The sequence below is a fragment of the Rattus norvegicus genome, chromosome 9, assembly GCF_036323735.1.
Source record: "Rattus norvegicus strain BN/NHsdMcwi chromosome 9, GRCr8, whole genome shotgun sequence".
In the NCBI taxonomy this organism is placed as follows: Eukaryota; Metazoa; Chordata; class Mammalia; order Rodentia; family Muridae; genus Rattus; species Rattus norvegicus.
In genome coordinates this window covers 13,750,295-13,822,383 of record NC_086027.1, presented here as the reverse complement: position 1 = coordinate 13,822,383, position 72,089 = coordinate 13,750,295, and the positions used below count along the sequence as shown (strand labels likewise).

General features: G+C 42.3%; 1 protein-coding gene across 2 annotated transcripts; it reads left to right on the top strand.

The window, feature by feature from the left end:
• Nucleotides 1-56,716: 56,716 nt before the first annotated feature.
• Nucleotides 56,717-71,576, top strand: LOC134480330 (uncharacterized). Of its 2 annotated transcripts, XM_063267875.1 has the most exons (5): nt 56,719-57,257; nt 57,981-58,140; nt 65,903-66,034; nt 66,704-66,887; nt 70,789-71,576. In XM_063267875.1, the coding sequence occupies exons 1-5, from the start codon at nt 57,128-57,130 to the stop codon at nt 70,792-70,794; spliced, it is 612 nt and encodes a 203-aa protein (XP_063123945.1). In that variant the 5' UTR covers nt 56,719-57,127; the 3' UTR covers nt 70,795-71,576. The 2 variants fall into 2 exon arrangements, with proteins under 2 accessions (XP_063123944.1, XP_063123945.1); XM_063267874.1 differs by lacking the exon at nt 70,789-71,576 and having other exon boundaries at nt 56,717-57,257; nt 66,704-69,421.
• The last annotated feature ends 513 nt before the right edge of the window (nt 71,577-72,089 follow it).

Here is a 72,089-nt window from a genome sequence, read left to right as displayed (position 1 = left end):
TGGAAGTATAGAATATATAAAATAATATACTAGTAAACTAAGTCAAGCTACTGGAACTCTTATGAGAGTCATTGTGTGCAAGGAACAGAAAGCTAGCTGAATTACTGAGCTAAGAGTTACCTTGATTCTTTCTGGCCACCGCCTGGCAGTTTTGCCTATGTCGTTTATCATTAGAGCTTCACAGGAAAGTGCAGGTAGCTGACCTCGGAGCTTTGATCTCTGAAGTATAAAAGTAAAGAGTTAAAGTTTAAATAACGATAAGTTTACAATTATTATCATTATATTGGCCACAGGCCTGGGTACAGGGGAAGCCTGAAACTTTGGAGAACAGTGTAATTCTTAGTTCTTGGTGAGATGTAGTCATTCTTTGCATTTGATTTGGCAATGATTATAAATGTCTTTTTCCTACCCGCTTTTGGATTATTAATAAAGGAGTGGGGCAAGAGAAAGGCTACAGAACATGTGAAGAGTAAATGAGAGAGAGCATGAGGAAGTGAAGGAGAGAGTAAATGACAGACCTAATGTAAGAACAAATGTGAGAGCGATGAGAGAGCATGAACCTGCCAATGTGTGTAGCTTTACCTTATTACCTCATCATGTGAAATAGCCAATCATATGTGAACATGTCTATGTGTCTCGTTTGAATCCACCAATCCCCGTAACTATGCATCTGCTTCTGTACGCCTGCTTCTGCTTCCCCAAACCCTATAAAAGCCCCATGCTGGAGCTGCTGGGCGCGCTAGTCCTCTGAAGAGACTGTGTGCCCGCAGGTACCTGTGTTTTCCAATAAACCCTCTTGCTGATTGCATCCGAGTGGCCTCGGCTCGGTCATTGGGCGCTTGGGGCTCCTCCTGAGGGAAAGGTCCTCTCGGGAGATCTTTCATTTGGAGGCTCGTCCGGGATTCGGAGATCCTCCGCCCAGAGATCATCGACCACCCACCGGGAGGTAAGCTGGCTGGCGTTTGTCTTGTCTGTCCCCTCTTGTCCTGTGAACAATTGATCAATAGGCTCAGATCTGGGGACTATCTGGGTGGGCCAGAGAAGGAGCTGACGAGCTCAGACTTCTCCCCCGCAGCCCTGGAAGACGTTCCAAGGATGGTTGGAGGAGAGGGAGGTCCGGATCCGTGGCGCCTCCGTCCATTTTCGGAGGGATCCGGACCCTCGATGACTCCGTCTGAATTTTATTGGAGTAGAGGATCCAAGACCCTCGGTGACTCCGTCTGTATTTTTGGTTTCAGTTTGGTACCGAAGCCGCGCGGCGCGTCTGTCTGTTACTTGTTTGACTGTTGGAATTGTTTATCTTCTTTGTGACCTGACTATGGTTTTCTGGACGTGTTGGTGTCTGTTGTTTGTGTTCTGTTTTTGTGTTTGGTATCCCAGAAGCATCTAAGGTGAAGCTGCAGTTTGGGCCAGGTACTGAAGGTACCAGGCACCTGTGGAAATTGCTTATAGGATGCTTTGTCTTGGTCTTGTTTCTCTGGTTTGTTTTCTGTGAAATTGTCAAGTGTCTTTTTGGCTTTTGTTTCGTGTTTGAATTTGGACTGACGACTGTGTTTAAAATCTTGGACTGACGACTGTGTTTGAAACCATGAAACTGTTTGCTTTGTTCGTCAAAGAATTTTACTTGGTCATCTTGGTGCTTAAGTTAAAAATTGAAAATAATTTGCTTGAGAGAAATTGTTTTCTGCCAGGCAGTTTTGTCTCTCTCTCTTGAGCCTCCTCCCCAAGGAGAGATGCCCCAGGTTGGGGGGGGGGGGAAGAAAAGCCCCTAAAATTGTTTCAAAAAAAATCTACAACAAACTGTGAAAAACTTTGTTTTGCCCATCAAAATTTAGAATTCAGACTTTGGCTGTGGCCAAGGTCAGGATTAATGTCTTCTTTTCCATGGGCCTTTAACCCAGTGAGACAGTTTGGTAAAGGGCTGCTACTGAGGTCCTGAAAGTCTCAGGTCAACCGATTACAATTCTTTTGTCAGCCACATGGTATCTAGCACCCAGGTTCTAACCATCTCTCCATCCTTTTGTTATTAGTTGTTACTAGAAGCCTAGTGTCATTTGGAGGCTGGTTCTCTTGAGAGGCAAAGCCACCAAGCCGACGCTGAAGAGAGATACTCCTTGAGGGAAAATCTAAGTTTAGAGAGATAGTCGATAACAGATCGGCTGCCTCTCTGCTCACCTTTCTGTTTCATAGACAAAGCTTGTGCTTATTTGTACAATGGCCTTTTTGTTTTATCTCCTGGTTTAGCTGTGTGACTGAATGCTATTTGCCCTCTTCAGTGGATCTCTATTCTCAAGATTCTCTTGTTTCCCCACCATCCCATTTGAGATGCTTGTTAGTAACTGTTACAGATCTTCTTTACCACCGAGGAAAGACAGAATCCTGCTAGAGGCCAGAAAGAATGTTCTAGACATGGGTGGAAGGCCCTTACTCCTGACTGACTTCAATATGCCTGAAGGTAGGGAGTGCTCCAGGTCTGCTGCCAGGCTCCAAGGGTGGGTCTCTGAGGGGCTGGAAAACGCCCCACCAATCTGGCTAAGATAAAAAAAAAGATATGAAGAGAAAGTTAGAGAAATTTGAAGGGTTAAGCTAAGTTGCTGAGAGTTAGTATAAGTTACAGAGAAAGTAAGGTTGAACAAACAGACAAAAAAGAATAGGAAATTAGAGAGCTAAAGAGAGATAAAAGACAAGAGAGGAACATGTACTGGCCACAGTCGTTAGGGAACCCAGGAAGACAGTACCTGGATACAGAAGAGAATTCCTGGCTAAAAGTCAGTGTGCCTGATGCAAAGAAAAAGGACCCTGGGTCAAGGTCTGCCCCAGGAAGAACAAGAGGGGCCTCTCCAGTGGCTCTTAGGCAAGCCTCTTGGTCCTAGAGTGCTGGCTATGCAAAAAGATAGAAGGAAAGCCTGTCCAGTTGTTGTGTGAATGCGGGGGGCCTAACACTCTGTGCTCCTACGTCCAAATGGACTAGTGTCCGGAGAAAGACCTTGGGTACAGGGGGCTACTGGCAACAAACAATACTTGTGGACTGCTCAGCTTTGTAGGTATTTCCAATAAAAAGCAAACAAACAAACAAACAGCCTTATTACAGTTGCAGCAGGTGCAGGAGAGAAAGCTGGGAGATATCCTGTGCTGCTGCCCTCATGCTGTGATTCTGCAGCAACAACTTCCTTGGGAATAGGAACCTGTATGCAGTGGGATCCCTTGCTGGGCCTGTCATCTCAAAAATAGGGGCTTCGCTAATCCAAAACCTTGGAATCCAGTTTACTTCAGGCCAGGAATGAAGTCAACCATCATTAGGGAAAGAGCAAGGGGAAAATTACATAGGAAAAAATATGCGCCTTAGTCAGAAATGATCCTCAACTTCTAAGGCCTCCACAATCTCCACCCCTCTCTTATGAGCTGTGCATAGTGATGTTGTACAACTCCAGATGGTAGGAAAAGGCAGAGTTCTTTCCAGAAACAATCATACATGATTTTCACCCTGACATCTGTGAGGTGAGGTGGCATCATTTCACAGAGTCAGCACACCCGGGATGAGGACACAGAAGCCACAGATGACAATGCCAAATGGACTCCCTCCTGAACTTATGAAACCATTAAAATTGAGGTTTAGCCTAACCTTAGGCCATTCCACTCCCTGCCCATCCAGCTGATTTTTATGTTTGCTCTGAGTAAAAGATCAGAGTGTAGCCCCAAATATCCTCATGATTGGACTTGGAAATTCAGGAAGAATGATATTATAGAATGGATGGCTATGTGGTTACAATGTGGTAACTAGGTTCTGACCAGGAACCTCGTCCTTAGCCAATGGGGACTTTAAGGTGGGGCCTCCTGCTTGTCCAGTGCAGGCTAAGACTTCAGGGTCAGGCCAGCTCCTGAGCCCTACACAGGGCTGCCTGCATACCCTTGTGATTGCATTAGAGCCAGAGTACTCTCCACCCTATTCTCTTCTCTCCTCTTTGTCACAGCCATGGTCCCCAAGAGCACTGGTCAAACACCTTTATACATCTATCTCTATCTCAAAGTCAGGTTCCCAGAGAATCAATCCCCATAGCTGACCATAAATGAGGATTCACTGTGTGTGTGTATATATAGTATTTTAGAACACAGAATGGGGATTCTTGGTGAAAGCTTCATGGACATGTGTCTTTGCTAGATGTCTTTGCACTGGGATCTTTCCACATGACTTAGATATCCTTGCCATGAGTTCATTACCCATCCCCTTTCCATTTCAGTTTCTTTTTTCTTTTGGATGCTAATGCTCTTTGACATAAGATCCAAGGATGAACTTCCATACTGGGCTATGGTTTCAGACTTGATTTACACCCATATGGCCATTGGGTTGCTTCCATTTGATCTTAGAGGTTGATTAATCTTTCCAGCAAGGCTTCCAGTACTTGATAGGACTGTGCTACATGCTGTCAGAGCAGAGTTATACAGAATTTATATGCTGTCCTTCCACTGATGGTGCTTACCTTTGCCAAGACCTCAAAAAGGGCAGCGCTTGGAAAAATACACTGCAGGCAAAGAAATCATATATGTGGGTCTACCCCTGGCTCTGTGAGAAATGAAAGAGGAATATGTCTTGGCTTACTGGAAGTCTTATCCCAAGTCTAGGGAAGGGGACTCCAGAGAGCACTAAGCCTTCTCCTCATCCATCATAGTCTGTATAGCCTGTGGCTTTCATTTGGTTGGTGTGGTGACCTTAAAATGTTCTAGGTATTTCTGCCATGTTCTGTCTCTATACCTAGACATGACCTCAGGTGTACAGTCACATTGGAAACATAAAAAGCCTTGCACCTGAATTGTGAGATTCAATGTGTGTTATATTTAAAATACCACAATAATTGAGTGGCCATTGCTACAGTAAATATTATTAGGGGGTTTCTACCCCACCGTAGATAATTTAGTTCCCAAATAAAAGACACAAAACTTTTAGATTTATAATAAGCCTTAAAGTATTAGAGCTGGGCAGAAATCAACCCTCTGTGCTATTTTTTCTGCTTCCCTGTCCATAACCCCGAGGTATTGCTTGCCATGCTCTGCCTGGGTCACTCCTGTTCTGACAGGCTGGCCCTCATGGTAATACACTCACGATCCACCTGCCCTATGGGGTGGTGTCTCCTTCCTTCTCCTCCATGTCTTTTCCCTCTCCTCGTGGACCCTGCCTGAGTCCCCAGGCCCAGGGAAACTTTGCTCTGTCCCCTCTCTTCTGCACAGCCCTTGTTGTAAGGATTTTATTAACCAATCAGGGATAACATAGGAGGCAAAAAAAAAAAAATCTGGTATACATGAGGATCTCCTTGTCTTGGAGCAACCAGGCGTTAGGGTACAGAATTTAGCATTTGAATATACAGCAGCACAGACCAACCCATTATATGCCGATCTACTTTGTAGTTGGACTCAAAGCTTGGCTCTCACACCCGTTAGATGTTCAACCCTGGAGAAGTTATTTTACCTTTGTGTGACTCAATTCCCTTATCTGCACAATGAGGATGATAACGAGTGTTTAATTCACAGAGTTGTCTTTGGGACTGATGAGTCAATATATTTAGTAGTTAAGTAGTGGCTATCATTGCCAACGTTTTCCCAAGTCACCTTCTAGGAGGTCAACTGACTCCTAGGTGAGTCTTTGGTTACACTGCTTCAGTTTTCTGTGGCTACACTGTTCAAATGGCATCCACTGGTCACACATGGCTATTTGAGATGAACTAAACTTAGAACTAAAATCTGCCTCTTTAGTCACAGCAGGCAAACCAGGAGGCAAACAGCCAGCCAGAATCCATAGCCAGAAACACTGCAGATATAGAATATTTCTATCATCTACAAATTTCTCATGGACAGCAGTGGTCTAGGTTCTTGGTGTCTGGTTTTTCCTTCAGGGAGAATTACTTGCTGTACTAATATCCAACGGTTTATTTTTAAAGCAACTTTACCAAAATTTGACTTACTCACCCCGAAATTAATCCAGTTTAAGTCTACAATGTAATGGTTCCCCATAAATCTATCCGAGTTCGACGGTAGACCACAGAACAAAAGAAAGACAGTTTATGCAGTTATGTAAAAATCGTATGCATCAATATTGACCACTGCATAATTATACTGTACTACTTTTGATTTCTTCAAAATTCAGGCCTTTTATTGATAGTTTTACAAAAATACATTATCCTAGAGTTGAGAAAATATTATACAATATTTTATCTGGGCTTTTTATTTCATTGAGACTTTAATATTTTTGCATCTTTTGCTAGTATTGTTAGATTCTTTATATGAGTTTTATTTTGTGGATTTTTTTGCCGATCTGGTCACTATTTGATGCCATTTCAATGTTCTCAGGATTTTGATGACAATAATACCACAATGATAATGTGATATTCATTTTCTTGAGCCATTTACATATGTATATACACACATATGGGAAGTTATGTATACATATTTCTATGCTATACTGTGTAGAATACAATTCTATTATACGTCAACATATACAGTTTGCTCAATATGATTTCTGTGAATGTTATCAGTCATGGGGAAATATTAAGAGCCTGAATAAACATGGACAGTATTTGCAGAATGCACATAAAATTGAAGATGGTATATAAGCAAAAGTGTGAAGTATATCACTTAGAGCTTTCATATCGAATGCACTTTAAAATTTTTAATAGATTAAAAAAATTTAAATCATCTTTACTCAGTTTCATTTTTTTTCACAATGTATCTCCTGGATGATTTGAATTATATATGCTGCTCAAGATCCTTTAAACAACAGTAACCTAATGCCTTACATGTGTTTCTGATATTTCTATTCACTTGATCACTGTTCAATAATTGTACCAAGTTGATAGCTGTAATTTTTTATGACTTTAAGAATGTAAATTTCATGTGTGTGTATACACTTTTGATCCTAACTCTTTGAAGGCATAGGCAGGTGCATCTCTTTTTTGAGTCAACCTGGTCTACATAGGAAAACCCTATCTTAAAAAAATCAATCAATGAATAAGCAAATAAAAAAGAATTTGAAACACTTGAAATTAATATGAACACAACCACATCTTTAATAACAATTGATTTTTTTTATTGCAGATAATTCATATAATCCAAAATGTTATATAGTGTCATATGGGAACTCAATTTCATCGTAAAATAAACCTGCTTTTCTCTTTTCATTGGTTGCTCTTAGTTAACATTTTCATACACATATATAATTTATTCTGATTATTCTCTCCCCCACATCGTCTCATCCCCTCCCCTATGACTTAAACTTATACAGTCTTCTAAATTTAGGCTTTCCAAATTTAGGATTTCTCTTTTATTTTTATACATTCCTTTACTTTTCCATCTACATTTTATGATATCTTAATAAGAAACCCATTCTATCATTGGCATTATCTCAGTGTTTGGTAGGAGACATTCACATTCTTCAGTAGCTTGTCATCAGTGCAGGAAATGACATCGAGGTCTCTCTCTGTCTCTGTCTCTGTCTCTGTCTCTGTCTCTGTCTCTGTCTCTCTCTCTCTCTCTCTCTCTGTCTCTGTCTCTCTCTGGCGCTGGCTCTCTGTCTCTGTCTCCCTCTCCGTCTTTCTCTGTCTCTCTGTCTCTCTCTCCATCCCCTCCCCAATTGTTTTGTTTTCTAATACAAGGTCTCACACTTTAGTCTAGCCTTGAACTCAAGGCAATCCACCTACCTCAGCCTTGTGAGTGTTGGGATTCCAGGCATACACCATCTTGCCCAGTGAATTTTGTGACTCTCGTACATCCCTTTACCATTTCTGAATTATTTTTAATATTGCTGTGACCCTTTTCTAGCTTCTAGATGTAGATACATTAACTGATTAGAAGGTTTTATTTTTAAAGATTTATTTATTTATGTACATGAGCACTCTGTTTGCGAGTGTGCCTGCATGTCAGAAGAGAGTTTCAGACAGAAGAGGGCATTGGATCCCACTACAGATAGTTGTCGGTCACCATGTAGTTGCTGGTAATTGAACTTGAGAGCACTGGAGAAGCAGCGCTCTTAACCACCAAGCCATCTCTCCAACCTGATAAAAAAGATTCTAAATTTCATTCTTTTCGTGTTTGTTTGCATCTTTCTTCTTGAGAACACTGTGATGGAATGTCCAAATGGTAATTATTGGCGGTTGGTAGAAGGAGCCATATGTGTGATGCTGCCATATGTGTGAGGGGCTGGCAACAAGGTGCAGACCCAAGACCATGGCCCTGTGCCCTGAGGCTCGCCTGCTGGATGTGGGCTATCAGGATGCCTTCAGGTGAGGACAGCAGGTGGTGGCTTGCGCCCTGCTGAGCCGGCCTAGGAGAGTGGCAACCACAATCGCCCTGCCCAAGCCTTGAGCCTGGGGCAGCTGGAAGCTCCGGAGGCGATGGCCACAGTTAGGTCACGCTGGGCCTGGGGGCCGCAGAAGCCGCCCTGCGCCTCCTCAGAGCCCTGAGAGGGGACTGACCCGCCTGGACTGAGCCCGGAGCTCCGCACCACAGGCCTCCCGGTGTCGCGCCTCGCCCCGTTGTCTGCCCCACGGAGTGGGCACACGCGTCCTTCCCACCCCGCCGTTCGACCGCGCCCGAGCCGGGCCTCAGGGCACGCGGAGCTCGTGGGTGAGCGCGGGGCCTGAGGGGACGGGGCGCTCGGGTTATATTTGGCGCCGGCAGCAGCGCGTGTGCCTGGGCGAGTTTTCCTTCCGCAGGTGCCGGCAGCCGGGCGCCGCCGCCCAAGCTGACTCCTCTCTCTCCCTCTCCGACCCCGGCAGGGCCCAGAGGTGATTCTGCCTGCAAGATGTCCTCCTTCCGGGAGACGAGCTCTTCGCAGGGCCACGTCGCGAACAAAAAGAGAAAGAAAAAAAGAAAAGAAAAAGCAGAAGAAGAGACCAGGGACGGGGACCTTAGCGGCTTTGGGGGTCAGCTCCGCCTGGGGCAGGCGCGCTATGACAGTGGCGGGGTTTCCAACAGAGACTGCAGCCTCGCAGTGTCCAGGGAAGAAGCCCAGGCCAGCCCTGCCAGGGGACCTCGAGGCCTGGCGCTTGCCCGGACCCCTAGCCGGACCTAGGTCTGGTCCCCAGGGACAGCAAGCAGCAAGCAGGGCGGGCTGCACCGCCAGAGCAGCAGAATCAAGGTAGGTAGGAGACCCGCGTCCCTACTTGCCTGGTTCTGGCCCTGCCCCCCCACCCCCCTTCCCCCTGTCCTGGGAAAGCAGTGGCAGAAGGAGGCAAAGCAAAGTGAGCCCATTGGGTAGGGGAAGGGAGGGTTCAGGGATGTATGGAGAGCTGAAGTAGGGATTGGAAAGCCCATGGCATTGGGAAAGAGTGGAGAGGTAATCTGGAGTGTGCTGTTAAAGGACTGGGATCGTGGGAAAATATTTTCTTAAAACCTCAGGCAATGAATGTATTATTTAATAGATTTCTTCTGATCTACTTTGAAATTGGTTGCCCCTTGCAAGAGATTGTATTTGGAGGATGTAAAATACACTCCTTTAATTACTCGGAGAAAGGGAACATAAAGAGATTTCCTCTTTTTTAGCCTCCAAAGCTCTGAGAGATTACAGTTCTGCATAATTTAATTCTTTCCTACCTGCTATAAGCAGGCCTCCAGATCAGCAAGTTCCTTTGGAATGGTTTTCTTGTTTTTGTTTATTTTCCATGGTGCTGATTAGAAAGCCATGAATTGTTTTGTGAATTTTAAATTTCAAGAGGTGACACCCAGAGTTGATGTTGGTTTCCTTCACACATTGCAGTGTAGTTGCAGCATAAAAAAAAAAAATACTTCTTGTGACAAGAAGTGGAAAAAGAAAGTTGATGAGCTAAGAAAAGAAGAGCCTTGAGCCAGATCAACATTTGGCTTCCTCAAATATGGAGCAAGCATGGAATGTGGCTTTTTCAGAATCGAGGGGGTTTTTAGGATAGGGCAGTGAATGCTGTCTGGTGCTAACCCGTCCCTTTTGTGGCTGACAACCCTTAGGAGAAGGTCAGAATGTGCCAACAGCACAGAGTGGGCACTGGTGGTGTTTGAACTCAGAAGTGCTCAGGAACTGTGAAAGTTTCTCTGTTATCACCCTGGAGCCATCTAGTGAAATAGACCACTGTGATGCTGTGTAAGAGGCCATTGTGAGGGCTGGAGAGATGGCTCAGTGGATAAGAACACCAAGTGTTCTTCCAGAGGTCCTAAGTTCAAATGCCAGCAACCACATGGTGGCTCACAACCATCTGTAATGAGTACTGATGCCCTCTTCTGGTGTGTCTGAAGACAGCTGCATTGTCTCACATATAAATAAATAAATCTTACAAAAGATTGTCATCTACTGCAGTTTCTATGTGGACAGGGCACAGTTGAAGGGATTAAAGATCAAGTACATTGCCTGTCTTTAAAGATCAAGTGTATCATCTAACTTTTAAACCAAGAAATGTAGTGTCTTTTTTGCTGCTTGTGTAGCTTTTAGTGATGTATCTTTTCTCCTAGTACGTCCTTTGTTTCCATAATAGTTGTTTTCAAGTATATATGATTATCGCTCCTATTTGCAGAGCTATTCAATATTTTCATTGGTTAAATATTTGTGGTGAATTTACATTGTGATATCAGTAAAATGCTATGTGAAAATTTTAGAGAATATACTGGTTTGGGTAATTTTAATAACCTTTGCCCTCAAGTGGTGGCCTGTTTTCACATTGAAAAGACTGGAATTCATTACCATCCATAAAAGGATTGATAGGGAAGCACAATGGACAGCAACAGTGTTGTTCCCTTTGACAGTTGAGGGAGCCAAGAAAGAAGTGTGACTTGCTTTTTGTGATTTACCAAATCAAGACTCAGTATCATTACTATAGAAGCCCATGGAAAAAATGATGAAGTTTTCAGAAATCACCAGTTGAAGAAATGGTGGTTTTGCTTATATTGAATTCTGAGTTTCAAAGTTATGTTTCATTTTTCTTTATTCCTTAATGAGGCTTTTTATTAAGTTTTTTAATCACCATTACACACTTAGATGCACTATGCTAGGATCGTAGTAGGTGCTCATTAAATCACTGATCATTGGGGAGGAGGAATGATAAGAAAGTATGTATTATCTGTAAGTTCTGTTAGTTTTGGGAACAGGTGGTTTTAGGTTTACCATCATACTTTGGTATCTTGTCCCACATAAGACAACTTGACAGAACCCCCTTTCTGGCCATTATGTTCAACTTATTTTTCTCTTAATCATTCTTGAAAATCATGGAAGTAGTGTGGAAAATTGATTGTACCTGCAGTATAGCAAAAAAGCCCAGTCTAGATAGGAGGCAGTTATGTTTCTCCATGAGCTGATGTCTTAAAACATCTAGATTTTAGGAATTTGGTGTTGTGTTTTCAAACATACATCTTACAGCATACAGATAACATCGTGAGAGAATAAAGGAATCTTTTGATTTAGCACCAAATTCCCTAAAGCAATGACTACTGCACAGCTCTCTTGGCCATATGAATAGCCGAAATTATATTTCACTCTTTTAAAGAAATAATGAAAGCACTTAAGGTTAAAGCAGAGGCCATGGGAAATGTTTGCTGTGGTGTTTCTCTTTGGTTTCTTGTGCTCTTTCTAGAGAATGACTTTAAGAAGTCAGGGCGACCGGTCAGGTGGTCAGTGTGGTCAGGCAGTCATGAGCAGATGGTTAAGCGATATGCTAGGGCCCCATAGGCCAGTGAGCCCAGCTGAGAAGCAGAGTCTATCCAGTGAGCCTAACTGAATAGCAGAGGCTAGACAGTGAACCTGACTGAAGAGCAGAGGCTAGCCAGTGAGCCAAGCTGAAGAGCAGAGGCTAGCCAGTGAGCCAAGCTGAAGAGCAGAGGCTAGCCAGTGAGCCTAGCTGAAGAGCAGAGGCTAGCCAGTGAGCCTGACTGAAGAGCAGAGGCTAGCCAGTGAGCCTGACTGAAAAGCAGAGTCTAGGCAGTGAGCCAGGCTGAAGAGCACAGGCTAGCCTGTGAGTCTGACTGAAGAGCAGAGGCTAGCCAGTGAGCCCAGCTGAAAAGCAGAGTCTAGGCAGTGAGCCAGGCTGAAGAGCACAGGCTAGCCTGTGAGTCTTACTGAAGAGCAGAGGCTAGCCAGTGAGCCAGGCTGAAGAGCAGAGGCTAGCCAGTGAGCCTGACTGAAGAGCAGAGGCTAGTCAGTGAGCCTAACTGAAGAGCAGAGGCTAGCCAGTGAGCCTGACTGAAGAGCAGAGGCTAGCCAGGGAACCTGACTGAAGAGCACAGGGTAGACAGTGAGCCTGACTAAAGAGCACAGGCTAGCCAGTGAGCCTGACTGAAGAGCAGAGGCTAGCCAGTGAGGCTGACTGAAGAACAGAGGGTAGCCAGTGAGCCTGACTGAAGAGCACAGGTTAGCCAGTGAGCCAGGCTGAAGAACAGAGGCTAGCCAGTGACCCTGACTGAAGAGCAGAGGCTAGCCAATGAGTCTGACTGAAGAGCAGAGGCTAGACAGTGAGCCAGGCTGAAGAGCACAGGCTAGACAGTGAGCCTGACTGAAGAGCAGAGGCTAGCCAGTGAGCCTGACTGAAGAGCACAGGCTAGCCAGTGAGCCAGGCTGAAGACTGAAGAGTAGTGATTTTAACCTTTATTTATAAGTTCTTCCGTTTTCCTAGAATTTCTACAAAGGTTTGCCTCCATAAAGTTTGACTTATAAGGTTCTCCTTGCTCTCTTCTTCTTATCTCCTTTCCTCTTGCTCTTATGACACAATAATTTTCTTACTCTCAATGCCTTACTCTCAACGCTATGCCTTTATTTCTAAGTTCTTCTTGAGTTCTGTTCTCTTCAGTTCAGTTCTGTCTAAAAAGCTTTCTCTCTCTTTGTCCTCAGCATTTGTATATCTTTCTGAACACAGCATCACATGGTGAAAAGTCACCACAAGTTTGCACAGGAATTCAAATCATAAGTTGGATAATCAGTTTACGACAGAGAATGTTTACATGCATATCCATGAAGAGTAATCATCAGGATAAACTGTCACCATCTGTCACTGGCTCTGCATGTTCATGGAGAGTTAAAAGCTGTAATTTTTATGAGAAAAGAATAAGTGAAATTGCCTATAGGCAAATCCAGTCAATTATTTACGTTCAGTCCTTGCACCTATAGTAAATCATTAGTTCTCTTTTAATGAACTTTTGTTAATTGGTTTATACCCTCTTAGAATGGGTTCTAATTTGTAGGTGCCTGCTTGGTATTGCAGAAGCAATTCACTCATGAAAGTTTAAGAAGGAAGAGTTCTCAATGCAATTTTGATTACCAGAGAAAACATAATAGCTGTCCCATTATAAAGGAGCTTAAAATTACTAATCTAATTTTAGGAATTCTTATAGAACCATCATAAGAATTAAGAAATCATCTATTTGTCTGTACATCATTAGGCCAAGACAATACATCTTCGTTGCTCTGTGGTGATCTGCTCAAAAGAGTGGGGTAAAGAGCATGACAAATACAGAGGCAGATACTTGCAGCCAACCATTCAGCTGAGAGCAGGGTCCCCAATGGAGGAGTAAGAGAAAGATTGAGGGAGCTGAAGGGGTTTACAGTCCCATAAGAACAACACTAAGAAACACCCAGAGCTCCCAGGACCGAAACCACCATCGAAAGAGTACACATGGACAGACCCATGGCTACAGCTGCATATGTAGAAGAGGATGGCCTTCTTGGGGACAAATGGGAGGAGAAGCCCTTGGTCTTGTCAAGGCTTGATGCCCCAGTGTAGAGAAAACCAGAACAGGGAGGCAGATAGGCCTGGGTGTTTGGGTGGGTGTGGTAACACCCTCACAGTAGAAGGGGGAGGGGGTTTTATAAGGGGTTTTGTGGAAACCAGGAAAACGGATAACGTTTGAAATGTAACAAAAGCCCTCTCTGGGGAAGGGACAGCGGATAAGCTGCTCTGAGCCCCTACTTCCCTGCTGCCTCCCTTTGATTGCGACTGTGGTGCATGGTGTCAGCCTGGAACACTCCATGGGCTGCTGCTGGCACTGGTCCTGGCGTTCATGCCAAGAGCATGATGAGCAAGGAGCACATGGTTTGTCCCGATTCAGAGCAGGGCGAGTGGCCACCAGAGAATAAGCACAGCTTCCTGTACGATCATGAGGTCTTCCTGGGCAAGGAGGACTCCAAGACCTTTGATAGCTAATCCTGGACGAGAGCAGAAGAGGCTGGGGAAAATTGTTGATCCAATTGACAGTGATGAAGACAGCCTTGTTACTACTGAAGACCTGAAAGTTTGGATCAAACAGGTACAGAAAAGATACATTAACCAAAATGTGGCTAAACTCTGGAAGGATTATGATAGGGACATAGATGAAAAATCTCCTGGGAAGAATACAAGCAGGCTACCTATGGCTACTACCTGGGAAACCTTGCTGAATTCCAAGATAGCTCTGATCATCACAACTTTAAAAAGTTGCCTCCACGAGATGAGAGGAAGTTTAAGGCCTTGACGGTGACCTGACAGCTACTCAGGACGGGTTCATTGCTTTTCTGCACTAAGAGGATTTAGAACATATGAAGGAGATTGTAGTTCTGGAAACGCTGGAGAATATTGACAAGAACGGGGATGGTTTTGTGGACTAGGATGAGTACATTGTGGACATCTTTTTCTCACGAGGACAATTGCCCTGAGACCGACTGGGTTTTGTCTGGGGAGCAGTTCAATGATTTCCCAGATCTGAACAAGGATGGGAAACTGGATTAGGATGAGATTCACCATTGGATCCTCCCTCAGGACTATGACCATGCACAGGCTGAGGCCCAGCATCTGGTGTATGAGTCAGATAAAAACAAGGATGAGATGCTGACCAAGGAGGAGATTCTAGACAACTGGACCATGTTTGTGAGAAGCCATTTCACCAATCACAGGGAAGATCTTACCAAAAATCATGATGATCTTTGAAAGAAACTCATCCTCATGTGGCCAACAGTCACATGCTTTCTATTCTGGTTGATTGCTATATTTGTCAAGTATATAGCAGTTGTGTCCTTAAACAATGAGAAACCTTTCGAAAGCTCAAAAAAATCATGCATTACACCACAAACAATAATAGTAGGAGACTTAAACACACCACTTTCATCAATGGACAGATCAGGGAAACAGAAATTAAACAGAGACACAGAAAGACTAACAGGTTATGAAACAAATGGATTTAACATATATTTATAGAACACTCCACCCTAAAACCAAAGATATACCTTCTTCTCAGCATCCCATGGTACCTTCTCCAAATTGACCATATAATCGGTCACAAAACCGGCCTCAACAGATACCGGAAGATAGAAATAATCCCATGTATCCTATCAAAAAACCACGGACTAAGGCTGCTGATCAATAACAACAAATAAGATAGAAAGTCCACATATACATGGAAGTTGAAGTCAATGACAACTTTGTCATTGGAGACATAAGAAAGAAATTAAAGACTTCTTAGAATTTAATGAAAATGAAGATACAACATACCCAAACTTATGGGACACAATAAAAGCAGCACTAAGAGGAAAACTCATAGCTCTGTATGCCTGCAAAAAGAAACAGGAGAGAGCATATGTCAGCAGCTTGACAGCACAACTAAAAGCTCTAGAAAAAATTAAATAAACCCTAGAGGAGTAGAAGGCAGGAAATAATCAAACACAGGGCTGAAATCAAACAAGAAGAAACAAAACCGAGTATCAAAAGAATCAGCAAACCCAGGAGCTGGTTCTTTGAGAAAATCAAAAAGATACATAAACACTTAGCCATATTAACCAGAGGTCACAGAGCGTGCATCCAAATTAATAAAATCAGAAATAAAAGGGAGACATAACAACAAAATCTGAAGAAATTAAAAAGATCGTCAGATCCTACTACAAAAACATATATTCAACAAAACTGGAAAATGTGGAGGAAATGGACAATTTTCTATACAGATACCAGGTACCACAGTTAAATCAGGAACAAATAAACCATCGAAACAACCCCATAACTCATAAAGACATAGATACTGCTATTAAACATCTCCCATCCAAAAAGAGCCCAGGACCAGATGGATTTAGTGCAGAATTCTATCAGACCTTCATAGAAGACTTCATACCAATACTGTCCAAACTATTCCGCAAAATAGAAACAGACAGAGCAGTACCAAACTCCCTCTATGAAGCCACAATTACTCTTATACCTAAACCACACAAAGATACAACAAAGATAGAGAAATTCAGACCTATTTGATTTATGAATATTGATCAAAAATGCTCAATAAAATTCTTGCAAACTGAATCCAAGAACACATCCAAACAATCATCCATCATGGTCAAGTAGGCCTCATGGCAAGGATGCAGGGATGGTTTAATATACGGAAGTCCATCAACGAAATTCATCATAAAAACAAAGTCAAAACCACATGATCATTTCATTAGATGCTGAGAAATCATTTGACAAAATTCGTTACCCTTTCATTAATAAAGTCCTGGAAAGATCAGGAGTTGAAGGCCTGAATCTAAATATAGGAAAATGCAAAATACATCAAACCTGTACCTAACATCAAACTAAACTGAGAAAATTGAAGGAATCCCACTAAAATCAGGGACTAGACAAGGCTGCCCACTCTTTCCCTACTTAAGTACAATATGGTACTTAACGTCCTAGCCATAGCAATCAAACAATGAAAGTAGGTCAAAGGGAAAAAATTAGAAGGGATGAAGTCAAAACACTAATATTTGAAGATGATATGATAGTCTACTTAAGCAACACCAAAATTCTACCAGGGATCTACTTAACCTGATCAACAACTTCAGCAAACTGTCCGAGTATAAAATTAACCCAAACAATTCAGTAGTCTTCCTCTACTCAAAGGGTAAACAGGCTGAGAAAGAAATTAGGGAAATGACACCCTTCACAATAGTCCCAAATAATATAAAATAACTTGCTGTTACTTGAACCAAGCAAGTAAAAAATCTGTATGACAAGAACTTCAAATCTCTGAAGAAATTGAAGAAGGTCTCAGAAGATTGAAAGATCTCCCATGCTCATAGATTGGCAGGATGAATATGGTAAAAAATGACCATTTTGCCAAAGGCAATCTACAGATTCAATGCCATCACCAACAATATTCCTACTCAATTCTTTATAAAGGTAGAAAGTGCAATTTGCCGTCATTTGGTATAAAATAAAACCCAGGATAGCAAAACTATACTCAACAATAAAAGAACTTCTGGGGGAATCACCGTCTCTGACCTCAAGCAGTATTACAGAGCAATAGTTTCTATGGTATTGGCATACAGACAGGCAGCTCAGTGGAACATAATTGAAGACACAGAAAAGAACCCACACACCTACGGTCATTTGATCTTTGACAAAGGAGGTAAAACATCCAATGGAAGAAAGAGAGCATTTTTAACAAATGGTGCTGAGTCAACTGGAGGTCAACATGTAGAAGAATGCAAGTTGACCCATTCTTATTACCCTGTACAAAGCTTCAGTCCAAGTGGATCAAGGACCTCCACATCAAACCAGATACACTAAAAGTAATGGATAGAAAGTAGGGAAGAGTCTCGAAGACATAAGAACTAAGGAAAATTTCCTGAACAAAATACCAGTGGCTTATGCTTTAAGATTGAGAATCGACAAATGGGACCTCATAAAACTGAAAAGCTTCTGTAAGGCAAAGGACAGTGTCATCAGGACAAAACGGCAATCCACAGATTGGGAAAAAATCTTTACCAATCCTGCATCTGATGGAGGGCTTATATCCAAAGTTTACACAAAACAGAAGAAGTTAGAGTACAGAGAGCCAAACACCCCTGTTAATAAATGGGGTTTGGAGCTAAAGAAAACATTCTCAGCTGAGGAATATAGAATAGCTGAAAAGCACCTAAAGAAATGCTCAATATCCTTAGTCATCAGGGAAATGCAAATCAAAGCAACCCTAAGAATCCGCCTCACACCAGTCAGGATGTCTAAGATCAAAAAATCAGGTGACAACAGATGCTGGTGAGGATATGGAGAAAGAGGAACACTCGTCCATTGTTGCTGGGATTGCAAACTGGTACAAGAACTCTGGAAATCAGTCTGAACGTTCCTGGAAAATTGGAAATTGTACTACCTGAGCACTCAGCTATACCAGTCCTGGGCATATACCCAAAAGATGCTCCAACATACAACAACACATATGATCCACTATGTTCATAGCAGCCTTATTCATAATAGCCAGAAGCTGGAATGAACCCAGATGCCATTCAACGGAAGACTGGATTTGAAAAATGTGGTACATCTACACAATGGAGTACCACTCAGCTATCAAAAACAATGACTACGTTCAATTCATAGGCAAATGGAAAGAACTAGAAAATATCATCCACAGTGAGGCAATCCAATCACAGAAAAACACACTTGGTATGCTGTTGGGAGCGATGGCCTTGAAGCCTTCCATTATTGATGTTATTATTATGGTTAGCATTAAGTATGACTGGGTTCATGGAAAATCCCCAGCCAGCTGCAGAAGACTAATACAAATGTGGTGGTCAAGATGAATAATCATATGATAACGTGTGACGTTAAGATACCCAATGTCATGACCTGTAACCATTCTGAAAAACCATCATCCTGCTGACTAATAGATATGACAAACCTGTGACCATTCTGACATCCTGTCAACATCAGCCGATTCCCTGACCACACGAATATTGTGTCCTTTGTGTGGGTAAATGTTTCTTACTTCTCTCTTCTCTCTGTTACCCTTTTTATGGTACAAATTCAGCCTTGGGGAAAAATAAAATTGTCGCCTTGATCAGACTCTTGTCTTGGAGTCCTTCTTCACATCTCTTGTCCCTCATTCTCTTCCAGATTCTCAGCACCCCTCGTTGACAGTATGCACTCATTGATAAGTGGATATTGACCAAAACCTCAAATTACCCAAGATGCAATCTACAGATCTCAGGAAGCTCAAGAAGAAGGATGACCAAAGTGCAGATGCTCCCACTCCTTCTTAAAATGGGGAACAAAAATATCCATAGGAGGGGATATGGAGGCCAAATCTAAAGCAGAGACTGAAGGAACAGCCATTCAGAGTCTGCCCCACATGTGGCCCATATGTATACAGCCACCAAAACTAGGTAAGATTGATGAAGCTAAAAAGTGCTTACTGAAAGGGACCGGATATACATCTCCCCTGAGATACACATCCAGGGCATGTCAAATAAAGAGGTCAGTGCTAGCAGTAAACTACTGAACTGAGAACAGGACGCCATTTATGGGAATTAGAAGAAGGATTCAAAGAGCTGATTGGCTTGCAACCCCATATGAACAGCAATGCCAACCAAATAAACCACTAGCAAAAGACTATACATGGACTGATCCAGGGATCCAACTGCATATGTAGGAGAGAATATCCTTGTTGGGGCACCTGTGGAAGGGGAAGCCCTTGTTCTTAACAAGGTTGGACCCTGAGTGCAGGGGAATGTCCAGGAAGGGGTTTCTAAGTGGCGTGGATTGGGGGACCATAGATATGGGAGAGGGCACGGCAGGGGGGCTTATGGACCAAAAGCTGGGAAAGGGAATAACGTTTGAATAAAACATATATATCTATTAAAAAAACTGAAATTTAAAAAATGATAGTAATACCAAAAAATAATCAAAAAATGTGAATAGGAAAGAAATTTTAGGTTTTGGAAAAAGATGAATGCCAGGTATTTGAAAAACTGTATGACCATGGTAAACACTTTAATATACTTGAGAAATTTTTTACATGTTAATGAACTGCATCTTTTTTTTAAATAGTGAATGGAAATACACTCCCTTCCTGGCTGTGAGTCTAGGGATCCAGATGCAGTGGAATTCATTATTTGTTGAGTCCTGAACCTTTGAGTCTGCTTCGAACTCAGCTTATGCCAAGGAAACTAGGCCAAGGTGATATCTAAGCCATTGACCAAACTATCTGGACTAACAATTACATGTGAAATTCCACCTTGTAAATGGGAGGAGAGGAATAAAAGATACCTTTAAGGATTTAAAAAAGGTGAAATGTACCCAAAAAAATCCAATAAAAAAGTTTAAAATAAAAATAACTTAGGAAATACAAAATACTGGGGTGCCACTCCACAATCGTGATGTGTTTCTTCTGTGATAGCTTACAGGTTAATTTACTTCTCTATAACTGTTTTCTTATTTCAAAGTAAGTAATGGCATCATCTGTGGAGTGATGGTGAGAACAAAAGCTTTGGCTAACTTGAATAATCGATCCCTCCTGAGCATGTGCTTAACATTCTAAGCACAGGGAAATTTCCTGAGGGGATTAAAAAACAAAATCCAAACATAAAACAGGAACAACAACGATGTAAAAACATTCTGCACTCTGGGTATGAAGGCATGTTACATCTTTAATCAGCTTTGTAGGTATTTCTAATAAACACACAAGAAACAAAAATTCTATCACAGTCCTAGCAGTTGCATCCAACAAAGAGAGAGCTGTGAGGTAGTGCCTGCTACTTCTTTCCCCAGATACCCCTGGGCCTCAGGCCTGCACCCAGTGAGCTGGACCAAGAGCAGCCAGGTTGAAATTCCTGCTGCCATGGCAGGATTCTGCAGGAACATTTCCCTTTGACAACAAGGAACCTGTGTGGAGGAGACCTCTTGGTGAGTCCTCAAGGACTCTACATGTCCTATTCTACAGGGAGAAGCCCTGCCAGGTCTTTTTGGCAAGGCCAGCCATTTGTATGGGGAAGTCTCTGGTCCTGTGGCAGAGAAGGAGGAATGGCAGAAAGAATGGCAGCTCCACTGAGATCAAAGGATAACCCTTCTAGGCCTATGACCTCCTAATTAATTCATCTTTCACCCGATGCCCTATTCACATTTTCTTAATCTCATACAACTGTGATCTTGATGAGCAGCTGGGCTCTTGTTTTCTTAATCAGTTCTTTGTTGTAACAGACCTTTTTAACTTACTCCAGCCTGAGTCTTATTCATACCTTCTGTATGCAGTAGGACCCTTGGTGGGACTGTCATCTCGAAAATAGAAGGTTCGGTAATCCAAAAGATTGGACTCCAGTTTACCTCAGGCCAGGAAAGAAGTCAGCCACCATTAGTAAAAGAGCAAGGGAAAAATTACATAGGAAAAACAAGTGGCTTAATCAGTAGCAAAGACCCTCAACTTCTAAGGCCCGCACATCTGCACCCTTCTCTCCTGAGCTTTGTATACTGATGTTGTATAACTCCAGATGGTAGTAAAAGGCAGAGTTCTTCCCAGAAAGGTCAGACATGATTTTCACTCTTACATCTCTGAGGTGGGCTGGCATTATAGCACACATTCATGTTGAATTATTATAACACCTATGATAAGAAGACAGAATCCATATATCACAATGCCAAATAGACTCCCTCCTGAACGTATGGACCCATTAAAATTGAGGTTCAACCTGAATTCAGGCCATTCCACTCCCTTCCCGTCCTCCGGATTCTTATGTTTGCTACAAGTAAAAGATCATGTTGTAGTCCCCAATATTCTCATGCCTAGACTTGTCTATTCACGGAGAAGGATATTGGAGAAGTGATGGCTATATAGTTACAATGTAGTAACACAAGGTCCTGGTTGACATTTGCTCACTGATGTCCAATTTAATTGTCTTGTTATATTTGAGAAAGGGAGGATGTCCTACATAATATATAAAACAGACAGAAATTTATTATTTTATATATGCCCTGTAGTTGATCCCTATGTTCCCAAGTAAAAGGAGTTTTTATTGCAAAAAAATAGGATTATAGACCATTGATTTTGTAAAATACATGGATATGTAAATGGAAACAATGTCAGCTTTCAAGGACTGCACAGTAAGCAAATAATTCCAGGTTTTATACACTCAGAGGTATAGAAGAAATACATTGGCCTCCAGAAAAAGGGAAAAGCTTAGAAATCGAAATACATGTCACATGCATTGTCTCTGGTATTAGATTTACTTTTAAGAAAAATCTCCCTCCTCCTTGGTCCCTAGAGATTTGGGTGCTAAGAAAAATCTGTTCTCCAATTCAGGGTTGTAAGAAACCCTCCCCAGCAAATGCATTGTTGACTACTAATGAAGCAGAGAGACATATGTAGCTTTGAAATAGAGGTTGCCAAATGGTATTCCCAGTGACACATGGGAGACTGGAGGAAAGGGTCCCCACAGAAATTCATCAGTGTGGGGAGAGCTGGTTAGTAGGTAGGCCATAGAATTTTCCAGTGACATCACCAGTAAGCCGTTCACTGGACACTCTATTGTATCTAAGAGATCCCTAGAATCTTCTGTGATGTCACCAGTGTTGTGGTGACACCAACTGCCTTTGGGATATTACTTCAGTTCCCTTTGGGTTCACAAGCAGGCATGTTTCGCCAGCTGCTCAGGCTATTTCGGAAAGAAAGTGTTGATCAAGGAGAGACCGCACCAGGTCAGAGAGAAGCTGACCCCCTCTCTAGTGAAACAGGAAGGAGGAAATCATTCTTGGGAAGGCTTGGTGAGTCGTGGGCAGAGTTGGGGAACATCCTCAAGGAGGTAGGTTTGAGATGTGCCTTCTAAGACTAGGCCTTACAAGCAGGAGCCTTGGGATTTTTCAAAGGCAAACCAAGACTCAGGAGTTCCTGATCTTTAATTTGAGAGAAAGCCATAAAGTTGTAAGACTTCAGTGTCTTTTCTTGAAGCTTTTTAAATGTGAGTGTCAATGATTGGCAGGAGGAGGCACTGTGAGATTAACAATGTGACCATCCATGTTTGGGAGTTGAAGCGCTTCATCCTCTAGATTACTGTAGGTTACATAAGTGTGTGATGGCGAGAACAAGGAAGGATGCACCCCTAGTCATGAATTGAGTTCTCCGACACTTTGGGCTGGACCACACTTGGTTAGAGCTTGATGGTGCTAAACATTAGGAAGTCATTATGAACTCCAGGATTATCTGCACCACATCTGATATAACAATGTCACAGATGTTTATGTCTCAGTCATATTATGACTTTCAGTGCCGCGGGTTGTTTAATAGTGAGTGTGGCACGTGTATGGCATTAGAGGTTGGGAAGAGGGACATAGCTTAAGAATCAACCTTTAAGAAAGCTTTTCTGCTCTTTCAGGGATTCACCCAGTCTCTACCATTTCCCCTTCCTCAACCTCCTTTTCGGATTCAGAATGATCTATTCTGCCCATAGGCCATCAAATATGCAAATTCACTTGGGTTTGTCTGTCTACAGGTTTTGGTAGGAAGGCATCATCCCAAAATGTCATCAGTAAGCAAGAGGAGTGTCTAAAGGAACTGGAGGAACTCAAATTTGAAATCCAGAAGTGTCAATTCGAGAGGGATGAACTTTATCAAATCCTGGATCTTTATATCTATGATGAGTGGGACCACAGGTAGTCATTATGCCCAGTAACCTGTTCACTGTCTTGCGCTCTCTCTCTGCTACCTCAAGATTTACTCATAGCACGAGAAAGTTTCACCTCTCATCCTGGATTTTAAGGAGAGTTGGCAGGCATTTGCTTGTGAGATAAGCTAGGTGCTGTGTGTTTAGGGTCAACCTCTTTTGTACTTGACCCTGAGCCTCTTGGATTAGCATTGGTTCTGTCAACAGCTAGAATGACCTTGTCACACTTGCTGCAACTGTGTGTGTGAATGAAATGCCTGCACGTCATCACTCTTTCCTCTGAATTTGTTCATTATACACTGATTCTATGACACCTCCATGGATGTAGTTGACATTCTAAATGTGTTTGTATATGGGTTGGTGTGTATGTATGTGGCAGTATTTGTTGGTGGTTTACTCTGGATCAGGACGTCTGGGACCTTTGATGGGGTCTGAGGATTTGTTTGATCAACACTTTGCAGGTCATGATAGTGATGAGTACATGGAGGCCCACATTGATCAACACAGCACTTTGCTCCTTCTGTATACCTTGGTGGCACACAGGACTCTCCTGAGGGGAGGAGGTGCTATAAATCCTCTTCCCTGTCAAACATAGTTATGCCCTCCGGGAATTCATGTAACAATAGAAACCAAGGATTGAGTATACCTGCTTTCAAAACAAGAGAAATGTCATCACAGCTTTCTCTTGGGCCCAAAGCTGTGGCACAGACTGGAGGAATCTTCTTCCTGAACTAGTCAACTCCATCATGCTCACCTGGCCAGCTCTTGAAGGTCAGGTCCCTCCAACTGGTACCGTGACTCTGTTTTCCTGTGCCCAGGATAATAAACTTAACCAGTACAAATACTTTGAAGGAGCAAGTATGTGGAACATACTGAGTTTAAGTAATAGAGAGAACAGTCTGATTTTACCTAATTTGTTTCCCCTGCTTTGATCTTTAGCTTTTTTTTATTTTTTTAACTATCCAGGGATTGTTCATTGTGACCTAGAAATGGTCACTGTGGTCTTGACAGTTGTTATTCCCAAACAGGCAGCTCTCAGGCACTGCCCCCTCCTATATAGTGAGTCTTTGCAGAACCATATCTCTCAGGGTTCCAAGGAGTCCTTATTTCAAAACAAATGTTTGCTTATTTACATAGAAATATTTTCTGTGGATTGAGTCTCACTGTTGGGTTTTGGTCTGGTTTTTGAGTTTGCCATTTTCTTCCCTTCCACCATTCCTTGAATTTGAAATTTTTTATTATATATTTTTATTTACATTTCACCTAATCCTGAAATCGTGAGTTCAAAACATTATTTGTTCCTTTGGCCATGACCTAACCCAGGCTGCATGTCGAATTGCCAGTCCTTCAATCTGAACATGAGATGAGAATGATGGCTATGCAAATGATGACCAACTCAATAAGTGATGCCATGGACAGGTACAAGGAGCTCATACAAGTGAACAGTTCCTACCGGTGAGTCGCTGACCGAGATGAGAACCCAGCACTAGGCAGGGAATGCTTCTGTCCTGTATGACTTTGAACCAAAGTCAGGGCTCTGGTTCTGTAGTGTCTGACTCTTAACAAGAAGGCTGCCTCCTGGCAAGGGTCTTAGATTTGTAGCTCTTGGACTCAGTTGTCGTACTTGTGAAGGGTGTAGAAGACACTCCAATTGTTATATTTCCCAGTTAAAGTTCCTCTAGATAGAAAAGGTTTGCACCATGATGGGAATAGCAATCAACTCTGAATCTCTAGGACTCTGACAGGAGATTTAAAGATCTGTGATCCATGAGAAACACATGGAAAGAGTCTATAGCTATTGGGTCTTCAACTACCCCTCAGAGGGGCTTTCCCCACAATGTGAAGATGGTTTCACCATACCATGGACATACGAGCTCCCTTATGGACCATCTCTTCTTCCTTGATTTATATAAACCGTCTTAGTGTCAGGATTTTCAGAAGTACTTTGATTCATGTGGAATGTGGATTCTGGATTTGACCTCCTCTAATTGGTGCTAACCTGCATAGTGTGGCTCTATTCTGGGGATTTCTGAGGATGAGGACCGTTGAAGGGATGATTGTACTTGCAGGAGTGACAGGCAAATAGAAGCTGGCTGGGATTTACCATTTTTTGTTTGTGGTTCAGCATCAGGCACTCCCAGCTCCTGCGTGAACAAGCTCAATTGAAGAACAATATACAGATTTTGCTGAATGAGAAGAGAGAACTGCTGGTGGAGCAGACTGAACTGCCAGCATCCTCTGTGGAGACAAAGAGGCTCTGTGAAGAGGCCGGAATGAACATCTGTGACCCCAGTGCCACGCAACAGCAGGTAGGGTAAGGCCTCAGGGTCAGGTTGTCCTCAGGTCTTACCATAAACATAGACAAACCAATGTAACTGTCTATTGACTGATCCATGTCCTGACCTAGGTCTCATCCAAGTGTTCATTCATGTGATGGTTTACAAGGCTTTCTGTCGAGATAGCCCCTTTTCAAGAAACTGCATGTTTCGAAAGCAAATGCTCCTGCTCTTCGAGAATCTGCACTTCATTAAGGGAGATAGGTTGATCACACAGCACAGCACTACATGCCATCATGTATGGAGGGTGCTATGTGGGAGCCCCTCTTTAGACTAGAGCAGGGCTTTGAGGGATGAAGCAAAAGCCCAGAGCCCATTTTCTTTACAGGGATCGTGTGAGACTCAGGAAGTCAGTAGTTTTCAAGGAGGAGAGCCTGGTAGAAATGCCAAAGAAATGGTTCTCATTGTCATTTGTGGTGGCTTTTGTTCTTCCTCCCCTCAAGTCCCTGTATATGAAGATGGTGACTTCATGCTTCATAGATCTTGGGTAACTACAGAGCCTGTGTATCAGCATGTCAGTCCTGTCTTATTTGAGTGCTCCTGGAGAGTTCATAACTGGGCCTTAGAACCTGAAGCTGTTTAGAAGAGCAAGGATGTGGAAAAGGTTTCTCAAAGGCTGAGGGTTGGCATGAGAGACTTGAGACTTCAAGAACAAAGTTATCCATATGTACCCCCAATTCTCACCAAGAAAGGTGCATTGCTGTGCTGACCTGCATCTTAGGGAGCATGCGGGGAGGCCAGTTCATGACATGCAGTTTTGTCCAGTCATTATCTAACTTAGTCCTTTAAGCCTAGGTCTCTCAACAAACATGAAGCTTCCTGTTTTGTGCTGGCCAGCAGTCTTTGCATCATTCGTCCAGTTCCAAGATGAGCCCCCTCTCTTATTTGTCTCAACACATTCTTAAACCATTCTGCTATTTTAAAAATAAGGATTAGATTTCTTCACTTTACCTGAACAGAGTTATTCCCCGGGGAATATTCTGGATTGTCTTATTGGCTTCACCATGATATTGCATGGAATCCTAGAGTGCAACCCTCTGCTGACATTGCTTTGCTGACTATATCATGGGCACTGCATTCTTTCAGGATAGATACCCTCTCAATATTGTACACAGTGCTGCATTTCAGAAAATTCACTGTATGTTATTTATTTAGCCTTTTTCTGACTGACACTGAGGTTGTTTTAAAGCACAGGAACTCTAATATGATGAAATAAATGTTCCTGGTAACTGACCGTGAGTTACTGTCTTCTCTGATGCTTCCAAAGTCTTCTATGAAGGAAACAGGGTAGTTTTAGTGAGGGGCCTATGATGAGTCAGCATAGAGCTTGATGGAGTCTTTTCCTAGAAATCTCTCTCTTGGGGATTTGATGTTGTGTTGTTTAGGCTATCTGTGCAGAACATGTAACTTACTTGTCGGACCAGCAAGTATCTGCATAGAAAGGTTTCCTGAAGTGGAAATGAGTACAGGCCAGGGCAGCACATCTTGCTTGAGACTAAGAGATTGTACACAGCATTGTTCCCACTAATTCCTCACTCAACAGGAAATGTACTGCATAAGAGCAAAGTTTTCATTTGTGCATGCGAGTGTGTATCTGTTTGTCTGTGTTTGTGTGTGTTTGTGTGTGTGTGTGTGTGTGTGTGTGCGTGTGTGTGGTGTGTCTGTGGGTATATGTGTGTGTGTGTGTGTGTGTGTGTTTGCAGTACTGAACGTGTGTTTCCCTCTATTTCCAAGTTTCATGAGAAAAGTACTCTAAGCGTTCACTTTACATCCATGAAACATGAAATAGAGCTGCCCAGTCATTTGGCATCTCCATCTAGCTCTGTACAGCATAAGGACACTTAAATTACTAATTTATTCTTTCCAAAAATTTCAGAATGAATCATCTTGTGAAGTCTGGGGGAGGAGTGGAAATATGTTCAAGTGAGTCATATTTCACAGGGGTAACAAATGGTACAGACCTAGAGCTTGCAGGTCCCTTTTTGTTATGGTGTAGAAGCAGGACAATAAAATCCTTTAGAAATGCAACCCCCAAAAAGAAGACACAAAAACACCTGTAAAGTTAGATTTTCAAGTGATTAGGGGCAAAACTACTGATCTGTATTGAAATCCTTTGGAGCACATCAAAGGAATGGAGTACTGGGAGGTAAGGGCAAGGCTTCTCTAGAAAAATCCATGAGTTTATTCTGCTTCTCTGTTCATTGTGAATTGTGAAAGCCCACTGGAAGGTTATGTCACTCACTGTGTCTTCTCCAAGGTTGCTTTCCACATTGCCTGCTACCATTTCTTTCGAGCTACCTTGGCACACTACAACTTCCCCTGGGAGTTTGGCTTGGATTTTATTCATTGAGAATGTGAGTTGCTTGGAATTGTATCGTCATCCAGAAAAAGTCCCATAGCTATGCTGTGGTGCAAGAACAGGGCAGTTTCAGGAACCCCTTTAGGTGCACAGATAATCCAAAGCGCTCCTCTATGTTATCTGTGTAGCATTCTGCAAGTGCTGTCGATCAACATCATTTTCTCTCAGTTAATTTCAGCCTCAATGGGTTAGGAGAAATGATGAGCTTCAAATGGGTCTGACAGTGTAAGAACAGGTAGCCCTATGAGAAGCCATGTTCAGAAAGTGGAACAGAAGTTTTAGTTAACCCAGTGATTCCACAACAAGGAGTAGGTATTGCCATTGCAACTAGGGAGCATCAGTGTTGTAGTGGTCCCAGAGTAACCTTGAAGGAGAATCTATCCAGATGTCCATCAGCCAAGGAGTAAAAGTGTACCATACGATGGAGCCCTTCCATAGATTCTGATTCAGTGTGAGATAATCCATGCAAGCTTTTACTTACTTATTCAAATTATCTGTGGAACAATCACATTATGGGAAATATTTGTTGATTTGGATCCTGGTTATGGAGATTTCCTATGATTCTAGCTTTGGGCATGAAGTCACTCAGGCTATGGTAAAGACAGCTCCGATTAGAAGAAGTTGCACACTTTGGGGAAAGTCTGAAAGAGTGAACAAGAACAAGAGTCTAGTCCACCACCAACATATGATCCTTTGCTGAGCAACAAGACAGCTCTACACAGCCTTTGGGACTTGCTAAGCCAGATTGTTAATGGGGAAAGAACCCTGAGTCTATGACGGTTTATGGGAGGACAGCACATCACTGACTGAGCTGTCTATAGGCTCTGGCCACTATGTACATATCCCACTCAACATTTGTTTTTATGCCTCCAGCGAATCCTGGGGAATCTTTACATTAAGCATTAATGTTCAGGTAGGAACACAGGCTGGAAGAAGCCATTTGAATATCCTTCCCTATATAAATACCCTTTTTGGGTGGATGACCACCCCACCTGGATTTCAGCCTCAGGCAGTTAAAGAGCTACTCAGAGTATAGTTCTGGTACAGTTCATGTGAATTTTGCCCATGAAACAATATATATGATCCTCTGTATTTCTTGCTATGTTCTACTCCTTTCTTCCTGTGATCTCTCCGGAAAGATCTGAGGACATTTTCTCTTCTGTCCTCTCACAAATTGCCTTACACTAGCCATAGACTTACAGGGGTGCTGTTCTGTTTCTACATCACAATCACCTTTAATGTCCACGTGTACGCTGGGAAGATTTGCAGGGAGCACATTCTCAGTGATTACAGGATCTGTGTGGTGAGCATGAATTTGAAGTGAGATGGCTTCTCTGTGTATTTGCAGATACAGTGGTTACAAATGGAAACTAGACGGGTTCCTTCAGTGCTAACATAATCAGAAATTTCACCTCAATTCTGGGCATGTTCTCCAGAAGGAATCCACATGGTATTCTAGGTTGCTCATACCTCTCTTGAACTCAGATTCAGACATAGCTAAAATGTGATTATTCAATGTCATATACCTGGACAAGTGGGAAAAACTGCTCATTTTTCTCTTAATCCCAGTACAGTGCATAGTCCACAGTTCTAATTCTAGCAGTTTGAAAGGTGAGATATAAATCCAAGCTCAGGTACTCTATGACACTTGGGGATGCAGGGACTGACCTCAGCTGACAGGTCATGCTGGATTGTCCAACTGAATAGAGCTGATGTAAGAGGGAGAGCTGAATTGACAACCACTCACTAAACCTTTTTCCCTTGCTCTACTAGGTCTGAAATTCTCCAGAAGAAACTCGAACATGACACAGTCCAGGACAAGAACTCCCTTGGAGAGAAGAGCTACAGGAGGAGAACTAAGTGTGCACAGCAAATACACCACAATTGCGTCTCATCTGTAGTGTCCATAGCAATTGTGGACTGCATTTTCCTCCTTTAGTTTGATTTCTTTGGATTGAATACGCTGTATTTTCACCTTGCCTCTCTCCAGCAAGTGTACACTTTTTGAGGGACTCAAGACAAGTGCTGATGCACATCAATCAAGAGCTGCTGGTCATCCAGAAAGACTGTGCATGTGTAAATTTGTACTTGTCCTGATGGGTCATCCAGAAGAGTTTCATGGAGATCAGTTCACAATATTGGAAAGACTTTGTGACAAAGTCTGTAATACAATTTATACTCAGTATTGGTAGGCTTTTTCCTTAATACCCCACTCCAACAAAACAGACCTACTTCCACTCCTCTTGAAAAGATTATTACCATCACTAACTGCTTGTCTACTATGTCTCCAAGGCAAGCCACAGGATATAAGTCTATTCTGCAAAAGGAGCAGCAAAAAATGCTTAGTGCAATTCCTCTCTTTAAAGTTTGGTTAATTTTTAATTGTTTTGGTTATTTGGTTTTCCTTCTATTCATTTGAAGATTTGTTATTTATCTGTTGTTGTTTTGTTCATTTGCTTTTCTATTTTGATAAGGATATAGACTGTATATATTGACTACCTGCATCTGGTTACTATCAAGTAAATTGGATGTATTCTGGTCAATAAAGGAGTAATCTCAAACTCTTCACTCTTAAGAACCTTCTTTATTGATCATTAGTGTCAACATCTGAAGTCCCACAGCTATCAGGGAGGGATGGATCTCTGCATTCTCTTGGGGAGTGGGCATCAAATCACTTCCCAGTCAGACTGAGATTCACAGGCATTTAAACAGTCACTATGCACTGTGTTTCCAACTCTGAATTTCAACTTCATCATGCATACATTACCCACTGTGTATGCTTGCTGTCAAATATATAGTTACGTCTAAATTATACTCTGTCGATGAGAGTTTTGACCAAATTAATAGGATAAACATTAATTTTTCTGTAATACCTCCCAGGACATATAAACATGGTATAAGGGAGTTTAAAGCCATCGGGAATCCTGCACCCAAATCCCGGGGCAGAAAATGCTGAACACCCAGGAATGCAGATAATCCTGAGACCACAGGAGAGAAAGCCACTTCTCACCAGCTCTGCCCACATCTCTGGTCCAATATTAATCTGCATGATGCCTCTGGAAACAGGAATAGAGGAGCAGTCAGTGGCAGGAACCTGCTTGGTTAAGCCTGGGCCCAGAACCTACCTGGGCCCTGAGCATATTTGAAGAAAACCATAGGCATACAATTCTCTGTTTCCTGACTGTGGCTTTTTTTGATTCGAAGCTCAAAATACCATTTTGTTGTTGTTGATTTTTAGTTGGATATTTTTCATTTCGAATTCAAATGTTATTCCTTCCTTGTTTTCCAGAAATAAGTCTGAATACCATCGCCCTCCCCCTCTTTTATAAATGTGTTCCCTTCACCATCCAGCCACTTTCCCAGCCTAGGCAGGACCAAGGGCTGTTCATTCCTTTTGTGCCCAAGAAGACCATCCTCTGATACACATGCAGATGAGGCCATGGCACAGTCCCTGTATAGTGATTGGTACTGGCATAGTCTCTGGGAACTCTGCTTGGCAGCCATGGTTGTTCTTATGGGGTTGCACGTCCCTCAGCTCTTTCAATCTTTCTGTAATTCCTCCAACTGAGGTCCAGTTCTCAGTTCAATGGTTTGCTGCTAGCATTTGCCACTGTATTTGACATGATCTGGCTGTGCCTCTCAGGAGACATCTATATCCAGTTCCTATCAGCCTGCACTTCTTAGCTTCATCCACCTTATCTAGTTTGAAGGCTATATATGTATAGGCCACATGTGGGGTAGACTCTGAATGGCAATTCCTTCAGGCTCTGTTCTAAACTTTGCATCCCTATCCCTTCAATAGGGATTCTTCTTCTCCTTTAAAGGAAGGAGTGAAGAATCAGCATTTTGGTCATCCTTCCTGAATTTCATTTGGTCTGTGAATCATGGAGAATTTGAGCATTTGGGCTAATATCCACTTATCAATGAGTGCATACCATGTGTGTGTTTCTGTCATTGGGTTAACTCACTCAGGATGATATGTTTTAGTTCATTCTCTTTGCCTATGAATTTCATGAAGTCATTGTTTTTGATATCTCTGTAGTACTCCATTGTGCAGATGTACCACACTTTCTGTTTCCATTCCTCTGTTGAAGGGCATCTGGGATCTTTTCATTCTGACTATTATAAATAAGGCTGCTATGAACATGGTGGAGCATGTGCCCTGTTGTATGTTGGAGCATCTTTTGGGTATATGTGCAAGAGAGGTACAGCTGGGTCCTCAGCTAGTGAAATGTCTAATTTTCTGAGGAACCTCCAGACTGATATACAGAATGGTTGTACCAGTCTGCAATCTCACCAACAATGGAGGAGTGTTCCTCTTTCTCACATCCGTGCAAGCATCTTCTATAGCCTGAGTGTTTGATCTTACCCATTCAGACTGGAGTGAGGTGGAATCTCAGGGTTGTTTTGATTTGCATTTCCCACATAACTAAAGATGTTGAACATTTCTTTTGGTGCTTCTCAGCCACTCCATATTCCTCAGCTATGAATTCTTTGTTTAGCTCTGAACTGCAATTTTTAATAGGGTTATTAGTCTCCCTGCAGTCCAACTTCATGAGTTCTTGTATATTTTGGATATTAGCCCTCTATCAGTTCTAGGATTAGTAAAGGTCTTTTCCCAATCTGTTGGTTGCTGTTTTGTCCTAACCACAGTGTCCTTTGTCTTACAGAAGCTTTGTACCTTTATGAGGTCCCATTTGTCTATTCTTGATCTTAGAGCATAAGCCATTCGTGTTTTGTTCAGGAAATTTTTTCCAGTGTCCATGTGTTCAAGATTCTTCCCTGCTTTTGCTTCTATTAGTTTGAGTGATCTGGTTTGATGTAGAGGTCCTTGATCCACCCGGACTTAAGCTTTACACAGGGCAATAAGAAGGGGATGATTTGTACTCCTCCATATGCTGACCTCCATTTGAACCAGCACCCTTTGCTAAAAATGCTATCCTTTTTCCACTGGATGCTTTTGTCTCCTTTGTCAAAAATCAAGGGACCATAGGTGTGCTGGTTCATTTCTGGGTCTGCAGTTCTATTCCACTGGTCTATCTTCCTGTCTCTATACCAAAGCCATACAGTTTTATCACTAATGCTCTGTAAACTGCTTGAGTTCAGGGATGGTGATTCCCAGGGAAGTCCTTTTATTGTTGAGGATACTTTTAGCTATCCTGCGTTACTTGTTATTCCAAATGAATTTGCAAATTGTTCTGTCTAACCCTATGAAGAATTGGAATCGAATTTTGATGGAGATTGCATTGCAACTGTAGGTCACTTTGGGAAAATGGCCATTTTTACTATCTTCATACTGCCAAGCCATGAACATGGGAGATCTTTCCATTTTCTGAGATCTTCTTCAATTTCTTTCTTCATATCATAAAGTTCTTGTCACACAGATCTTTCACTTGTTTGATAAACGTCACACTGAGGTATTTTTATATGATTTGGGACTATTATGAAAGGTGTCATTTCCCTAATTTCTTTCTCAGCTTGTTTATCTTTTGTGTAGAGGAAGGCTACTGATTTGTTTGAGTTAATTTTATACCCAGCCACTTTGCTGAAGTTGTTTATCATGCTTAGGAGTTCTCTGTTGTAACTTTTGTGGTGTCCCATGTATACTACCCTATCCTCTGCAACAGTGATATTTTGACTTCTTCCTCTCCAATCTGTATCCTTTTCACCTCCCTTTTTTGTCTGAGTTCTGGCTAATGCTGGGGACAACATACAATGGAGACATCTCAGTAGCCCGCAGTAGCTCTTTGTAAAAACTGGTTGTTTCCATTTCTCCAAACCTTAGCCCTGGACAACGGCTGTATCGATTTCATTGGTGTGTGACTGCCTATCAGTTGGCCTTGGTGTGCACAAATATTGTATTATATCTGACTTTCCTACTTCTTTCTCCTTCTGCTCTGGTGAATTCTGTGAAACTAGATGCTCCTTGATGTTATGATTCTTAGACAATTGGAAATTGATGCATAGGGGCACAGCACAGCACAGCCGTAGTGGCCCAGGTGGATACTGTGTATTCTCATCTTGGAAAAAAATGTAATAACTGCAGAATTGTAGTTCTAGATTAGGGTTTTACTTGCAAAGACAGCTTGAAGAAAATAAGAGAAAATGAATTAGAGCCAACATTGGGACCCTAAGAAAGGAAAAAGTTATTGAAGTTAGGAAGTAAGTTTTACATAATATTATAGACTGGTTAAGGAAGTATAGAATATATAAAATAATATACTAGTAAACTAAGTCTAACTACTGGAACCCTTATGAGAGTCATTGTGTGCAAGGAACAGAGCGCTAGTGGAATTAGTGTGCTAAGGGTTACCTTGATTCTTTCTGGCCACTGCCTGGCAGTTTTGCCTATGTCATTTATCATTAGAGTGTCACAGGAAAATGCAATTAGCTGATCTGGGAGCTTTGGACTCTGAAGTATAAAAGTAAAGAGTTAAAGTTCAAATAATGATACGTTTACAATTATTATTATTATATTGGCCACAGGCCTGGGTATAGGGCAAGCCTGAAACTTTGGGGAACAGTTGTAATTCTTAGTTCTTGGTGGGATGTAGTCATTCTTTGCATTTGATTTGGCAATGATTATAAAATGTCATTTTTCTACACGCTTTTGCATCATGAATAAAGGAGTGGGGCAAGAGAAAGGCTACAGAACATGTGAAGAGTAAATGAGAGAGAGCATCAGGGAGTGAATGAGAGAGTACATGACAGAGCTAATGTAAGAACAAATGTGAGAGCGAATGAGAGAGCATGAGAAGAGCATGTGAAGAGTGAGTGGAGAGAGAATGTGAGGTGTGTTTGAAGAGTGTGTGTGAGAATGAAAGGGTAATGAACAGACGTGTGCATGAGAGTGGTAGTTTGAGAAAAAAAAACTGCAATAAAAAAGGCAGAGTGCACAAAAGAATGCAAAGTGACTGTAGCCACAAACTGTGTGTATGTGTGTATGTGTGTGTGTGTTAGAGAGAGAGAGACAGAGACAGAGACAGAGAGACAGAGTGAGAGAGACAGAGAGAGATTCAGAGTGAGAGAGAGAGAGACAGAGAGAGAGAGAGTGACAGAGAGAATCACGTTAAGCCTTGAAATTGCCTATCAGATTGTACCTAAAGAGTAATCTGTGGATATGTATTATGCGCCTTCCAGATAACCCTGCTTCCTGTTGAGAACTCTGATCCTGTGACAAAGGGCCAGGAAAGTCTGAAAGAACGGCTGCAACCTTGGGGCCAGAGGATAAACTTTTTGGCCTAGACCTCCTAATTTATCTTTTCACCTGAAGCCTTAATATTAAAATTTTCTTACTGGGATAAAACTATGATCCTGGTGAGCGTCTTGTTTCTTGGATGCTCAATCAGTTCTTTGTTGTCACAGACTGTTTGAGCTTACTCCAGTCACTGGGACTTATTCACACCTTCAAGTTTCCTGAACTTTTCAGATTTCTAACATTCGTGGCAAACTGAGTGACAAAAGATATGAATGTTGAGCACTTCCCTGGGGTCCAGTGCATATGGAGCTATGGGTGTGTGGATCTGGTAAGTCCCTAGGAGTTACTCTAAGATAGTAGGACTGTGCTCTTAGGACCCCTGCCTGACCTCACTTCACTTTGCCAGCTTTGTGGGCTTCTACACTGCTGCTCTGAGAAGAACTGAAAACTAATGGAATAGATGTGTAGCCTCCCATTACCTTTGTCATTGTTAGGATATTAGTAGGATAGGTTTGATTGAAATATACTCTCAGAAATATTAACAACCATTGCTTCTTGTGTACCATCTGGAGGAAGTACCAAGTTCACAGACAGTTCTTCACAAATTTCCCAAAGCCAGCAAATTGGAGCATGAAGAAGCCAAGTCCAAGGCATTCAAAACCAGCATCCTCACCAATGCCCCCAGGAAAGGCTTTGTTAGAAGAAGGGAGGTACTGAGACAGTTGGCCCACATACAGTCAGAGAAGACTGTGCCAGGAGAATTGGGGAAGGATTGTGGGAGAGAGTAATTAGGTATCAGTAGTCAGTGAGCAAGATGTAAAGTGAAAAAGAAAAAAATATATAAATAGAAATAAAATAAAGTCTTTAACAAAATGGGACACAATGTATTGCTGAACTAACTCTACTGTGTTTAAACTTGCACACATTTGAAAATCTAGAGAGACTAGATGTGATAAAGTAGGATGCCCTTGTCATTTACATATACTATGTTCACAGCAAAGATATATGAAGTAGATAACATGCAGTTCAAAGATCCACTGTTCCCTCACATCTGTGTGGATCTGTTTCCCTTTATCAGGACTGTGGAGGCCTCTGCTCATCCAGGTGTCAGGGCTCAACCAAAATGCAGTCCCCTATGATCTCTGGCCAAGTGCTCTTCTGTTCCCAATAGAACTCTGCCTCAGGCTGCAGACACACTGAAGGGCCAGCCTTCACCTTCAGGGCACAACCACTCTTTCAGTCTTTCCAGGCTCTCTGTTTCTCAACTGGAGGCTTCAGCAGAGGCCTTTCATCTCAATAACAGAAGCTTACCTAATCCATAACATTGGGAAGCCATCCTACACTCCTGATTGGCTGGTTACCTGAGACCAAACAACATAGCTCTCTTCTTTCTACCTGTTTTCCTGATTTGAAAGTAAATAATGTGATCATCTGTGGTGTTGGTGGTAAGAATAAAATGCTTAACATGAATAATAGGCCCATGCAGAGCATGGGCTTCACATTCTAGGTACAGAGTGAAGAGCTAGAGGGAATTACCAAAGAAAACAATAAGAATCCTAAAAACAATTACAGATAATCAAACGAAATAAAACAAAAGCAAAAGCAAAAAAAAAATACCTTGTGGGTCCTGAAATTAAAGGCATGTATTGACTCTGCTCAGCTTTGTAGGTATTTCCAATAAAAAGCAAACAAACAAACAAACAAACAGCCTTATTACAGTTGCAGCATTTGCAGGAGAGAAAGCTGGGAGATGTCCTGTGCTGCTGCCCCCATGCTGTGATTCTGCAGCAACAACTTCCTTGGGAATAGGAACCTGTATGCAGTGGGATCCCTTGCTGGGCCTGTCATCTCAAAAATAGGGGCTTCCCTAATCCAAAACCTTGGAATCCAGTTTACTTCAAGCCAGGAATGAAGTCAACCATCATTAGTGAAAGAGCAAAGTAATAATTACATAGGAAAAAATATGTGCCTTAATCAGAAAAGATCCTCAACTTCTATGGCCTCCACAATCTCCACCCCTCTATTCTGAGCTTGACATAGTGATGTTGTATAACTCCAGATGGTAGGAAAAGGCAGATTTCTTCCCAGAAAAGTCATACATGATTTTCACCCTAACATATGTGAGGTTAGTTGGCATCGTTTCACAGAGTCAGTGTAGCGGGGCGCAATAACATTCGCCACCACAAGATGGCGCTGCCTTCCACTGTGCCCCACGTGGAAGGCCGAGATAGTTTCGCCATTACAAGATGGCACTGGCCTCCTCCCCGCCAACCGACTTCCTTTCAGGAAGTTAACTGTGTGCGCATGTGCAAGAGTGCCTTCGTGCCAGGTCTTTGCCCACTCCGGGGCGTGCCTAATGAGATCATGGGTAAGCAACCAATCAGGTGTGGATGCGCCGCGCTAGGGTGTATATAAGCCGCGCCATGCTGGCGCCCCGCCGCCCTCTGTTATTAATAAATATAAGCATTTTGGCTACAGAAGGATTCGTGTGTTCCCGCGTATTCTTGCTGGCGAGAGACAGCGTGGGACATTTGGTGCCGAGAACCCGGGACGCCACGCCATCGCCAGGCGCCAAGAGGGGGTCTTCCGCCTGCGGAAGGAATCCAGAACTGTAGTGTTTAAAAGGTAGGCCCTGAGAGACATGCGTCTTGATTTGTTCTACTTCACTCCCCTGCTAGATGCGGTGGAAGTTTTTATTATCGTTTTGGCAGCCCTCGGGCTTTCTTTATTGGCCTTTGAGTTTCTAGCTACTGCCAGATGGCGTCAGAGGTCGCATGGGAGCTGCCCAGCTGTAATAGCAAAGCAGAGAGTGCTGGAGGAGGTACAAGGCGGCATGTCAGAAACAGCGTTGGGTAAAAAATTAAAGAGCTCAAGGAAAAAAGATAATAAGCAGACAGTCCCCTCTGAAGACTTCAGATCTGCGGAGGCGAGAGATTGGGGAAAAAATGCCCCGGGAGAGAAAAAAGGAGGAGATAAAAGGAACACAGTATTTTAGGAGAAAAATTTTGTCTTTGTGCTTGTAAAAGGTGTGATTAGGCTCTGGAAGCTTCACAGAGTCATACTGATCAGACTTGATAGAGGTAGACCGCCTGAAAATTTATTCAGGAGAATCAAACAAAAGGACATCTCAACGCCCACGCACAGCTTGATGGAGTTAATGTAATTGGGTTGTGAGTAAAAATATTCAGGACTGTGTTTCACTTCCATACCATTTGTGAATGTCAGTCGGGCTGCTTAGATATCCCGTAATATATCTCAGTATCTTACAGGAATTTGGTTTCAACACGTTGATGGACTAGTCCAGGAATTGAGAAAATCCATCGTCCATATCAACTCCACTCGAGTGGATAGTCACCATGGAAGTGGTGGGAAAGGGAAAATCCTACCTCTCTGCTGATACCATCTGTTTTTTCCCCTCTTTGTCTATTGTCTGTCCTTGGTGCACCAAGCTGTCCCTGTATGTCAGTTTATGTCTGTGGTTTTTGTTTCTTGTTGCTTAAATGTTTTATGTTTCATGTTCAAAAGAAAAAATGGTGAAAACTTTATCTGTCAATCGTTCACATCTTGATTTGGTTTTAACTCGTTTCAAAAAGGAACAAATGAATAAAAAGCAGCTTCTATCGGCCTTTGAAGCCCTGCACATGTAGCCAGGAGTCTAGGTCAGCTGGAGAAGCTGCCCAGGGGCTAAGCGTCTGCACGAGCTGATCTTAAAGGCGCCAGCAGCTCCTCAGCTTCTTTGGTGCAAGAGCTGATAGCTGTTTCTCTTAGAAAAATCCCTGACTTCTTCTTTGACTCAACAGGTGACAAGGTGCTTCTCTTAAAATCATAGCTAAAAAGGTAAAAATGGTGTTTGGTCTAAATATTAAGATATGTGTAGCCACTTCAATTTTGTTTCTCATTGGTTTTAAATGTATAAATATGCTCTACGTGCCTTGGTTATGGGCTATTGTCTTTCAAGTTATTAGATATGGTTAAAAAGGTATAACATTGGTAACAGAAAGTTGGCTTAAAACTAATTTGGATAAAGTCATTCTAGACCACATGTGACATGGGCCAACCTAGGGAAACAGGTCTAAATTGAGATAATATTTTTATGGAATTCTTATTCTAGAAACCAGGCTTCTAAAAGATTTTAGGGCAATGTCTCTTTGTTCAGGTATTGGAGACCACACCATCGTGCATTCATTTGTAGGAATTGACAGTCAAACTTTGTAACGGTGTTTTGGAGACTGGATTTTAGAGGCTAGTTTGTTAGAAGTTGAGTTTTGCTTTCCAAAGTTGTGATTTGCCCTGAAGTTATCTGTATTTTGATGCTAATTCCACTGCCCCAAGAACAGCTGCCTAGTCACATACTCAGGACTCAGGTGACTTTCCAAAGTTGTGGCTGTGTTCTGGTGTTACAAGGAGAACTTAAAGGTTGTGATTAAGGATTGCCAGTGTTACATTGACTAACTCAAATTTATTTGTAATTAAGAAAAAATCAAACAGATAGAGATTGTTACAAGATTTACGAAGGATTGATGAGGTTTTGAAACTTGTGAGAGCATTACAGCCAGTTTGTTTACTCCAACTGCCATTTCAAGATTGATTCAGAGGATTGTTTTTATGCAATTTATTTACGTCCTGGCGATTGTGAGTTTCCATTTCGTGAGCTTGCTTATAATTTTAGAGAGCCCATAAAGTGATATCATTAAAAATTTTTACAAAAGAATGGCTAATAGCCTTATATTATGTAATTTTGTCACTTCTTCAATGTAAGAAGTCAGAACTTTAAATCTTTCAGTGTATATGGAAACTTTTACTACAAACTTTTGCTCTCAAAATGAGCTTTAAAATTTGGGGAGTAGCTGTTGCACTACTCCAGAAAAGAATATTTGAAACTAATTTTAAGCTTCTAAGGATATGTTAATTGGCTAAGTACCTCACCTTACCAGAGGACTTAGGTCTTTGTTATCCACATTGGAGATAAAGCTTCAGTTGTGTTAATACAAAATTGTAGGCTAGGGTCATGGAAGTATTTTAAAAAGAAACCTGGTAAAACATCTTATTCCAAACAACAGTTAAATTGGTTATTACAAAATACTGATATTTGGCCTATTACATATACAAATTTTTCAGGCAAAATTGATAATTTTACTCTTTACATGCTTTTGTACTTCCTATATATTTGTGCATACAACCCATAGGAAATGAGCTTACTGTGTTTATAGGTGGTTCATCTAATGAAAAGGCTACATGTATGATTGGATCACTTGTTTATTCTCTTGAGTTTCTGCTGCTTCAACACAGATTATTAATTTCTGTGGTTTAGCCACTGTTTTTAAATCAAGCTTTCAATTCACATACTGATAGCCAATGTATGGCTTGTGGTTTACAATTGATTTCAATTACTTAATTCTTTACTAGAGACAGGTTTTCTATTTAAAATCAATTTCAGTGTGATTGTCTGACAACTCACTGTCCTTTCAGTGTCTGGCTCAGACAACTAAACAAAACCATAGCCCCAGCTCTTTGAAAATGGTAATGGAGTTAATATGGAAAGAAGAAGACTCCATTTGCTTACTTTCAATTTCCAGCCTCACCCTCCCAGCTCAGGGATTTGTAGTACAACTAAATCTAGGCAATATTTACAGGTTTTGACATTTCTAATTAATGCTTATGTTTAGGTAAATAAAGCTGGTGAGGGGCTGAAGAGATGGCTTAGTGGTTAAGAGCACTAAGTACTGTTCCTTAACAGACCATTTAAGAACTCAAACTAGATTGCCTAGACTCCTTAACAAGGGAGGACAATGATACCAGACAGATTATAGGCCTTACATAGGAACAATTAGTCAAAAAATCTCATTCTTTATATATCCAAAACAATAATGCTAGAAACAATAATTTGGTATACAAGTCAATTTATAAATACAAGTGCTCAGTGTCCTCAATTCAATCCTCGAGGACTTACCTTAATAAATAATATCTTAACTATATCTTAATAAATAAAAAGGGGGAGTTATCCCTGTATGTTAGTAATGCTCCTTTTATTTCAATTTTAAAATTTGGATGCCAAACTTTATGGCACCCTACAACTAGGCATACTTCTGCCTAGGTGAAATAGAAAGATTCACATATTGACATGATCCTGTCCAGATATTGTATATGGGGAAGAGGGAATGTTTGTGTTTTTTCTACAGGATGCTACAAGAGTGTGCCAGCTGCCAGAGGTGGTTGCTGAGACTTGCTGATCCTGGTTATATAAAGATTCAGCTCTCCTGGTTCGGGTCCCTGGAGTCATTCCTCTGCCCTGAGAAGAAGATGGAAGATTCCCCCTCATCTTTTGTCATCACAGAGATTTTGGCGTTGCTGCACTCCGTGTTACCGCTGCGTGTGTCCCGTCCCACTGTGGCCTGCTCTCTGACCCTCTGTGCACTGCTGCTTGCAGGAAAAGACTGGACTCCAGCCGTTGCTGCCCCCCTCATTCCCCTGGTGACTCTTGCTGCCTTAACTGGTATTGTCATCTTGCAGTCTATACCTTCACAGGAATGCCACCTGCATAAAGCTGCTGTGGACTGGGGAACTCTGTCCTGGTTATGCAGATCTCAGACATGGTTCCATTGCCTGCTGGTTGTTCCAGAGAAGAATGACTGATCCCGAACTGTCCTGGGAAAGACCTTGACACTTTCGCTGCTATTGTAGCAGCCATTTACTGCTATAGCCATTGTGTCTACAGTGTCTGGAGTTACCCTCCCCCAATCTATGGTTAGAGAAGCACAGTGGGTGAACTTTCCGGAGTAGTTGTTAACAATTGGGAATTCTAAATTTTATTATAGGAGCGGCTTGACTATGGCCCTTGGTGGTAACAGCTGAGGTGAACCATATGAGGTGCCCACTACTTATCTGGAGTGGCTCTGTTTGGTGCAGCCCTATGCTGTGGATTAGTGTTCATGCTATGGTTGGTTTGCAAAATCAGATCTCAACAGAAACTTGACGAGTTCGTTGTCACTCAAGCACTTGTGGCCATTGAACAAGGGCCCCCCCGCTGAAATTTGGTTATCTATCTTCAAAAATTAGTTGGTATCTGAGTTCTCTGCTCTTGCACCCCATGGATCTGTGGATCCATTGCACTGGGATGAGAGACACTCAATGATTCTTTGATCAGCCCTTCCACATCGCTGAGGTTTCCTCATTGCACGCGATAGGATGATCATGATTTCCCCACTAACTCATTTTCTGGCTGGCCTCTTTTTAGAGTTTGCCCTAGGTCACTTAACAGTTACTGTCACACAGCACTGTGGTATCCAGAGATGGGCAACTTTCCTCATGCACAGTACATGGGGCCCGGTGGCGATAGGGTTACCCTTCGACAGATAAGGCTGTGACATAGAGGAACGACCTAAGACAGGAGCCACAGCAGATGGACATAACTGCAGAGACCTAGACCAGCCTAGAAAATAATTTATTATTAATTAATAAAATAATAAGGGGTAGATGTAGAGGGCCGCAATAACATTCGCCACCACAAGATGGCGCTGGCTTCCACTGTGCCCCATGTGGAAAGCCGAGATAGTTTCGCCATTACAAGATGGCGCCAGCCGACTTCCTTTCAGGAAGTTAATTGTATGCGCATGTGCAAGAGTACCTTTGTGCCAGGTCTTTGCCCACTCTGGGGCGTGCCTAATGAGATCATGGGTAAGCAACCAATCAGGTGTGGATGCGCCCCGCTATGGTATATATAAGCCGCACCATGCTGGCGCCCCGCCGCCCTCTATTATTAATAAATATAAGCATTTTGGCTACAGAAGGATTCGTGTGTTCCCGCGTATTCTTTTTTTTTTTTCTTTTATTAACTTGAGTATTTCTTATATGCATTTCGAGTGTTACTCCCTTTCCCGGTTTCCGGGCAAACATCCCCCTCCTCCCTCCCCTACTTTATGGGTGTTGCCCTCCCCATCCTCCCCCCCTTGCCACCCTCCCCCCAACAATCTAGTTCACTGGGGGTTCAGTCTTAGCAGGACCCAGGGCTTCTCCTTCCACTGGTGCTCTTACTAGGATATTCATTGCTACCTATGAGGTCAGAGTCCAGGGTCAGTCCATGTATAGTCTTTAGGTAGTGGCTTAATCCCTGGAGGCTCTGGTTGCTTGGCATTGTTGTACATATGGGGTCTTGAGCCCCTTCAAGCTCTTCCAGTCCTTTCTCTGATTCCTTCAACGGGGGTCCTATTCTCAATTCAGTGGTTTGCTGCTGGCATAGGCCGCTGTGTTTGCTGTATTCTGGCTGTGTCTCTCGGGAGAGATCTACACCCTGCTCCTGTCGGCCTGCACTTCTTTGCTTCATCCATCTTGTCTAATTTGATGGCTGTATATGTATGGGCCACATGTGGGGCAGGCTCTGAATGGGTGTTCCTTCTGTGTCTGTTTTAATCTTTGCCTCTCTATTCCCTGCTAAGGGTATTCTTGTTCCCCTTTTAAAGAAGGAGTGAAGTATTCACATTTTGATCATCCGTCTTGAGTTTCATTTGTTCTAGGCATCTAGGGTAATTCAAGCATTTGGGCTAATAGCCACTTATCAATGAGTGCATACCATGTGTGTTTTTCTGTGATTGGGTTACCTCACTCAGGATGATATTTTCCAGTTCCGACCATTTGCCTACAAATTTCATGAAGTCATTGTTTTTGATAGCTGAGTAATATTCCATTGTGTAGATGTACCACATTTTCTGTATCCATTCCTCTGTTGAGGGCATCTGGGTTCTTTCCAGCTTCTGGCTATTATAAATAAGGCTGCAATGAACATAGTGGGCATGTGTCTTTTTTATATGTTGGGGCATCTTTTGGGTATATGCCCAAGAGAGGTATAGCTGGATCCTCAGGCAGTTCAATGTCCAATTTTCTGAGGAACCTCCAGACTGATTTCCAGAATGGTTGTACCAGTCTGCAATCCCACCAATAATGGAGGAGTGTACCTCTTTCTCCGCATCCTCACCAGCATCTGCTGTGACCTGAGTTTTTGATCTTAGCCATTCTCACTGGTGTGAGGTGAAATCTCAGGGTTGTTTTGATTTGCATTTCCCTTATGACTAAAGATGTTGAACATTTCTTTAGGTGTTTCTCAGCCATTCGGCATCCCTCAGCTGTGAATTCTTTGTTTAGCTCTGAACCCCATTTTTTTTATTAACTTGAGTATTTCTTATATACATTTCGAGTGTTATTTCCTTTCCCGGTTTCCGGGCAAACATCCCCCTCCCCCCTCCCCTTCCTTATGGGTGTTCCCCTCCCAACCCTCCCCCCATTGCCGCCCTCCCCCCATAGACTAGTTCACTGGGGGTTCAGTCTTAGCAGGACCCAGGGCTTCCCCTTCCACTGGTGCTCTTACTAGGATATTCATTGCTACCTATGGGGTCAGAGTCCAGGGTCAGTCCATGTACAGTCTTTAGGTAGTGGCTTAGTCCCTGGAAGCTCTGGTTGCTTGGCATTGTTGTACTTTTTGAACCCCATTTTTTAATAGGGTTATTTGACTCCCTGCGGTCTACCTTCTTGAGTTCTTTGTATATTTTGGATATAAGGCCTCTATCTGTTGTAGGATTGGTAAAGATCTTTTCCCAATCTGTTGGTTGCCATTTTGTCCTAACCACAGTGTCCTTTGCCTTACAGAAGCTTTGCAGTTTTATGAGATCCCATTTGTCGATTCTTGATCTTAGAGCATAAGCCATTGGTGTTTTGTTCAGGAAATTTTTTCCAGAGCCCATGTGTTCCAGATGCTTCCCTAGTTTTTCTTCTATTAGTTTGAGTGTGTCTGGTTTGATGTGGAGGTCCTTGATCCACTTGGACTTAAGCTTTGTACAGGGTGATAAGCATGGATCTATCTGCATTCTTCTACATGTTGACCTCCAGTTGAACGAGCACCATTTTCTGAAAATGCTATCTTTTTTCCATTTGATGGTTTTGGCATCTTTGTCAAAAATCAAGTGCCCATAGGTGTGTGGGATTATTTCTGGGTGTTCAATTCTGTTCCATTGGTCTATCTGTCTGTCTCTGTACCAATACCATGCAGTTTTTATCACTATTGCTCTGTAATACTGCTTGAGTTCAGGGATAGTGATTCCCCCTGAAGTCCTTTTATACTGAGGATAGTTTTAGCTATCCTGGGTTTTTTGTTATTCCAGATGAATTTGCAAATTGTTCTGTCTAACTCTTTGAAGAATTGGATTGGTATTTTGATGGGGATTGCATTGAATCTGTAGATCGCTTTGGTAAAATGGCCATTTTTACTATATTAATCCTGCCAATCCATGAGCATGGAAGATCTTTCCATCTTCTGAGGACTTCTTCAATTTCTTTCTTCAGAGTCTTGAAGTTCTTATTGTACAGATCTTTTACTTGCTTAGTTAACGTCACACCGAGGTACTTTATATTATTTGGGTCTATTATGAAGGGTGTCGTTTCCCTGATTTCTTTCTCGGCTTTTTTCTCTTTTGTGTAGAGGAAGGCTACAGATTTATTTGGGTTGATTTTATACCCAGCCACTTTGCTGAAGTTGTTTATCAGCTTTAGTAGTTCTCTGGTGGAACTTTTGGGATCACTTAAATATACTATCATATCATCTGCAAATAGTGATATTTTGACTTCTTCTTTTCCGATCTGTATCCCCTTGACCTCCTTTTGTTTTCTGATTGCTCTGGCTAGAACTTCAACAACTGTATTGAATAAGTAGGGAGAGAGTAGGCAGCCTTGTCTAGTCCCTGATTTTAGTGGTATTGCTTCAAGTTTCTCTCCATTTAGTTTAATGTTAGCAATTGGTTTGCTGTATATGGCTTTTATTATGCTTAGGTATGGGCCTTGAATTCCTATTCTTTCCAGGACTTTTATCATGAAGGGTTCCTGCGTATTCTTGCTGGCGAGAGACAGCGCGGGACAGAGTCACCACACCCGGGATAAGAACACAGAAGCCACAGATGACAATGCCAAATGGACTCCCTCCTGAAATAATGGACCCATTAAAATTGAGGTTTAGCCTAACCTTAGGCCATTCCACTCCCTGCCCATCTGCCTGAGTTTTATGTTTGCTCTGAGTAAAAGATCAGAGTGTAGCGCCAAATATCCTCATGATTGGACTTGGAAATTCAGGAAGAATGATATTGGAGAAGGGATAGCCATGTGGTTACAATGTGGTAACTAGTTTCTGACCAGGAACCTCATCCTTAGCCAATGGGGACTTCAAGGCCAGGCCTCCTGCTTGTTCCAGTGCAGGCTAAGACTTGAGGGTCAGGCCAGCTCCTGAGCCCCACACAGGGCTGCCTGCATGCCCTTGTGACTGCATTAGAGCCAGAGTGCTCTCTGCCCAATCCCCTTCTCTCCTCTTTGTCACAGCCATTGTCCCCAAGAGCACTTGTCAAATACCTTTATACATCAATCTCAATCTCAAAGTCAGGTTCCCAGAGAATCAATCCCTATAGCTGACCATGAATGAGGATTCACTGTGTGTGTGTGTGTGTGTGTATATATATAATGTTTTAGAACACAGAATGGGGATTCTTGGTGAAAGCTTCATGGACATGTATGTTTGCTAGATCTCTTTGCACTGGGATCTTTCCACATGACTTAGATATCCTTGCCATGGGGTCATTACCCGTCACCTTGCCATTTCACTTTTGTTTTTCTTTTCGATGCTACTGCTGTTTGACATAAGATCCAAGGATGAACTTCCATAATGGGTTATGTTTTCAGACTTGATTGACAGCCATGTGGCCCTCCGGTTGCTTCCTTTTGATCCTAGAGGTTGATTAATCTTTCCAGCAAGGCTTCCAGTACTTGATAGGATTGTGCTACATGCTGTCAGAGCAGAGTTACACAGAATTCACATGCTGGCCTTCCTCTGATGGTGCTTACCCTTGACTAGTCCTCAAACAGGGCAGCGTTTGGATAAAAAAACACTGCAAGCAAAGAAATCATATATGTGGGTCTACCCCTGGCTCTGTGAGAAATGAAAGAGGAATATGTCTTGGCTTACTGGAAGTCTTATCCCAAGTCTAGGGAAGGGGACTCCCAGAGATCACGAAGCCTTCTCCTCATCCATCGTAGTCTGTTTAGCCTGTGGCTTTCATGTGGTCAGTGTGATGACCTTAAAATGTTTCAGGTATTTCTGCCATGTTATGTCTGAATTATTTTTAATATTGCTGTGACCCTTTTCTAGCTTCTAGATGTAGATACATTAACTGATTAGAAGGTTTTATTTTTAAAGATTTATGTATTTATGTACATGAACACTCTGCGAGTGTGCCTGCATGTTAGAAGAGAGATTCAGACAGAAGAGGGCATTGGATCCCACTACAGATAGTTGTCGGTCACCATGTGGTTGCTGGGAATTGAACTTGGGAGCACTGGAGAAGCAGCGCTCTTAACCACCATGTCATCTCACCAGCCTGATAAAAAAGATTTTAAATTTCATTCTTTTTATGTTTGTTTGCAATCTTTCTTCTTGAGAACACTGTGATGGAATGTCCAAATGGTAATTAGTGGCAGTTGGTAGAAGGAGCCATATGTGTGATGCTGCCATATGTGTGAGGGGCTGGCAACAAGGTGCAGAGCCAAGACCATGGCCCCCTGCCCTGAGGCTTGCCTGCTGGATGTGGGCTCTCAGCCCCATCAGGATGCCTTCAGGTGAGGACAGCAGGTGGTGGCTTGCACCCTGCTGAGCCGGCCTAGGAGAGTGGCAACCACAATCACCATGCCCAAGCCTCAAGCCTGGGGCAGCTGGAAGCTCTGGAGGCGATGGCCGCGGTTAGGTCAAGGTGGGCCTGGGGGCCGCAGAAGCCGCCCGGCCTCCGCCGAGCCCTGAGAGGGGACTGACTGGCCTGAGCGGAGCCGGGAGATCCGCACCACGCGCCTCCCCGTGTCACGCCTCCCGGTGTTCCCTGCACCGGGGAGTGGGCACACGTGTCCTTCCCACCCCGCCGCACGACCGCGCCCGAGCCGGGCCTCAGGGTACGCGGAGCTCGTGGGTGAGCGCGGGGCCTGAGGGGACGGGGCACGCGTGTTATATTTGGCGCCGGCAGCAGCGCGTGTGCCTGGGCGAGTTTTCCTTCCGCAGGTGCCGGCAGCCGGGGCGCCGCCGCCCAAGCTGACTCCTCTCTCTCCCTCTCCGACCCAGGCAGGGCCCAGAGGTGATTCTGCCTGCACGATGTCCTCCTTCCTGGAGACGAGCTCTTCGCAGGCGCCACGTCGCGAACAAAGAGAGAAAAGAAAAAAATGAAAAGAAAAATCAGAAGAAGCTGACAGAGAAGGGGGCGGTAACGGCGTTGGGGGGTCACCTCGGCCACGGGAGGGCGCGCTAAGACAGTGGCGGGGTTTCCAACCGGGACTCCACCCTGCAGTTTCAAGGGAAGAAGCCGGGGCTAGTCCTGCCAGGGGACCTGGAGGCCTGGCGCCCGCGCGGACCCCTTGCCCGACCTCCGGTCTGCTCCCCAGGGACAGCAAGCCTCAAGCAGGGCGGTCTGCACCTTAAGAGCAGTATCATCAAGGTAGGTAGGAGACCCATGCCCGCCCGCGCCCCTCCTTAGGCTCCTTCTGCTCCCCTCCCCCGCCCTGGGAAAGCAGTGGCAGAAGGAGGCAATGCAAAGTGAGCCCGTTGGGTAGGGGAAGGGAGGGTTCAGGGATGTATGGAGAGCTGAAGCAGGGATTGGAAAGCCTATGGCATTGGGAAAGAGTGGAGAGGTGCTCTGGAGTGTGCATGAGAGCTGTGCTCTGACATCCCCAGAGCAACTTGGGGCTGTCACACCTCTCCAGATGACTTGGAATTAAATGGCCTGTACCTGCCAGGGCAGGACAGGCATTTCAGAGGCAGCTTAGCCTGGTGGCACACTCCCTGTAATGTTTCCATTGTATGTTAAAGGACAGGGATCATAGGAAAATATTTCCTTAAAACCTCAGGCAATGAATGATTATTTAATAGATTTCTTCTGTTCTACTTTGTAATTGGTTGCCCCTTGCAAGAAATTGTATTTGGAGGATGTAAAATACCCTCCTTCAATTACTCGGAGAAAGGGAACATAAACTGAGATTTCCTCTTTTTTAGCCTCCAAAAGCTCTGAGAGATTACAGTTCTGCATAATTTAATTCTTTCCTACCTGCTATGAGCAGGCCTCCAGATCAGCAAGTTCCTTGGGAATGGTTTTGCTTGTTTTTGTTTATTTTCCATGGTGCTGATTAGAAAGCCATGAATTGTTTTGTGAATTTTAAATTTCAAGAGGTGACACCCAGAGTTGATGGTGGTTTCCTTCAAACACTGCAGTGTAGTTGCAGCATAAAAAAAAATACTTCTTGTGACAAGAAGTGGAAAAAGAAAGTTGATGAGCTAAGAAAAGTAGAGCCTTGAGCCAGATCAACCATTTGGCTTCCTCAAATATGGAGCAAGCATGGAATGTCGCTTTTTCAGAATCGAAGGGTGTTTTTAGGATAGGGCAGTGAATACTGTGTGGTGCTAACTGTCACTTTTGTGGCTGACAACCCTTAGGAGACAGGTCAGAATGTGTCAACAGCACAGAGTTGGCACTGGTGGTGTTTGAACTCAGAAGTGCTCAGGAACTGTGAAAGTTTCTCTGTTATCATCCTGGAGCCATCTAGTGAAATAGACCACTGTGATGCTGTGTAAGAGGCCGTTGTGAGGGCTGGAGAGATGGCTCAGTGGGTAAGAACACCAAGTGTTCTTCCAGAGGTCCTGAGTTCAAATCCCAGCAACCACATGGTGGCTCATAACCATCTGTAATGAGTACTGATGCCCTCTTCTGTTGTGTCTGAAGACAGATGCATTGTCTCACATATAAATAAATAAATCTTACAAAAGAGTGTCATCTACTGCAGTTTCTATGTGGACAGGGCACAGTTTAAGGGCTTTAAGATCAAATACACTGCCTGTCTTTAAAGATCAAGTGTATCACCTAACTTTTAAACCAAGAAATGTAGTGTCTTTTTTGCTGCTTCTGTACCTTTTAATGATGTATCTTTTCTCCTATAACATCATTTGTTTCCATAATAGTTCTTTTCAAGTATATATGATCATTGATCCTATTTGCAGAGCTATTCAATATTTCTGTTTTCATTGGTTAAATATCTGTGGTGAATTTGCATTGTGATATCAGTAAAATGCTATGTGAAAATTTTAGAGAATATATGGGTTTGGGTAATTATAATAACCTTTCCCCTCAAGTGGTGGCCTGTTTACACATTAAAAAGACTGGAATGTATTACCATCCATAGCAGGATTGATAGGGAAGCACAATGGACAGCAACAGTGTTGTTCCCTTTGACAGTTTTGAGAGCCAAGAATGAAGTGTGAGTTGCCTATTTGTGTCTTACAAAATCAAGGCTTAGTGTCATTACTGTAGGAGCCCATGGAAAATATGATGAGTTTTTCAGAAATCACCAGTTAAAGAAATGGTGGTATTGCTTATATTTAACTCTGAGTTTCAAAATTATGTTTCATTTTTCTTTATTCCTTAATGAAGCTTTTTATTAAGTTTTTTATTCACCATTACACCCTTAGATACACAGTGCTAGGATCGTAGTAGGTGCTCAATAAATCACTGACCATTGGGGAGGAGGAATGATAAGAAAGTATGTATTTTCTGTAAGTTCTGTTACTTTCAGGAACAGGGGGTTTTAGGCTTACCAGTTATAGAAACAGAGAGAGCACTACCAAATTCCTTCTCTGAAGGCACAATTACTCTTATACCTAAACCACACAAAGATAGAGTAATTCAGACCTATTTGATTTATGAATATTGATGCAAAAATGCTCAATAAAATTCTTGCAAACTGAATCCAAGAACACATCCAAACAATCATCCATCATGATCAAGTAGGATTCATGAAAGGATGCATGGATGGTTTAATATACAGAAATCCATCAACGAAATTCACCATATAAACAAACTCAAAGGAAAGAAAACACATGATCACTTCATTAGATGCTGAGAAATCATTTGACAAAATTCAATACCCTTTCATTTATAAAGTCCTGGAAATATCAGGAATTCAAGGCCCATATCTAAATATAGGAAAATGCAAAATACATCAAACCAGTAGGTAACATCAAACTAAACTGAGAAAATTGAAGGAATCCCACTAAAATCAGGGACTAGACAAGGCTGCCCACTCTTTCCCTACTTTTTCAATATGGTACTTGAGGTCCTAGCCATAGCAATCAAACAATGAAAGTAGGTCAAGGGATAAAAATTAGAAGGGATGAAGTCAAAATAGTAATATTTGAAGATGATATGATAGTCTACTTAAGCAACACCAAAATTCCACCAGAGAACTACTTAACCTGATCAACAACTTCAGCAAACTGGCCGAGTATAAAATTAACTCAAACAATTCAGTAGTCTTCCTCTACTCAAAGGGTAAACAGGCTGAGAAAGAAATTAAGGAAATGACACCCTTCACAACAGTCCCAAATAATATAAAATAACTTGCTGTTACTTGAACCAAGCAAGTAAAAACCTGTATGACAAGAACTTCAAATCTCTGAAGAAATTGAAGAAGGTCTCAGAAGATGGAAAGATCTCTCATGCTCATAGATTGGCAGGATGAATATGGTAAAAAATGGCCATTTTGCAAAAAGCAATCTACACATTCAATGCCATCACCAACAATATTCCTACTCAATTCTTTATAAAGGTAGAAAGTGCAATTTGCCGTCATTTGGTATAACATAAAACCCAGGATAGCAAAACTATACTCAACAATAAAAGACCTTCTGGGGGAATCACCATCTCTGACCTCAAGCAGTATTACAGAGCAATAGTCTGTATGGTATTGGCATACAGACAGGCAGATCAGTGGAACATAATTGAAGACACAGAAAAGAACCCACACACCTATGGTCATTTGATCTTTGACAAAGGAGTTAAAACATCCAATGGAAGAAAGATAGTATTTTTAACAAATGGTGCTGATTCAACTGGAGGTCAACATGTAGAAGAATGCAAGTTGACCCATTCTTATTGCCCTGTACAAAGCTTAAGTCCAAGTGGATCAAGGGCCTCCACATCAAACCAGATACACTAAAAGTAATGGATAAAAAAGTAGGGAAGAGTCTCGAAGACAAGAGCACTAAGGAAAATTTCCTGAACAAAATACCAATGGCTTATGCTTTAAGATCAAGAATTGACAAATGGGACCTCATAAAACTGAAAAGCTTCTGTAAGGCAAAGGACAGTGTTATTAGGACAAAAAGGCAACCCACAGATTGGGAAAAAATCTTTACCAATCCTGCATCTGATGGAGGTCTTATATCCAAAGTATACACAAAACAGAAGAAGTTAGAGTACAGAGAGCCAAACACCCCTGTTAATAAATGGGGTTCACAGCTAAAGAAAACATTCTCAGCTGAGGAATATAGAATAGCTAAAAAGCACCTAAAGAAATGCTCAATATCCTTGCTCATCAGGGAAATGCAAATCAAAACAACCCTAAGAATCCACCTCACACCAGTCAGGATGTCTAAGATCAAAAACTCAGGTGACAACAGATGCTGGCGAGGATGTGGAGAAAGAGGAACAGTCGTCCATTGTTGCTGGGATGGCAAACTGGTACAAGAACTCTGGAAATCAGTCTGAACATTCCTGTAAAATTGGAAATTGCACTACCTGAGCACACAGCTATACCTGTCCTGGGCATATACCCAAAAGATACTCCCTCATACAACAACACATATAATCCACGATGTTCATAGCAGCCTTATTCATAATAGCCAGAAGCTGGAATGAACCCAGATGCCCTTCAACAGAGGAATTTATTCGAAAAATGTGGTATATATACACAATGGAGTACCACTCAGCTATCAAAAACAATGACAACGTTCAATTCATAGGCAAATGGAAAGAACTAGAAAATATCATCCACATTGAGGTAATCCTATCACAGAAAAACACACTTGGTATGCTCTTGGGAGCGATGGCCTTGAAGCCCTCCATTATTGATGTTATTATTATGGTGAGCATTAATTATGACTGGGTTCATGGAAAATCCCCAGCCAGCTGCAGAAGACTAATACAAAAGTGGTGGTAAAATGAATAATCATATGATAACGTGTGACGTTAAGATACCCAATGTCATGACCTGTAACCTTTCTGATAAACCAACATCCTGCTGACTAATAGATATGACAAACCCGTGACCTTTCTGACAACCTGTCAACACCAGCCAATTCTCTAACCACAGGAATATTGTGTCCTTAGCGTGGGTAAATGTTTCTTACTCCCCCCCCTCTCTCTGTTACCCTTTTTATGGTACAAAATCAGCCTTGGGGAAAAATAAAAGTGTCGCCTTGATTAGACTCTTGTCTTGGAGTTCTTCGTCACATCTCTTGTCCCCCATTCTCTTCCAGGTACTCAGCACCCCTCATTGACAGTATGCACTCATTGATAAGTGGATATTGACCAAAACCTCAAATTACCCAAGATGCAATCTACAGATCTCAGGAAACTCAAGAAGAAGGATGACCAAAGTGCAGATGCTCCCACTCCTTCTTAAAATGGGGAACAAAAATATCCATAGGAGGGGATATGGAGGCCAAATCTAAAGCAGAGACTGAAGGAACAGCCATTCAGAGTCTGCCCCACATGTGGCCCATATATATATACAGCCACCAAAACTAGGTAAGATTGATAAAGCTAAAAAGTGCTGACTGAAAGGGACAGAATATGCATCTCCCCTGAGAGACACATCCAGAGCATGTCAAATAAAGAGGTCAGTGCTAGCAGTAAACTACTGAACTGATAACAAGACGCCCTTTATGGGAATTAGAAGAAGGATTCAAAGAGCTGAAGGGCTTGCAACCCCATAAGAACAGCAATGCCAACCAAATAAACCACTAGCAAAAGACTATACATGGACTGACCCAGGGGTCCAACTGCATATGTAGGAGAGAATATCCTCGTTGGGGCACCTGTGGAAGGGGAAGCCCTTGTTCTTAACAAGGTTGGACCCTGAGTGCAGGGAAATGTCCAGGAAGGGGTTTCTAAGTGGCATGGATTTGGGGACCATACATATGGGAGAGGTCACGGCAGGGGGGCTTATGGACCAAAAGCTGGGAAAGGGAATAACGTTTTATTAAAACATATATATCTAGTAAAAAAACTGAAATTTAAAAAATGATACTGATACCAAAAAATAATCAAAAAATGTGAATAAGAAGGAAATTTTAGGTTTTGGAAAAAGATGAATGCCAGGTATTTAAAAAACTGTATGACCATGGTAAACACTTTAATATACTTGAGAAATTTTTTACATGTTAATGAACTGCATCTTTTTTTTAAATAGCGAATGGAAATCCAGTCCCTTCCTGGCTGTGAGGCTAGGTATCCAGATGTAGTGGAATTCATAATTTGTTGAGTCCTGAACCTTTTAGTCTGCTTCTAAGTCAGCTTATGCCAAGGAAACTAGGCCAGGGTGATATCTAAGCCATTGACCAAACTATCTGGACTAACAATTACATGTGAAATTCCACCTTGTTTAAATGGGAGGAGAGGAATAAAAGATACCTTTAAGGATTTAAAAAAGATGAAATGTACCCAAAAAAATCCAATAAAAAAGTTTAAAATAAAAATAACTTAGGAAATACAAAATACTGGGGTGCCATTCCACAATCATGATGTGTTTCTTCTGTGATAGCTTATAGGTTAATTTACTTCTCTATAACTGTTTTCTTATTTCAAAGTAAGTTATGGCATCATCTGTGGAGTGGATGGTGAGAACAAACGCTTTGCCTAACTTGAATAATCGATCCCTCCTGAGCATGTGCTTAACATTCTAAGCACAGGGAAATTTCCTGAGGGGATTAAAGAACAAAATCCAAACATAAAACAGGAACAACAACGATTTGAAAACATTCTGCACGCTGGGTATGAAGGCATGTTACAACTTTAATCAGCTTTGTAGGTATTTCTAATAAACACACAAGAAACAAAAATCCTATCACAGTCCTAGCAGTTGCATCCAACAAAGAGAGAGCTGTGAGGTAGTGCCTGCTACTTCTTTCCCCAGATATTCCTGAGCCTCAGGCCTGCACCCAGTGAGTTGGACCAAGAGCAGCCAGGTTGAAATTCCTGCTGCCATGGCAGGATTCTGCAGGAACATTTCCCTTTGACAACAAGGAACCTGTGTGGAGGAGACCTCTTGGTGAGTCCTCAAGGACTCTACATGTCCTGTTCTACAGGGAGAAGCCCTGCCAGGTCTTTGGCAAGGCCAGCCATTTGTATGGGGAAGTCTCTAGTCCTGTGGCAGAGAACGAGGAATGGCAGAAAGAATGGCAGCTCCACTGAGATCAAAGGATAACCCTTCTAGGCCTATGACCTCCTAATTAATTCATCTTTCACCCGATGCCCTATTCACATTTTCTTAATCTCATACAACTGTGATCTTGATGAGCAGCTGGGCTCTTGTTTTCTTAATCAGTTCTTTGTTGTAACAGACCTTTTTAACTTACTCCAGCCCCTGAGACTTATTCATACCTTCTGTATGCAGTAGGACCCTTGGTGGGACTGTCATCTCGAAAATAGAAGGTTCGGTAATCCAAAAGATTGGACTCCAGTTTACCTCAGGCCAGGAAAGAAGTCAGCCACCATTAGTAAAAGAGCAAGGGAAAAATTACATAGGAAAAAGAAGTGGCTTAATCAGTAGAAAAGATCCTCAACTTCTAAGGCCTGCACATCTGCACCCCTCTCTTCTGAGCTTTGTATAGTGATGTTGTATAACTCCAGATGGTAGTAAAAGGCAGAGTTCTTCCCAGCAAGGTCAGACATGATTTTCACTCTTACATCTCTGAGGTGGGCTGGCATTATAGCACACATTCATGTTGAATTATTATAACACCTATGATAAGAAGACAGAATCCATATATCACAATGCCAAATAGACTCCCTCCTGAACGTATGGACCCATTAAAATTGAGGTTCAACCTGAACTCAGACCATTCCACTCCCTTCTCGTCCTCCGGATTCTTATGTTTGCTACAAGTAAAAGATCATGTTGTAGTCCCCAATATTCTCGTGCCTAGACTTGTCTATTCACGGAGAAGGATATTGGAGAAGTGATGGTTATGTAGTTACAATGTAGTAACACAAGGTCCAGGTTGACATTTGCTCACTGATGTCCAATTTAATTGTCTTGTTATATTTGAGAAAGGGAGGATGTCCTACATAATATATAAAACAGACAGAAATTTATTCTTTTATATATGCCCTGTAGTTGATCCCTATGTTCCCAAGGAAAAGGAGTTTTTATTGCAAAAAAATAGGATTATAGACCATTGATTTTGTGAAATACATGGATATGTAAATGGAAACAATGTCGGCTTTCAAGGACTGCACAGTAAGCAAATATTTCCAGGTTTTATACACTCAGAGGTATAGAAGAAATATATTGGCCTCCAGAAAAAGGGAAAAGCTTAGAAATCGAAATACATGTCACATGTATTGTCTCGAGTAGTAGATTTACTTTTAAGAAAAATCTCCCTCCTCCTTGGTCCCTAGAGATTTGGGTGCTAAGAAAAATCTGTTCTCCAATTCAGGGTTGTAAGAAACCCTCTGCAGCAAAAGCAATGTTGACTTCTAATGAAGCAGAGAGACATATCTAGCTTTGAAATAGAGGTTGCCAAATGGTATTCCCAGTGACACATGGGAGACTGGAGGAAAGGGTCCCCACAGAAATTCATCAGTGTGGGGAGAGCTGGTTAGTAGGTAGGCCATAGAATTTTCCAGTGACATCACCAGTAAGCCGTTCACTGGACACTCTATTGTATCTAAGAGATCCCTAGAATCTTCTGTGATGTCACCAGTGTTGTGGTGACACCAACTGCCTTTGGGATATTACTTCAGTTCCCTTTGGGTTCACAAGCAGGCATGTTTCGCCAGCTGCTCAGGCTATTTCAGAAGGAAAGTGTTGATCAAGGAGAGACTGCACCAGGTCAGAGAGAAGCTGACACCCTCTCTAGTGAAACAGGAAGGAGGAAATCATTCTGGAGAAGGCTTGGTGAGTCGTGGGCAGAGTTGGGGAACATCCTCAAGGAGGTAGGTTTGAGATGTGCCTTCTAAGACTAGGCCTTACAAGCAGGAGCCTTGGGATTTTTCAAAGGCAAACCAAGAGTCAGGAGTTCCTGATCTTTAATTTGAGAGAAAGCCATAAAGTTGTAAGACTTCAGTGTCTTTTCTTGAAGCTTTTTAACTGTGAGTGTCAATGATTGGCAGGAGGAGGCACTGTGAGATTAACAATGTGACCATCCATGTTTGGGAGTTGAAGCACTTCATCCTCTAGATTACTGTAGGTTACATAAGTCTCTGATGGCGAGAACAAGGAAGGATGCACCCGTAGTCATGAATTGAGTTCTCAGACACTTTGGGCTGGACCACACTTGGTTAGAGCTTGATGGTGCTAAACATTATGAAGTCATTATGAACTCCAGGATTATCTGCACCACATCTGATATAACAATGTCACAGATGTTTATGTCTCAGTCATATTATAACTTTCAGTGCCGCGGGTTGTTTAATCGTGAGTGTGGCACGTGTATGGCTTTAGAGGTTGGGAACAGGGACATAGCTTAAGAATCAACCTTTAAGAAAGCTTTTCTGCTCTTTCACGGATTCACCCAGTCTCTACCATTTCCCCTTCCTCAACCTCCTTTTCGGATTCAGAATGATCTATTCTGCCCATTGGTTCAAATATGCAAATTCACTTGGGTTTATCTGTCTACAGGTTTTGGTAGGAAGGCATCATCCCAAAATGTCATCACTAAGGAAGAGGAGTGTCTAAAGGAACTGGAGGAACTCAAATTTGAAATCCAGAAGTGTCAATTCGAGAGGGATGAACTTTATCAAATCCTGGATCTTTATATCTATGATGAGTGGGACCACAGGTAGTCATTATGCCCAGTAACCTGTTCACTGTCTTGCGCTCTCTCTCTTCTACCTCAAGATTTACTCATAGCACGAGAAAGTTTCAACTCTCATCCTGGATTTTAAGGAGATTTGGCAGGCATTTGCTTGTGAGATGAGCTAGGTGCTGTGTGTTTAGGGTCAACCTCTTTTGTACTTGACCCTGAGCCTCTTGGATTAGCATTGGTTCTGTCAACAGCTAGAATGACCTTGTCACACTTGCTGCAACTGTGTGTGTGAATGAAATGCCTGCACGTCATCATTCTTTCCTCTGAATTTGTTCATTATACACTGATTCTATGGCACCTCCATGCATGTAGTTGGCATTCTAAATGTGTTTAGATATGGGTTGGTGTGTATATATGTGGCAGTATTTTTTTTTCTTTGTTGTTTTTTTTTTTTATTAACTTGAGTATTTCTTATATACATTTCAAGTGTTATTCCCTTTCCCGGTTTCCGGGCAAACATCCCCCTCCCCCCTCCCCTTCCTTATGGGTGTTCCCCTCCCAACCCTCCCCCCATTGCCGCCCTCCCCCCATAGTCTAGTTCACTGGGGGTTCAGTCTTAGCAGGACCCAGGGCTTCCCCTTCCACTGGTGCTCTTACTAGGATATTCATTGCTACCTATGGGGTCAGAGTCCAGGGTCAGTCCATGTATAGTCTTTAGGTAGTGGCTTAGTCCCTGGAAGCTCTGGTTGCTTGGCATTGTTGTACATATGGGGACTCGAGCCCCTTCAAGCTCTTCCAGTTCTTTCTCTGATTCCTTCAACGGGGGTCCTATTCTCAGTTCAGTGGTTTGCTGCTGGCATTCGCCTCTGTATTTGCTGTATTCTGGCTGTGTCTCTCAGGAGCAATCTACATCCGGCTCCTGTCGGTCTGCACTTCTTTGCTTCATCCATCTTGTCTAATTGGGTGGCTCTATATGTATGGGCCTCATGTGGGGCAGGCTCTGAATGGGTGTTCCTTCAGTCTCTGTTTTAATCTTTGCCTCTCCCTTCCCTGCCAAGGGTATTCTTTTTCCTCATTTAAAGAAGGAGTGAAGCATTCACATTTTGATCATCCGTCTTGAGTTTCCTTTGTTCTAGGGATCGAGGGTAATTCAAGCATTTGGGCTAATAGCCACTTATCAATGAGTGCATACCATGTATGTCTTTCTGTGATTGGGTTAGCTCACTCAGGATGATATGTTCCAGTTCCAACCATTTGCCTATGAATTTCATAAACTCGTTGTTTTTGATAGCTGAGTAATATTCCATTGTGTAGATGTACCACATTTTCTGTATCCATTCCTCTGTTGAAGGGCATCTGGGTTCTTTCCAGTTTCTGGCTATTATAAATAAGGCTGCGATGAACATAGTGGAGCACGTGTCTCTTTTATATGTTGAGGCATCTTTTGGGTATATGCCCAAGAGAGGTATAGCTGGATCCTCAGGCAGTTCAATGTCCAATTTTCGGAGGAACCTCCAGACTGATTTCCAGAACGGTTTTACCAGTCTGCAATCCCACCAACAATGGAGGAGTGTTCCTCTTTCTCCACATCCTCGCCAGCATCTGCTGTCACCTGAGTTTTTGATCTTAGCCATTCTCACTGGTGTGAGGTGAAATCTCAGGGTTGTTTTGATTTGCATTTCCCTGATGACTAAAGATGTTGAACATTTCTTTAGGTGTTTCTCAGCCATTCGGCATTCCTCAGCTGTGAATTCTTTGTTTAGCTCTGAACCCCATTTTTTAATAGGGTTATTTGTTTCCCTGCGGTCTAACTTCTTGAGTTCTTTGTATATTTTGGATACAAGGCCTCTATCTGTTGTAGGATTGGTAAAGATCTTTTCCCAATCTGTTGGTTGCCGTTTTGTCCTAACCACAGTGTCCTTTGCCTTACAGAAGCTTTGCAGTTTTATGAGATCCCATTTGTCTATTCTTGATCTTAGAGCATAAGCCATTGGTGTTTTGTTCAGGAAAATTTTTCCAGTGCCCGTGTGTTCCAGATGCTTCCCTAGTTTTTCTTCTATTAGTTTGAGTGTGTCTGGTTTGATGTGGAGGTCCTTGATCCACTTGGACTTAAGCTTTGTACAGGGTGATAAAGATGGATCGATCTGCATTCTTCTACATGTTGCCCTCCAGTTGAACCAGCACCATTTGCTGAAAATGCTATCTTTTTTCCATTGGATGGTTTTGGCTCCTTTGTCAAAAATCAAGTGACCATAGGTGTGTGGGTTCATTTCTGGGTCTTCAATTCTATTCCATTGGTCTATCTGTCTGTCTCTGTACCAATACCATGCAGTTTTTATCACTATTGCTCTGTAATACTGCTTGAGTTCAGGGATAGTGATTCCCCCTGAAGTCCTTTTATTGTTGAGGATAGCTTAAGCTATCCTGGGTTTTTTGTTATTCCAGATGAATTTGCAAATTGTTCTGTCTAACTCTTTGAAGAATTGGATTGGTATTTTGATGGGGATTGCATTGAATCTGTAGATTGCTTTTGGTAAAATGGCCATTTTTACTATATTAATCCTGCCAATCCATGAGCATGGGAGATCTTTCCATCTTCTGAGGTCTTCTTCAATTTCTTTCCTCAGTGTCTTGAAGTTCTTATTGTACAGATCTTTTACTTGCTTGGTTAAAGTCACACCGAGGTACTTTATATTATTTGGGTCTATTATGAAGGGTGTCGTTTCCCTAATTTCTTTCTCGGCTTGTTTCTCTTTTGTATAGAGGAAGGCAACTGATTTATTTGAGTTAATTTTATACCCAGCCACTTTGCTGAAGTTGTTTATCAGCTTTAGTAGTTCTCTGGTGGAACTTTTGGGATCACTTAAATATACTATCATATCATCTGCAAATAGTGATATTTTGACCTCTTCTTTTCCGATCTGTATCCCCTTGATCTCCTTTTGTTGTCTGATTGCTCTGGCTAGAACTTCAAGAACTATATTGAATAAGTAGGGAGAGAGTGGGCAGCCTTGTCTAGTCCCTGATTTTAGTGGGATTGCTTCAAGTTTCTCTCCATTTAGTTTAATGTTAGCAACTGGTTTGCTGTATATGGCTTTTACTATGTTTAGGTATGGGCCTTGAATACCTATTCTTTCCAGGACTTTTATCATGAAGGGGTGTTGAATTTTGTCAAATGCTTTCTCAGCATCTAATGAAATGATCATGTGGTTCTGTTCTTTCAGTTTGTTTATATGATGGATCACGTTGATGGTTTTCCTTATATTAAACCATCCCTGCATGCCTGGGATGAAGCCTACTTGATCATGGTGGATGATTGTTTTGATGTGCTCTTGAATTCGGTTTGCCAGAATTTTATTGAGTATTTTTGCGTCGATATTCATAAGGGAAATTGGTCTGAAGTTCTCTTTCTTTGTTGGGTCTTTGTGTGGTTTAGGTATAAGAGTAATTGTGGCTTCATAGAAGGAATTCGGTAGGGCTCCATCTGTTTCAATTTTGTGGAATAGTTTGGGTAATATTGGTATAAGGTCTTCTATGAAGGTTTGATAGAATTCTGCACTAAACCCGTCTGGACCTGGGCTCTTTTTGGTTGGGAGACCTTTAATGACTGCTTCTATTTCCTTAGGAGTTATGGGGTTGTTTAACTGGTTTATCTGTTCCTGATTTAACTTCGATACCTGGTATCTGTCTAGGAAATTGTCCATTTCCTGAAGATTTTCAAGTTTTGTTGAATATAGGTTTTTATAGTAAGATCTGATGATTTTTTGAATTTCCTCTGAATCTGTAGTTATGTCTCCCTTTTCATTTCTGATTTTGTTAATTTGGGCGCACTCTCTGTGTCCTCTCGTTAGTCTGGCTAAGGGTTTATCTATCTTGTTGATTTTCTCAAAGAACCAACTTTTGGTTCTGTTGATTCTTTCTATGGTCCTTTTTGTTTCTACTTGGTTGATTTCAGCTCTGAGTTTGATTATTTCCTGCCTTCTACTCCTCCTGGGTGTATTTGCTTCTTTTTGTTCTAGAGCTTTTAGGTGTGCTGTCAAGCTGCTGACATATGCTCTTTCCTGTTTCTTTCTGCAGGCACTCAGCGCTATGAGTTTTCCTCTTAGCACAGCTTTCATTGTGTCCCATAAGTTTGGGTATGTTGTACCTTCATTTTCATTAAATTCTAAAAAGTTTTTAATTTCTTTCTTTATTTCTTCCTTGACCAGGTTATCATTGAGTAGAGCATTGTTCAATTTCCACGTATATGTGGGCATTCTTCCCTTATTGTTATTGAAGACCAGTTTTAGGCCGTGGTGGTCCGATAGCACGCATGGGATTATTTCTATCTTTCTGTACCTGTTGAGGCCCGTTTTTTGACCAATTATATGGTCAATTTTGGAGAAAGTACCATGAGGAGCTGAGAAGAAGGTATATCCTTTTGCTTTAGGATAGAATGTTCTATAAATATCCGTTAAGTCCATTTGGCTCATGACTTCTCTTAGTCTGTCTACATCTCTGTTTAATTTCTGTTTCCATGATCTGTCCATTGATGAGAGTGGGGTGTTGAAATCTCCCACTATTATTGTGTGAGGTGCAATGTGTGTTTTGAGCTTTAGTAAGGTTTCTTTTACATATGTAGGTGCCCTTGTATTTGGGGCATAGATATTTAGGATTGAGACTTCATCTTGGTGGATTTTTCCTTTGATGAATATGAAGTGTCCTTCCTTATCTTTTTTGATGACTTTTAGTTGAAAATTGATTTTATTTGATATTAGAATGGCTACTCCAGCTTTCTTCTTCTGACCATTTGCTTGGAAAATTGTTTTCCAGCCTTTCACTCTGAGGTAATGTCTGTCTTTGTCTCTGAGGTGTGTTTCCTGTAGGCAGCAGAATGCAGGGTCCTCGTTGCGTATCCAGTTTGTTAATCTCTGTCTTTTTATTGGGGAGTTGAGGCCATTGATATTGAGAGAGATTAAGGAATAGTGATTATTGCTTCCCGTTATATTCATATTTGGAAGTGAGGTTATGATTGTGTGCTTTCATTCTCTTTGTTTTGTTGCCAAGATGATTAGTTTCTTGCTTCTAGGGTATAGCTTGCCTCCTTATGTTGGGCTTTACCCTTTATTATCCTTTGTAGTGCTGGATTTGTAGAAAGATATTGTGTAAATTTGGTTTTGTCATGGAATATCTTGGTTTCTCCATCTATGTTAATTGAGAGTTTTGCAGGATACAGTAACCTGGGCTGGCATTTGTGTTCTCTTAGGGTCTGTATGACATCTGTCCAGGATCTTCTGGCCTTCATAGTTTCTGGCTAAAAGTCTGGTGTGATTCTGATAGGTCTCCCTTTATATGTTACTTGACCTTTTTCCCTTACTGCTTTTAATATTCTTTCTTTATTTTGTGCGTTTGGTGTTTTGACAATTATGTGACGGGAGGTGTTTCTTTTCTGGTCCAATATATTTGGAGTTCTGTAGGCTTCTTGTATGCCTATGGGTATCTCTTTTTTTAGGTTAGGGAAGTTTTCTTCTATGATTTTGTTGAAGATATTTACTGGTCCTTTGAGCTGGGAGTCTTCACTCTCTTCTATACCTATTATCCTTAGGTTTGATCTTCTCATTGAGTCCTGGATTTCCTGTATGTTTTGGACCAGTAGCTTTTTCCACTTTACATTATCTTTGACAGTTGAGTCAATGATTTCTATGGAATCTTCTGCTCCCGAGATTCTCTCTTCCATCTCTTGAATTCTGTTGGTGAAGCTTGTATCTACAGCTCCTTGTCTTTTCTTTTGATTTTCTATGTCCAGGGTTGTTTCCATGTGTTCTTTCTTGATTGCTTCTATTTCCATTTTTAATTCCTTCAACTGTTTGATTGTGTTTTCCTGGAATTCTTTCAGGGATTTTTGCGATTCCTCTCTGTAGGCTTCTACTTGTTCTCTAAGGGAGTTCTTTATGTCTTTCTTGAAGTCCTCCAGCATCATGATCAAATATGATTTTGAAACTAGGTCTTGCTTTTCTGGTGTGTTTGGATATTCCGTGTTTGCTTTGGTGGGAGAATTGGGCTCCGATGATGCCATGTAGTCTTGGTTTCTGTTGCTTGGGTTCCTGTGCTTGCCTCTCGCCATCAGATTATCTCTAGTGTTACTTTGTTCTGCTATTTCTGACTGTGGCTAGACTGTCCTATAACCTGTGTGTCAGGAGTGCTGTAGACCTGTTTTCCTGTTTTCTTTCAGCCAGTTATGGGGACAGAGTGTTCTGCTTTCGGGCGTGTAGTTTTTCCTCTCTACAGGTCTTCAGCTGTTCCTGTGGGCCTGTGTCTTGAGTTCACCAGGCAGGTTTCTTGCAGGGGAAAAATTGGTCCTACCTGTGGTTCCAAGGCTCAAGTTTGCTCGTGGGGTACTGCCTAAGTCCTCTCTGCTGTGGCAGCAACCGGGAAAATCTGTGCCGCTCCTTCCGGGAGCCTCCGTGCACCAGGGTTCCAGATGGCGTTTGGTGTTTTCCTCTGGCGCCTGGATGTGCACAGAGTGCAGTCTCTTCTGGTTTCCCAGGCGTGTCCGCCTCTCTGAAGGTTCAGCTCTCCCTCCCTCGGGATTTGGGTGCAGAGAACTGTTTATCCGGTCTGTTTCCTTCAGGTTCCGGCAGTGTCTCAGGCGCAGGGGTCCTGCCGCTCCCGGGCCCTCCCCTACGGGAACCCAGAGGCCTTATACAGTTGCCTCTTGGGCCAGGGATGTGGGCAGGGGTGGGCAGTGTTGGTGGTCTCCTCCGCTCTGCAGCCTCAGGAGTGCCCACCTGATCAGGCAGTGAGGTCTCTCTCCCACGGGGTTTGGGAGCAGAGAGCTGCTGCGGTCCGGGATCCGCCGGTGTGGCTGTGGCAGTATTTGTTGGTGGTTTACTCTGGATCAGGACGTCTGGGACCTTTGATTGGGTCTGAGGATTTGTTTGATCAACAGTTTGCAGGTCATGATAGTGATGAGTACATGGAGGCCCACACTGATCAACACAGCACTTTGCTCCTTCTGTATACCTTGGTGGCACACAGGACTCTCCTGAGGGGAGGAGGTGCTATAAATCCTCTTCCCTGTCAAACATAGTTATGCCCTCTGGGAATTCATGTAACGATAGAAACCAAGGATTGAGTATACCTGCTTTCAAAACAAGAGAAATGTCATCACAGCTTTCTCTTGGGCCCAAAGCTGTGGCACAGACTGGAGGAATCTTCTTCCTGAACTAGTCAATTCCATCATGCTCACCTGGCCAGCTCTTGAAGGTCAGGTCCCTCCAACTGGTACCGTGACACTGTTTTCCTGTGCCCAGGATAATAAACTTAACCAGTACAAATACTTTGAAGGAGCAAGTATGTGGAACATACTGAGTTTAAGTAATAGAGAGAACAGTCTGATTTTACCTAATTTGTTTCACCTGCTTTGATCTTTAGTTTTTTTATTTTTTTAACTATCCACGGATTGTTTATTGTGACCTAGAAATGGTCACTGTGGTCTTGACAGTTGTTATTCCCAAACAGGCATCTCTCAGGCTCTGCCCCCTCCTATATAGTGAGTCTTTGCAGAACCATATCTCTCAGGATTCCAAGGAGTCCTTATTTCAAAACAAATGTTTGCTTATTTACATAGAAATATTTTCTGTGGATTGAGTCTCACTGTTGGGTTTTGGTCTGGTTTTTGAGTTTGCCATTTTATTCCCTTCCACCATTCCTTGAATTTGAAATTTTTTATTATATATTTTTATTTACATTTCACCTAATTCTGAAATCATGAGTTCAAAACATTATTTGTTCCTTTGGCCATGACCTAACCCAGGCTGCATGTCGAATTGCCAGTCCTTCAATCTGAACATGAGATGAGAATGATGGCTATGCAAATGATGACCAACTCAATAAGTGATGCCATGGACAGGTACAAGGAGCTCATACAAGTGAACAGTTCCTACCGGTGAGTTGCTGACAGAGATGAGAACCCAGCACTAGGCAGGGAATGCTTCTGTCCTGTATGACTTTGAACCAAAGTCAGGGCTCTGGTTCTGTAGTGTCTGACTCTTAACAAGAAGGCTGCCTCCTGGCAAGGGTCTTAGATTTGTAGCTCTTGGACTCAGTTGTCGTACATGTGAGGGGTGTAGAAGACCCTCCAATTGTTATTTTCCCAGTTAAAGTTCCTCTAGATAGAAAAGGTTTGCACCATGATGGGAGTATCAATCAACTCTGAATCTCTAGGACTCTGACAGGAGATTTAAAGATCTGTGATCCATGAGAAACACATGGAAAGAGTCTATAGCTATTTGGTCTTCAACTACCCCTCAGAGGGGCTTTCCCCACAACGTGAAGATGGTTTCACCATACCATGGACATACGAGCTCCCTTATGGACCATCTCTTCTTCCTTGATTTATATAAACCGTCTTACTGTCAGGATTTTCAGAAGTACTTTGATTCATGTGGAATGTGGGTTCTGGATTTGACCTCCTCTAATTGGTGCTAACCTGCATAGTGTGGCTCTATTCTGGGGATTTCTGAGGATGAGGACCCTTGAAGGGATGATTGTACTTGCAGGAGTGACAGGCAAATAGAAGCTGGCTGGGTTTTACCATTTTTTGTTTGTGGTTCAGCATCAGGCACTCCCAGCTCCTGCGTGAACAAGCTCAATTGAAGAACAATATACAGATTTTGCTGAATGAGAAGAGAGAACTGCTGGTGGAGCAGACTGAACTGCCAGCATCCTCTGTGGAGACAAAGAGGCTCTGTGAAGAGGCCGGAATGAACATCTGTGCCCCCAGTGCCACGCAACAGCAGGTAGGGTTAGGCCTCAGGGTCAGGTTGTCCTCAGGTCTTACCATAAACATAGACAAACCAATGTAACTGTCTATTGACTGATCCATGTCCTGACCTAGGTCTCATCCAAGTGTACATTCATGTGATTGTTTACAAGGCTTTCTGTGGAGATAGCCCCTTTTCAAGAAACTGCATGTTTCGAAAGCAAATGCTCCTGCTCTTCGAGAATCTGCAGTTCATTAAGGGAGATAGGTTGATCACACAGCACAGCACTACATGCCATTATGGATGGAGGGTGCTATGTGGGAGCCCCTCTTTAGACTAGAGCAGGGCTTTGAGGGATGAAGCAAAAGCCCAGAGCCCATTTTCTTTACAGGGATGGTGTGAGACTCAGGAAGTAAGTAGTTTTCAAGGAGGAGAGCCTGGTGGAAATGCCAAAGAAATGGTTCTCATTGTCATTTGTGGTGGCTTTTGTTCTTCCTCCCCTCATGTCCCTGTATATGAAGATGGTGACTTCATGCTTCATAGATCTTGGGTAACTACAGAGCCTGTGTATCAGCATGTCAGTCCTGTCTTATTTGAGTGCTCCTGGAGACTTAGTCCTTTAAGCCTAGGTCTCTCAACAAACATGAAGCTTCCTGTTTTGTGCTGGCCAGCAGTCTTTGCATCATTCGTCCAGTTCCAAGATGAGCCCCCTCTCTTATTTGTCTCAACACATACTTAAACCATTCAGCTATTTTAAAAATAAGGATTAGATTTCTTCACTTTACCTGAACAGAGTTATCCCCCAGGAAGATTCTGGATTGTCTTATTGGCTTCACCATGATATTGCATGGAATCCTAGAGTACAACCCTCTGCTGACATTGCTTTGCTGACTATATCATGGGCACTGCATTCTTTCAGGATAGATACCCTCTCAATATTGTACACAGTGCTGCATTTCAGAAAATTCACTGTATGTTATTTATTTAGCCTTTTTCTGACTGACATTGAGGTTGTTTTAATATCACAGGAACTCTAATGTGATGAAATGTTCCTGGGAACTGACCATGAGTCACTGTCTTCTCTGATGCTTCCAAAGTCTTCTATGAAGGAAACAGGGTAGTTTTAGTGAGGGGCCTATGATGAGTCAGCATAGAGCTTGATGGAGTCTTTTCCTAGAAATCTCTCTTGGGGATTTGATGATGTGTTGTTTAGGCTATCTGTTCAGAACATGTAACTTACTTGTCGGACCAGCAAGCATCTGCATAGAAAGGTTTCCTGAAGTGGAAATGAGTACAGGCCAGGGCAGCACATCTTGCTTGTGTCTAAGAGACTTGTACACAGCATTGTTCCCACTAATTCCTCACTCAACAGGAAATGTGCTGCATAAGAGCAAAGTTTTCATTTGTGCATGCAAGTGTGTATCTGTGTGTCTGTGTTTGTGTGTGTGTTTGTGTGTGTGTGTGTGTGGTGTGTGTGGGTATATGTGTGTGTGTGTTTTTGCAGTAGTGAACGTATGTTTCCCTCTATTTCCAAGTTTCATGAGAAAAGTACTCTAAGCATACACTTTACATCCATGAAACATGAAATAGAGCTGCCCAGTCATTTGGCATCTCCATTTAGCTCTGTACAGCAAAAGGACACTTAAATTACTAATTTATTCTTTCCAAAAATTTCAGAATGAATTATCTTGTGAAGTCTGGGGGAGGAGTGGAAATCTGTTCAAGTGAGTCATGTTTCACAGGGGTAACAAATGATACAGGCCTAGAGCTTGCAGGTCCATTTTTGTTATGGTGTAGAAGCAGGACAATAAAATCCTTTAGAAATGCAACCCCCAAAAAGAGGACACAAAAACAACTGTAAAGTTAGATTTTCAAGTGATTAGGGGCAAAACTACTGATCTGCATTGAAATCCTTTGGAGCACATCAAAGGAATGGAGTACTGGGAGGTAAGGGCAAGGCTTCTCTAGAAAAATTCATGAGTTTATTCTGCTTCTCTGTTCTTTGTGAATTGTGAAAGCCCACTGGAAGGTTATGTCACTCACTGTGTCTTCTCCAAGGTTGCTTTCCACATTGCCTGCTACCATTTCTTTCGAGCTACCTTGGCACACTACAACTTCCCCATGGAGTTTGGCTTGGATTTTATTCATTGAGAATTTGAGTTGCTTGGAATTGTATCGTCATCCAGAAAAAATCCCATAGCTATGCTGTGGTGCAAGAACAGGGCAGTTTCAGGAACCCCTTTAGGTGCACAGATAATCCAAAGCGCTCCTCTATGTTATCTGTGTAGCATTCTGCAAGTGCTGTCGATCAACATCATTTTCTCTCAGTTAATTTCAGCCTCAATGGGTTAGGAGAAATGATGAGCTTCAAATGGGTCTGACAGTGTAAGAACAGGTAGCCCTATGAGAAGCCATGTTCAGAAAGTGGAACAGAAGTTTTAGTTAACCCAGTGATTCCACAACAAGGAGTAGGTATTGCCATTGCAACTAGGGAGCATCAATGTTGTAGTGGTCCCAGAGTAACCTTGAAGGAGAATCTATCCAGACGTCCATCATCCAAGGAGTAAAAGTGTACCATACGATGGAGCCCTTCCATAGATTCTGATTCAGTGTGAGATAATCCATGCAAGCTTTTACTTACTTATTCAAATTATCTGTGGAACAATCACATTACGGGGAGAAAATTTGTTGATTTGGATCCTGGTTATGGAGATTTCCTATGATTCTAGCTTTGGGCATGAAGTCACTCAGGCTATGGTAAAGACAGCTCCGATTAGAAGAAGTTGCACACTTTGGGGAAAGTCTGAAAGAGTGAACAAGAACAAGAGTCTAGTCCACCACCAACATATGATCCTTTGCTGAGCAACAAGACAGCTCTACACAGCCTTTGGGACTTGCTAAGCCAGATTGTTAATGGGGAAAGAACCCTGAGTCTATGACGGTTTATGGGAGGACAGCACATCACTGACTGAGCTGTCTATAGGCTCTGGCCACTATGTACATATCCCACTCAACATTTGTTTTTATGCCTCCAGCGAATCCTGGGGAATCTTTACATTAAGCATTAATGTTCAGGTAGGAACATAGGCTGGAAGAGGCCATTTGAATATCCTTCCCTATATAAATATCCTTTTTGGGTGGATGACCACCCCACCTGGATTTCAGACTCAGGCAGTTAAAGAGCTACTCAGAGTATTGTTCTGGTACAGTTCATGTGAATTTTGCCCATGAAACAATATATATATGATCCTCTGGATTTCTTGCTATGTTCTACTCCTTTCTTCCTGTGATCTCTCCGGAAAGATCTGAGGACATTTTCTCTTCTGTCCTCTCACAATCTGCCTTGCACTAGCCATAGACTTACAGGGGTGCTGTTCTGTTTCTACATCACAATCACCTTTAATGTCCATGTGTACGCTGGGAAGATTTGCATGGAGCACATTCTCAGTGATTACAAGATCTGTGCGGTGAGCATGAATTTGAAGTGAGATGGCTTCTCTGTGTATTTGCAGATACAGTGGTTACAAATGGAAACTAGACGGGTTCCTTCAGTGCTGACATAATCAGAAATTTCACCTCAATTCTGGGCATGTTCTCCAGAAGGAATCCACATGGTATTCTATGTTGCTCATACCTCTCTTGAACTCAGATTCAGACATAGCTACAATGTTATTATTCAATGTCATATACCTGGACCAGTGGGAAAAATGCTCATTTTTCTCTTAATCCCAGTACAGTGCATAGTCCACAGTTCAAATTCTAGCAGTTTGAAAGGTGAGATATAAATCCAAGCGCAGGTACTCTACTACACTTGGGAATGCAGGGACTGACCTCAGCTGACAGGTCATGCTGGATTATCCAACTGAATAGAGCTGATGTAAGAGGGAGAGCTGAATTGACAACCACTCACTAAATCTTTATTCCCTTGCTCTGCTAGGTCTGAAATTCTCCAGCAGAAACTCGAACATGACACAGTCCAGGACAAGATCTCCCTTGGAGAGAAGAACTACAGGAGGAGAACTAAGTGTGCAGAGCAAATACACCACTATAACATCTCATCTGTAATGTCCATAGCAATTGTGGACTGCATTTTCCTCCTTTAGTTTGATTTCTTTGGATTGAATACGCTGTATTTTCACCTCAGCTCTCTCCAACAAGTGTGCACTTTTGGAGGGACTCAGAGAAGTGCTGATGCACATCAATCAAGAGCTGCTGTTCATCCAGAAAGACCGTGCACGTGTAAATTTGTACTTGTCCTGATGGGTCACCCAGAAGAGTTTCATGGAGATTAGTTCACAATATTGGAAAGACTTTGTGACAAAGTCTGTAATATCATTTATACTCAGTGTTGGATGGCTTTTTCCTTAATACCCCCACTCCAACAAAACAGACCTACTTCCACTCCTCTTGAAAAGATTATTACCATCACTAACTGCTTGTCTACTATGTCTCCAAGGCAAGCCACAGGCTATAAGTCTATTCTGCAAAAGGAGCAGCAAAAAATGCTTAGTGCAATTCCTCTATTTAAAGTTTGGTTAATTTTTAATTGTTTTGGTTATTTGGTTTTCCTTCTATTCATTTGAAGATTTGTTATTTATCTGTTGTTGTTTTGTTCATTTGCTTTTCTATTTTGATAAGGATATAGACTGTATATATAGACTACCTGCATCTGGTTACTATCCAGTAAATTGGATGTATTCTGGTGAATAAAGGGGTAATCTCAAACTCTTCACTCTTAAGAACCTTCTTTATTGATCATTAGTGTCAACATCTGAAGTCCCACAGCTATCAGGGAGGGATGGATCTCTGCTTTCTCATGGGGACTGGGCATCAAATCACTTCCCAGTCAGACTGAGATTCACAGGCATTTATACAGTCACTGTGCACTGTGTTTCCAACTCTGAATTTCAACTTCATCATGCATACATTACCCACTGTGTATGCTTGCTGTCAAATATATAGTTACCTGTAAATTATACTCTGTCGATGAGAGTTTTGACCAAATTAATAGGATAAACATTAATTTTTCTGTAATACCTCCCAGGACATATAAACATGGTATAAGGGAGTTTAAAGCCATCGGGAACCCTGCACCCAAATCCTGGGGCAGAAAATGCTGAACACCCTGGAATGCAGATAATCCTGAGACCACAGGAAAGAAAGCCACTTCTGACCAGCTCTTCCCACATCTCTGGCCCAATATTAATCTGCATGGTGCCTCTGGAAACAGGAATAGAG

What these genes read in the sequence shown, in the direction of transcription:
- LOC134480330 (XM_063267874.1), top strand. Translation starts at nt 57,128, where the DNA reads ATGTTTCGCCAGCTGCTCAGGCTATTTCAGAAGGAAAGTGTTGATCAA. An exon ending in ATCATTCTGGAGAAGGCTTG is followed by an intron (nt 57,258 to 57,980) that starts GTGAGTCGTGGG and finishes ATCTGTCTACAG; the next exon opens with GTTTTGGTAGGAAGGCATCA. An exon ending in TATGATGAGTGGGACCACAG is followed by an intron (nt 58,141 to 65,902) that starts GTAGTCATTATG and finishes GACCTAACCCAG; the next exon opens with GCTGCATGTCGAATTGCCAG.